The 72,089-nt window shown below is 39.7% G+C and overlaps 1 protein-coding gene and 1 long non-coding RNA gene across 3 annotated transcripts; both read left to right on the top strand.

Annotated features, from left to right (window-relative positions):
* Positions 1-45,236: 45,236 nt before the first annotated feature.
* On the top strand, positions 45,237-50,962 carry LOC136290968 (uncharacterized). 2 transcript variants are annotated; one of them, XR_010721403.1, is made up of 5 exons: positions 45,237-45,313; positions 45,437-45,623; positions 45,980-46,071; positions 47,555-47,635; positions 48,777-50,962. It is a non-coding gene; the product is annotated as an uncharacterized lncRNA (long non-coding RNA). The 2 variants fall into 2 exon arrangements; XR_010721402.1 differs by having other exon boundaries at positions 45,268-45,623.
* Positions 50,963-52,235: 1,273 nt separating this feature from the next.
* On the top strand, positions 52,236-71,765 carry WDR1 (WD repeat domain 1). The gene is made up of 15 exons (XM_066185461.1): positions 52,236-52,440; positions 52,721-52,842; positions 56,699-56,789; positions 59,595-59,742; positions 61,169-61,349; positions 63,239-63,316; positions 63,981-64,061; positions 64,180-64,413; positions 65,236-65,325; positions 66,196-66,350; positions 66,973-67,060; positions 68,079-68,189; positions 68,668-68,841; positions 69,942-70,086; positions 70,379-71,765. Exons 1-15 carry the CDS (start codon positions 52,425-52,427, stop codon positions 70,486-70,488), a joined length of 1,824 nt encoding a protein of 607 aa, XP_066041558.1. The 5' UTR covers positions 52,236-52,424; the 3' UTR covers positions 70,489-71,765.
* The last annotated feature ends 324 nt before the right edge of the window (positions 71,766-72,089 follow it).

Below are 72,089 nucleotides of genomic sequence, written 5' to 3'. Positions count from 1 at the left end.
CCTGCCAGATCTTTCTCTGAACATGCAAAAGCACTTTCAAAACTTTTCACTATTTATACATTTTAGCAAACAACTTAATGTTCATTGGCTATAATTTATATAATTCTCTTCATGAATTATTATTCTACCTTCTATTGGTTGTTGATGGATTTGTTTCTTCTGATGCTAATTAGCCCATATTTTCAGTCCTTTTATTATCTTTTTTCCAGGTAGAGAGGGTTTGAGTACAATTGCTGAATTGTTTTTGTTAGTTTCGTCTTTGCGTTCTGCAAAATGTCCTTGTGGTTCATCAGTTCTGCATTCCTAGTGTCCAGTTTCAGCAATGTATCTCTTCCCCAGCTCTGAGATCACTGAAGCATATCAAGGTTGATTACAGTTGTTTTAGTGAAACTTAAAGTTTCATTAAAGTTTCAGTAATTTTCCCAAACCGTGTTCCCTTGTGGCAAACCTTGTTGTGAATCAATGCATAGAGGTAACCAGGGTGATCACCAAGCCCCAGCTGAAGTGCAGAGAGTGGATTTATTTCATTATCTTACTAACAACACCAGGCTGACAGAGACATAGGCTCTGTTAGGCTTAGTTCATCCTAGAAAATAAGAGGCACAAGGACAGGGGCTCTGTCAGGCTTAGTTCATCCTAGAAAATAAGAGGCATATGAGGACATGGGCTGTCAGACTCAGTTCAGCCAAGCAGACCATGAGGATGAGCAGGGGCTCACTACCTGCCCCAGTACATCAAAGGGCTTCACGCATGCACAGTTTATCCCAAGGCTGTGCTCCCATGATCTCTCCCTCTCCCAGGAGAGGCTCAAGTATGTGTGTGAGAGTGTGTTATCCCTACACAGGACCCCTGCTTCCTCAAAACAGGTAGAGGATAAACGGTAGGCATAATAAATGGAGTTTTCCCACACTGACATGCTGAGCAGAACTACTCCCTCCTCACCAAATCTTCCAGTTTCAATCCCTTCCTCCCAGCACTTGCTAAATTCTGGCTACAGTGGCACATGAAAGAGTGGAAAATGAGGCTTCTTATGATTCATTAAAACAATTAATTATAAAAATGAATTAAAGCAATTAATTGGGAAAGTTATTAGGAAAGTTATATAATTTCAAACACTTCCCCCAGAAAAGTGAAAAAACAATGTGCTGAAAAAACCAGCATTGATAACTCACGTTGAAAATTAAGAAAGGCACTTTTTGGAGACAAACAGAATTTCTCTCTGAGCCATTGCAGTACCTTCACCTAACAGCTTCTCCTTTGCCCTTTCAGGACACTGATAAAACTATAGCCAAGTGGATATGGTTTTTTCACTCAGTAAGCTGCAATAATGCAATAGTACAGTCTACTAAACTCAAGGAAGGCACTTTGTACAGCTAAACTATGTTGGGTGGAACATTTTGGCTTCCAGGGTAAAAATATACTTCTTTGTAAGCATTCAGAGCACTGGAAAAAAGAGAAATACAATCTTTATTTTCCAAAACTCAGGATCTAAAACAGCAAGAGCAGAAGTTTCAGTTCTGAGTTTCGCAGCCCCGCATATTGCAGGCTTGGACTTTGAAAGTGAAGGAACCCGCTGAGTTGCTGCTTTGCGTTTCTGTGGCTGCTCTTGATGCTGTTGGATGCGTTCCCTCTTCAATGGCTGAGCAAAGTGCGTACAACGTATGACGCATTCTAGAGGTTTCTTTAGATGCAGGTTGGTGCTGGTGGGCAGATCTCTTCCTCCCGCTGCTGTGGAGGATGGAGGGCACTGGGGCCGTTGTGGGGAAGGGTTTTTCGGGGTTTTCAGGAGCCGCTTTGACACGGCCGGGTCCGTCCGTGCCGCCGCGGCCGTGCGGGCTCGGCTCGCGGATCTCTGCTGCCCTCCAGCGGCCGCCGCACCGCACCGCACCCGGCTCCGCTGCCGGCCCGTCGTGCGTCCGGGGAGTCCCGCTCGGAGGGAGCCCCGCGGAGGAGAAAACACACGCCCCTCGCGGGTTTCTGGCCTCCCTTGCCGCAACATTTCTGGTATTTCCACCCACGGCCCTCGGTGACCTCACTACCCCACAGATGGGATCTCTTCTCCCCGCCACGCAGACACAAAGCCTCGCCCCCGTGTTCCGGAGCTACGTGGCAGCGCCTCTGCCAAGCAAAACACGTTTGGATGGGCGCTAGCAAGCAGCGCAGTGCGGCCACTTGGATTGTTAGTGGGTCCCCCAGCAAGCAGCCTGGTTTTACAGGAAACACTCTCATGTAGACCTCAGCTCATTTATCAAGTTGTTTGATTAGGGAAATAGATTGACGCATAAGGGAAGGTTGTGGGCTGTGCTATCACATAAGCCTTGATCCTTTGGGGACTCCGGTCAGCAAGCTGAAGAAGAAAAGAGCCAGCTGAGAGTGTGGTCAGAGGAGAAACTGGAACAAGGTTCTGAACTACTGGAGACTGGAACTCCTGCAGTGGCTTTTCAACGGACAGGCTGTGAGCACTCATTAATTTGGGGTAGCTTGGGCACTTTTTTGAAGGGCAGCAAGCAGTGACTACCTGCAAGAAGGAGACCATAGGTGAGCTAGAGGCCCTCCTGGCACCATGTTCCCTGCCGGTGGCTGAGCTAAGAAAAGCCCTTGGGTTAAGGGCCTGGGGACTGCGACAGTCAACCAGCACATCTCCAGTGGCAGCCCCCAGGAAGGAAGACAGTGGGCAGTGGTGAGCATTCCAGGGTACCTTACAGCTGCCTAAAAGAGAATGGGGAGGAAATATGAAATGAGCAAAAGCAAAAGCTAATATTCAATCTGTTAGATTAAAAACACATCCCTTTACAAGTCAACAGTTCTCCCTTATCACTTATTTTTGTGGCTCAGAGCTATTACCTAAAAAAAGATTTGAAATTATCTAGGGATAGAGTAACAGTCTCCATCAGGCAATAAAATGTATTCATGGTAAGGATGTGTCCTGTAAACCAATACAGCAGGAGAAATCTGAAATAGAGTCTTGCATCTTACACAGAAATTAGAAAAATAGTTCTTAGCCAAATACCATTAATAGGTCATAATACTCTTTTCAGGCCTTTCAGATTTCAAATTTCATTGCCTTTGATTTCTCTAGGTATTGCAAGTGTTGCAAGAGTTTTTTCAGATAACAGCCCATTCTGTGAAATTTTTTTAATGCCATCTATGAGGAAATAAGAGACAGAAGATTACCCCTCTTAAATCTATACATAGTTAAACCCTGTTAAAGCTATAGAGGTATCGAATGACATTCCTTTATTATAAAGAATTTTATTGTGTGACTTTTTCTAAAAGGATCTTAGTTTCATATTTAAAAAAAAAAAAAAATCAGTAATGATGCAAATCCAGACTGCTCAATGAGTGCCTTTTTCTTTAGAATACTGAGAAAGGGCTAAATAGGAGTTGGGGGACAGTTTTGGTTTTGTTTTTCTCCAATAACTCAGAAATCCAAGACATCTTTAGCCCTTGTGCTTTACTTTTGTATCTATGGATTTTAATTCCTGAAGAAGTAAAGGTGAAGAATTAGTAGAAGAAAATGGTTTTTTTCATTGTCAAGGTTCTAGAATTAGTGTATTTCAGTCAAGCCTGAGAACAGCATTTTCTTTTGGCTGCTTAACATCCCAAAACACTGGAGCTTCTCTGTCAGCACAGAGCACCATGAATGGCACAAGATGTGATTTATGAAATGTGAGCCTTCAATACAACCCTGAGACATGACGTGGTATCAAAACTGACGCATTTTGGATCAAAATCACATTTAAGGGGCATCTTTTAATTTCCTAATTAATTTTCTTCAGTACGTCTTAGAAAGAGATGGGAAGACTAAAATTTTTTTATAGCTTCTGACTTACATTTTTTTCCTGAGCTTGTAGATGCTGTAAAGTGTCTCTGACATCTGATAGTTAAAGGTGCCAAAGCTGCACCCATGCAATTTAAGGGAACAGTGTAGTTTTTAGGGCAGTCTTCCTGCAAGCCTCTTACTATAGAAGTTCTTTTGCAGTTTCTTATTTGAAACTAAAGAACCTGAAATTTAGAAAAAGCTGCAGAGTCACAAATTTTCCATACTTAAGACATCTGTTTTTTAAGTTTCCTGGTGCTACGGCAGCTTTGGCAATAAATGCATTTTAAATTTCCCTGTGATGAGTCACAAGTATCCATTTAACTCTTTTTGTGGTGAACTACCATTTCATTTCCATTCAAAGAGTCTCATTCCTCTTTTACATTAATCATTCGCTCTCTCAGATCTAATATTAAGGAACAAAGAGGTAATTTTTCATATTTGTACAATCACAAAAGAAATCTTACCAAATTCCTTATCTTCTGACATAGTCATAAGCATAGTGAGAGGAAACATTGCATCACATTGCCAAGCAGCCAAATACAGCCTTAAAAACCTTGGGTGCTCACATATCTGGACAACTTTGTACGCATCAGGTACAACATACTGAATACTATAAATTCTGGGTTTTCATCTCTACTGTTTGTCAGAAATAAGATCTAATAAATAATCACACTTGCTCCCAATACACTACATCTGTAGATATTTTTATTTTACCTGTACCCAGACAAGAAGGATGACAAAAAATTACTTCAGATGAGATTAAAAAATAAGCATCTTTACTATAACCACTTTCAACCCCACATACCTAAAGTTAGTCTCTTGGCTTGGAAGCTTTAAATCTACACAATCTCAAAACCCCAGAGATACCTGGTGATCTGTGGGAGTTTACACAAATAATTGGGGAAGTCTCTTAGGCTTTGCCATTTAGCTGCCTGTGACTGGTTTGATGGCATCAGTCTGGACAGTTCTGAGATCAGCTCTGGAGAAGAACTGTGCTGGCAGAATACTAGACACCTGGGGCCTTCTGTTGAAGGACTGATACACCTCATTTCTTTTGCAGCTTTTACAAGCTACATTGGAAGGAAATAGATACAAACAGCTTATGGTGGGAGAGACACATATATGTATTCTGAATTTTCTTTTTTACACATGTTCAGTCTTGTAATCACCACTGAAAAGATGTGCACTGTTGTAGAAAGGATTTCTGTTTTGAAAGAAAAGTCAGTTAATTTACTTTGAACAGATAATGGATGCAGGTAATCTTTTGAACACACTTAATGAGTTTATTTGGCTTTTTGAAGTCAATTTTGTGTCTCAACAGACATCCTTAATGATATTTTTAGTTGCCATAAGTAATTTCATAAAGTAATGAGGTTTTCAACAGGGAATTTAGTTGAGTTAGAATTCCAAGACTAGAATACATTTCCTAGCAACTGGAGATTGGCATTGTTTTTCAAGAGAATACAGTCTTCATTGCCATTTCTGGAAACTATTCAACATAAAAGGAACCAGCACAGTAAAATTCCAATGGAGACACTCCTTATGTTGTTACTTTACTGTAGTGCATTTTAATTTGCATTGTTATTGCTAAAACATGGCCTGGAGTTAAAATTGATTAAATTTATTAAATCCTTAAAATGAACTATTTTTCTGCATAAGATCTTGAGTTTAGACTTGTAACTTTAAATAACCATTTTATTCTAGAAGCAAAGTAATAGTCTGTTTTCATGTTATTACTGAGAGTTTCTGAGAGTCCTGCTTAAAAAAAAAATCTGAATGGTCCCAAGACCCCATCTACCTCTTCAAAAGAACTTTAAAGCCTTCGCCCAACTCACATCACTGACCTATTTAATAACACAGAATGCTGCATGGATTGCTAGTACCTTTAGTTATATTTCTTCTGAACTAAAATTAAGAAGTGCAAATGTCTCCACTTTTCCACTGTAATGCAATTTTACCAATGTTAAATTGACTTCATATTCCTATTTTTTTGTAACAAATCTTATCAAGACACTTAATAACACAATTAGAAACCTCATGAGGTCTGTGTTCAATTCTGTGTTTAAAAGTCAGTCATCAACTAACCAAAACAAATGCATGATCCATTTTTTTTATGCTCAGAAGCATATTCCTTTCTCACTGTCATCTTTATTCCAAGTTTCAAAAGCAGGATTCAAAATCCACTGCAGCTGATGCAAGTCTTCAAAATCCACTACAGCTGATGCAAGTCTTTCCATCGATTTTCACTAGGCTTTGGTCAAGCCCAGATGTCGATGAACAAGCTGAAACTCATTGAATCTCCTTGTTTACAGAAGTGATGAAGCAGGTCAAAATCCTCATTTAATCTCACTGTGGGGGATAGGCCCCTGATAAAAGAGCAGACTAGCAAAAAGGGAGATTTTGAGGAGAGGGACCTGAAACAACCTGCTGTGTAAGTGCCATTTAATTACCTTAGTTCTCTGATCTTAATTTTTCTTCATACAACCTGCTACAAATTGAACATTTCAGAATAAACATAAGGCTATTTCTGTTCGTGTCTTTGTTTTCAATTACCTTTGGTGTTGGCATAATGGTTGAATGTACACAATGTTGTAGAGTACAGTGGGAAGATCTGTAAACCTGAAGGGAGTTTTACCCCATGGGTGAGACTGTGTGGCCCTGTCAGACCACCCAGGGAAATTTTTGATTCCAACTGTTTCCCTCTGCCCAACAGCCCAATGTCTTTGTTGCCCTTTCCTCTCGTAGGCATCCTTCTAGGTTTGAGGTCAGCAGCAATTGAACTGTCTCCACTTTTTCTTACTATCTCAACATGCACACGTCCTTCTTGAAAGTGCATAGTCAGTTGGATTATTGCATAGGTTGTGTAAAACTAGGTGAGAAACCAGCACAGCTTTGTTGTCTCCAAATCAGTGACCATTCACATCAGCTGTCAGTCCAGGAAGAGAACCCAAAACTTGGGATGGTAAATTCCTCTGAGGAATTTACTTCTGTACAAAAGTATAGAAGCTTCATGTGGTTCTAGTTGATGTTCATCTCCAAGAATGTTATCATAATATTTTCAAGTGGAAGGTATGTTTGGTGGTACATTCATAATCCCAGCATGATCTTCAATTAACGCAATATTTCATGAGGAAAAGACCAGAAGTTCCCAAGGCCTCTCATCCCTCCTAGCAGCACACACACAAATTCTTCTATTGCAAATATCATCTGTCAGCACAAAAGGAGAAACTATTCATGTCAGTGTCAGTTACCAAATGTGTTTCTGTGTTTAGAACTCATGATAATTTATTCTAATGATTTCCTAAAGAATGTATACAAACTGTTTAAATTTCTATTTGTTCTCATATCAGCTGTTATACCAGATAGGGTCTAGACATTTACAAGATAGGGTCTGCTGATTTTAGCAACTGAGTGCTTGGATGCAAACTGAGCAGATTCACTGAAGCAGATGAATAAGCCTCTACACAACATTACAATATTCTTGTCCATGCTACTGCAAGAACACAAAGAGGAAAAACAAACTCAAATAGAAAATGAAATTAATTCTCTTGGGATTGTCTGAATCAGAATTCTAAGTGGCCTGAAAACCTGAAAACAGTTAAATGGAAAAATGTACTCATTTGATAGTGTTGTGCACCTCCACTGGAGTACTGCAAGTAGAGAAATTATGTATGGTCATAAAAAAAAATTAATTCAAAAGCCTTTTTGCTACCTCTTTAGCATATAATTGCATATACAATCTGAATCACGTATAATATAGTTTCAATGTGTTGACTCTTATCCACAACCTCAGGACAGAAAATATCTGCCTTTCTCTTCTCTTCTCTTCTCTTCTCCCTATTGAAATACCACGTGTTGTGCCTTCAAAATTGTTGATAGCCTTTTTCCCCAGAGAGGTTTCTTTAATGAATATTTAGTACTATCACCAAGCAGTTAATGGTGAATTTTTGGTCAGAACAGAAGGTGTTCATCGTGGAAGACAGGACAAAAAGGGGAAAAGCATTTGTTGCAATTTTCAGCTCTGTGGCGCTGACAGAAGAGAATCTTTTTCACATCCATATGCTTAAGGCGTTAATGCACAAGATAGGCAAGACAGGAGAATTAGTGTCAATACAGCATATTATACAGGTCTGTGAACGCTGCATTGCCTCAGATTCCTGAATCTAAAAAAAATATTGCAGCATGACCAAGTGCAGGTTGTCGGATGACAACATAAGTTTTGTAAAAAGCAAGAATCCAGAAAATAGAGGAATTTCATACCTAGTAGATTCCATATGGAATATACATGCTACTGAAGGAAAAGTGGGTAGTCATGAGGGATTTTCAATGATGAAAGCAAAGTGGAAACAGAATAAGAGATGATAGATCTAACTTTTTTAAGGAAAAAAGAATAAGGACATTTTACTTTTAAAAAAGAACTGCATATTGTCTAAGGTAAAAATCTTAGGACTGTCTTCTGTGATGAAAACTTGGTTGAATTAAAATAAGTCTCTGCATAAAAATAGGGCATATTAACCTTTTCTATTCAAATTAGGCATGGCTTTGAAGGAGAATTTAAATTGAGTAGTAGCCTGGAAGCTTTGATTTACATCAAATAATTGGATATGTACTTCCAACATGTAAAGCAGGCAGCAGCTGAAAATGATCTGAACTAAAACGAGATTTTCAAAATCATCACTGAATTATTTAGAACAAAGCCATGAGTATTGGGAACAAAACCAAGAGTAAAAGTATTGAAGTGCTGATGATTCACATAGGAAAATCTTATATATAAAATAATAGCCTCTCTTACTGCTACTGGAATTGAGAATTTTATTACTAGGTGGTCAAGTTCTCAGGTCAGAAAAACAAATCAAATGCTAGAAATGACAAAGAAAGGAATAGAGAACACAAAAGTAAAGACTTTTATTTTTTCCCTAAATAAACCCCATGTGCCTGCACCTTGGATATTCTGGGATGTTATGACTTTTCTATCCCAGGGACTAGAATGGGTTCAGAGAAAGGCAGGAGGGATGATCAAAGTCTGGACCAGCTCTGTGAGGAGCAAGTACCAACATGAGAAAGAAACTGCTGAGAAGGGAATACAGTGGAGGCCTCTGCAGCCATTAGCAACACAGAGAATAAATGGAGAAAAATTATGTTTTACAGTTCAAGAGACTGCAGCATTACTCTCAAATAAAGCAAGCAGGTAGCAGATGCAGAAAAAACAAGGGGAGATGATCTTCCACACAGTGAATAAATAAGCCATAAAAAGTCTCAAGATAGTGTTGTTCAATGCAAAAGTGCATATGGATTCAAGAAGTGGTTGGGCAGATGCAAGAAGAAATATCCACAGGGGACTAAGTTAAGGGGCATCACTCTCTGAAAATGCCACTACATGATCACTGGGTTTTGTATTCTGCACAAGACATCTGCTGTTGGTTGCTACAGGTTGGTGGGTTAGAAGGACCTTTGACTTAATGTGTCATTTTTATACTCTTAGGCTGCTGTAGTTTTGTGCTTCTGTCTTAACAAATTTAATTTATATTGTGCATTAGGTTGATGCACAAGGCAAATTTTGTTCCACCTGTCAAAAAGGGCAGGAGTATCAAAGAGCTGTTGCTAGGGATCTGTAAACTAGAATTAAATAGTAAGTTATTGATAGCGATTTTACCATCAAAACCAGCAATGGACATTTCTTACATAAAGGCAGGTTTGTTGCCACGCAAGCAGAAAAACTATTAAAAAGTCATATAATAAGATTGCAACTTCGAAATCCAAAGGCATTTGAATGCTTCAGCGTATGAGAATTTAAGTTACCCATTTATATTGGCTCAGATTTCAGAAACCAGCATAACTACTTTATAAATGTTACACAATATGAATATTTAGCATTTCTTTTTTCATATTATCCCTTTAAAAACCAATTTATAGTCCATGACAACTGATCAAAAGCTTGGGACACTTTTGATGTTAGATAAGGTAGAAGCTTAGAGTCAGAGACCAGTTCATTAACTAAGCAGAGAAATGAACAGCAGTGTAAGTGCTCTAGGAAAGTAAGCTATGAATAAAGTGAGAAAAGCTCAGTGAGAAGGTCTGTCCAAAACAATCTTTCAGAAGTAGCAGCAGAATGACCAATGACTGAAAACAGTTAATCCAAACCTCTCTGTCCTTTAAAAGTGCTTCGAGAACCCCCACAAAAACTGTGATGCTACTGGAACATGACCAGCCTGGAAAACTCACTTCTTTGATTTTGCTGGGATTAAAGTATGTCCTTCAAGTAGTAGTGTTTCTCTGTATCTTCAATAATTGAATACAGTTTCTTGGCTGAACTAGTTTAGGGGAGGATTTACTGCTCACAGAGGCTGTCAGTGCTGCTCAGCCATCCTGCAGTAATTGCTCCTCAGGACAATTACACTCCCTTTGCAAGGCTGTGGAGGCAGTCGGTGGGGGATGATGGATGTGGGTTGTGTATTCGAAGGCTGGTATAACCTACTGAGACTTAACATCTTGGGCTTCTTCTGGCATTCACAGTCAGAGCTGGGGTCCTTCAGAAAGAGGTTCAGGAATGAAATTCCAATTTCACCACTTTGAATCTCTCTCTGGAGTGCTTATCTTTCTACACTGGCTGTGCAGGGAGCTAAGGCGTTGGGGCTCGCTATGCTAATATTGAGCTTTGGGATGAGATTGCCCTTTGAAGATCTGTCACTGCATGCCAGAAGCCTGTTGGATTTTGCAGTAACATCACAAAGTCCCCAAGAGTGCCAGGGAGGTCAAGAACAAAAGCTCCAGCTCGATGGAAACACAAACCACAGAAGGTCAATGACTCATGGGTGCAGGAATGCAGCCCTGGGAACTGGGAAGAGCTGGTTTGGGGAGTGGGGAATTGCAAAGAGAGTAGAGATGTATCTTATGTATGTAAAACATCCCGTACATAGTGAAAACACAAGATAACAGGGAAGTGTAGATAATAGGCACAGTCCCTACTAGGGGACAAAGGAAGGGCAGAAATTGCTCCAGCACCCTCTCTTCCAGCTAGAGAGGAGTAATGTCTGAGGAATGTCCCTGCTCCTTCACTGCTACCACCTCCCTCACCTTTTGTAATGAAAGAACACTTTCTGATTTGCCATCCTCTTCTTTTTGCTCCCATGATCCAGCAGAGATGGAGTTTATGTAGAGTTTTCCTTTATCAAATCCTCAGGTTAAGTAAATAGGTATATTGAAGAGCAGTTTGAATCTCTCTGTTTTCTGCTTCTGCTTTCCCACAGGACAGTGTGACTTATTATCCCAGTGATTTATTATCAAACTGATGTGAAATAGGGTGAAAGAGTTGTGATGATGTGCATGCATTGGAAATGTTTAAGAGTTTAGAAGTGAAATTAAAACTGTGAGATGGAAAAGTGAACTGTGAAAATACCTATTATATGAGAGAGATGAAGAATCAATGGCTCAATGAACGTCACTAGTTTTTCCACAGTGTTTAAAAAATGACACTTGAACAAACACAAAAAGTTATTTTCAGAGTAGATTACTGCATTCTACCTATTTAACAGAAAATACTTAGCAATGACTCCTTGCCTGTGGAACTCTTTATTCCTTCATAAATGGAATGTGCTCTAGAGAGGACATCCCATTGCTGAGTGGACTGGATTTTGTTTGTCTCCCTAAAAGGTCATATGTTTCAGGAAAAGTCTTTCAGATGAAGTAAAGTAAATCTTACTTCTTCTGTATTTGCTTCTGTATGACTATTCTGACAGTAGAGCAAACTATTCACTTTTTGAAGCATGACACATTTCCATGCCACGCTTGACCTGATGTACACCTTGGAGCTTGCTGCATTTGAAGTTATACTGTTATTGCCTGTCCTGGGTTGAAGTATATTCTATCACCATCTTCATGAGCTGTTGAAACCAGGTGAGGCAGTGCTCCCTGCCTCCTCCACTCTGGCTTATCTTCTGTTAATGGGCCCATCAGCACCTTTGCTACACAGCTCACAGATAACCCCCTCCTGGACTATCTCCTGTTAATGGGCCCATCAGGCCTCATCACATGACTCACCATCCCATTGTGAGATGCTCCGCCCAGAGGGAGGAACCAAGCATTCCAGCCTGGATATAAGCTGAGACTCTGAACACCAGAGGGGCGCTTACCCACTGGATTCCCAGAGGACCCGAGCTACCAGACCTTTCTACAGGATCACTGCTTCAGGAAGACCACCTCACCTGGACTGCTTCCATCACTACGCTCAGGTTGCATTCTGACCCTGTCAGTGGTCTTTTGTATTATTGCATCTATTTTATTTTACTTTGTTTCCTTTCTTCCTATTAAATTGTATCTCTGACTTGGAGCCTCTCATTTGTTGTGCTTTCAAACCACTACATTGCCACACCTTTGAAAGATCGGATCTGGAGTTCAATCATCACAATGTAATTATTATCCCAAAGTAGGTGCCTCCCACACTGTTCTAAGACAGGTGCCAGTGATGCACTGCATGGGTGAATCTCATTTGCATGTTTGTATTAGGATGCCTGTCAAATACACAAACTTCATAGCTCACCAGGTCCAGGCTGGGGAGTGTTTACTTTTTTGTTAATAACTAACACAACAGATCAATAAAGTGCAGGATGTATCTGAAAAAATGAGCTCTGTTGAAAGCAGTGAAAAGTCCTTAGTTTAGGGGAGAAGTGTCACAGCAATCTCCAAGGATGTCAGAGATGATCTTCCAGAAAGAGACTAGTAAAAGAGATTTTTTTTCTGATAAATGTAGCCTCTGACATAAAACCTGGATGAAGAGAGAAATTTATGATTGTATGGGTCAGCATAGAGCCTACAACAGGTTGTCTGATTGCAGGCAGACTTAATGGGGGTTTTTTTGGTGTGGAGTTATTTTGGGTTTTTTTCCTTTAATTTTTGCTATGAAAAGATAAAAGCACAGTTTTCTTTCTTTTTTTTTTTCCCACTGATGTCATTTATAAGACTACTTGTAACTGTGTAGTTGTCCTGGCTGTTTGAGAAGTTGTAAACAAATACTTTCCACACAAGTTATCTTAACCTAAATCAAGTGAAACAGGATATCAGCTTTTGGATAATATTACACAACTTTTGCCCTTAAAAGTAGGTACCTGAAATTCTCAGTGTGTACATTTTGTCCCAGCAGGCTGTTTTGGGATATTCAGATGGTAATATGTTTTTTCACACAAGCTGCTAAAGTCAGTTTGAGATCTAGAATCATATGAGTCAAGAAAGACATAACACACTGAGGACTGTGCCTGACACCTAGCAGGCCTCAGGGTGTATCTAGAAGTTGTCACTTCTTCATACAGCTTAGCACATTTTTTTCATTAATTGTTAGAAAGCATTAAGAATTCCTCTCATGCCTTCTATCCAGTAATCATTATTAAACTCATTACTGAGTTAATTGCAGTAAGCAGTCATGATTTTAATACTTTTCCTGTCACCTGTTTAAAAGAAGTGCATATAAGCATTAAATAATACAGCTACTTAGTAACAGCATTGGAAATGAAATTCAGACATCTGGTGGAATTATACTACTCTCTGAGCTCACAATGTTAAAATACAGCAAAAAGCAAAATAGGCAATTGGAATGAAGGCTAAAAATTTTCCTGTTTTAATTAAGGAACAGTTCTTACAGTTCAAGTTAGACTAAAAGCATACAAAAATATAAACCAAGGTAAAACTTCCTTATTTTAACTGGAACTACAAACTGAGCTAGGAATATAAACAAATGAACAGAGCATGTGCCTCAAACAGGGGTATACAAAAGAAAGATAATGGACAAGAGAAAAGAGGAAAAAAAACTGTGTTAAATTGAAATGATGGTTGTCTCACATTTCTTAACGTTGAATGAACTACCTCAGGACAGAAACAAAATCTAAGAAGCATTACTGTTCAGGTGTTTTCATCACATTAAACTTTTTTGCGTCAGATGAGAGAAAAGACTTCTTGAAAAGATACGGTTAAATAGGACAAAATCCTTCATATACTTTATATTGAAGAAAAAAAAAAGATCAAAGTTCCAGTAGTACATAAGAAGAATACAGTAATGCATTATAAACTGCATGCTAATCATAGGAAAAGTATTTGAAATGATGAAGGTCATATCCAGTCAATACACAGCCAACTTCTGGGTTTTACCTTGTACTTTGAATAGCATAAATACAATTATACAAATGAGTCCCAGCTCACACCCTGTTGAAAAACAGCAGGAGAAATGGTGCGGAGTGGTAACGGGCCAAAAGGATGCTCCATACCTGCACCTCCACCTGTGTCCTACTTCCACTCTGGGCTGTTTGGAGAACAGTGGCAGTCTGAACCCATACTTTTTGTTCTCTGTCTTCGCCTGTTTTCCTGGTTTTCCTCCTCCATCAGCACAAAGGAGTTCCCAGTGCAAGGCTGAACAAACTCACGGAGTGAGATCCAGTGCACTGAGTGTTAACAGAATCACTGAACCATTTTGTCATGGCTCCAGCTATGCTCCTTGCTAAAAGCTTCCTGCCAGTGATACACTGCAATAGGGAAGGCTACAAATGTATTACAGCTGTCAGGCAGCTGTAAATAACAACCAGTTGCATTCGACACGTCAGACCAGTGTGAGAATAGAGCCTGAGGAATCTATTTTGTTTGGAATAGAACCAAACCTTAGCCATAGTTCTGTGCAAATGATTAAACTGAAGGTGCAGTTCACTTGAAAAAGAATTTAGGATTGCTATTAAATAAAGATTCAGTATTGAAAACCTTCTTGATGAGGAGAAAATGTCAAATTAATGTACATTTGCAGTCAGGACAAAACTGTGGAAAGTTACCTCAATTTAAGTCACTGATTGAGGTGTGGAAAGTTAAACAGTGATTTCAGTTACTTCCTCAAAGAGGAAACAGGAATGAGAAGTCCGTATAAGAAGTCATTTGTTTACTCCCCATCTCCACCAAACATGGTTCAAGCTTGAGGCAAAATTTGCAGATAATTACAGATGATTGAAACAGTGAAAAACAAATCTAAAAGTAATGCCAAACAAAGCAGAAACAGAACACAGTATTTGGGGAGGTGGTCAGGAAAATTCAGTTAAGCATCACAACTCAAGTGGCAGCTGTAGCAATGATCAGTTGATCCGTGGAGGCCACAAAAGTAACACTGAAGGGATGTTGTTCCTTTGCCCAGAGATTTACAGATACAGACTTCATATTGGTAAGAGCTTCTGACAAAGTAATACAACTTTGAAGAGACATCGAATTATGTTTATAGTGATTATAAAATGTAATTTATGGAGGCTGATATTAGATTATTCTAACATTTATGAGATTCATATCATGCCTGAGCTCCTTCTTTGTTACTTCTGGCAGGAAATGGCCTTGTCCTGGCAGCAGCAGGATGGGATGCATTAACAGCTGTACTGGAGCCTGCTAAAATAACAGCAAAGATTTTTAAATGCAATAGCTGTCCTTCAGTTACTCTTATAATGCTTCATTAAAATCCCGGCTGAAAACATCAACCATGTCCTTTGCTGCCAAATAATTACCAGCTTTAATAAAGACTGTTAGTTAAAAACTTGAATGGGCATTTCTGGCTAATGTCTATACCTAAATATCAATTTCTTCTATCAAAAGAGGACAAAATCAAGGTAAAAGTTAGAGTAATATGGCCTTCATGTTTTATAGATTAAGTCCTTCATGTACGTGTCTGCATTATAGTTTAATTTTTCATTTGATGAATACTGAATTCCTTCTCATGTTGGCACATTTGAACTTTGATGAAATGGAGATTTTGAAATAATTAAATAACTTAGGAGAGGTGCCATTTTAACCTTAGTGGAAAACAGAAAGTTAAATGGGTCCATTTTGTTCTGAGCTTTGACAAGAATTAAAATAAATGTTCTTCCTTTCTTTAAAACTTGCTTGGAGAAGTGCCATCAAGTGAAATCTTTCTACATCATTCTTTACCCATAAATAAACATTTTCAGCAGTTAATGCAGTTAACAAACAGGACCGGTTCCTCCAAACTGGAATTCAAGATGTCTTTTATTTTTCCTACACCACCTACCCCCAGCCCATCTGGAGTCCATTCTGGTTCTGTCTTCTGGAAATTTAATACAGATATTGATTAGCCATTTCTTAAAACTGCACCATTTGCAAGACAGTAATAAGTGTCATTTCATGTGAGGCTAAACGTTTGCATGAACTGAATTTTCCACAGTTATCCAGAACACATTTGTCCTTATTTTCTTGGGTATATCTCTTAGCTTAATTTCTTTTCTATAATGCCCCAATTCTTCTGGAATCAGCAACACTCAGAGGGCTTGTTACACTGCAACACTTAGCAAAAATGCTGTTAAATTGTCTAGGATTTCAATTTATTCAAGGACACTATTTTAGTTCACAGTTATACCTATCAATCTGACATTCACAAAACACAAATGGTGAGATTAATGTACTTCTGAACAGTGAAAGATAATCTCTATCTGACCTAAATCACTTCAGAATAGTAGAAGTTATTAGTTCAGTGTGATTCTTTCCTTTTACATTACTTACATCCTGTTTTCAAGTCCAGACTAGTCAGTGTCTCTATAGCCTTTGAAATCTAATCCCTGTCTTTTCATAGGACTGTGGGTGGATTTGGCTAGAAAACTTCACAATGATAGATATTGTTGTACTGCAATTTCATTCTGAAAACACATCAAAATGTTCTGCCTAGTATTCCTCCTCTTGTGGATCCCTGTTTGACAGCCAGGATTTATAAATTACTATGAGCCAATATTGTGTTTTATTCAAATATTTCATCAATTATGGGGAATGTGAGGGATGTAAAAGCTAGATCCCTTGTTAGACTGCTTTTTAAACAATTTTCTTGCAAGTCTCAAGGCAATGAACTGATGCCTCTTAGATGTCATTTTGCTCTCTATTTTCAGCACAGAAATGAAAGCTGAATTCCATATATTAGTATCAGGAAGAATCATAAATTTTGAAGCTGTGGGAAACTAAAATACTAAATTTGAGATCCACCAGGTGGTTTTTCCACAGACAGCAATGCAGCCTAGTTCAGAGCTATTTTCTAAAAGCTCAGCCTGCCATTCCTATAAATGAAAATAATTTACACACTGAACTTATAGCAGATTTCTTGTAAATGGCCTGAATAATAATCACTCTTGGGACAATATTTCTGCTTATATTATCCTTGTGTGCCATGGGTTGATTTCCCAGTATTGCAGTTCTCGTATTTTTGTGGTTGTTTACTTCCCTTCCCTTTAGCAGAAAGGGAATGACCATGTGCTGTGGCCTCAATATGACACAGACAGAGCACGTTTCAAAAACCACAAGTATAATCTTTGTGAAGAACTCACACATACTGCTACAAGGCACAGAAAGCTGGTTTCTTGCTAAATGTCATTTTCTTCTCCCACAGGACAGAAATAGAGTGGCAGAAGAAGGGAAAAGAATCACAAGCAGCTGAAGCACTACATCCTTCAGCATTATTTTGCCATGCCAGAGGCAGGTAGCTGACCCACCTGAGTAGGTGACCCAGGTTCTTGAAGACTAATTGGCAAGATAACTTTTACAGACCTTGACTGTGCAGATGTTGCGATCAACTGGAAAAACATCAGAAATACTTGAACATTTGAATGCAGACTGCCCTGTGAGGTGGTCTCCTCTTTCCATTGCATCTCCTGAGGTGAAACCAACTTCATGCAGGGCAACACCATTTGCCAAGGCCTGCAGTCCTTCCCTCCTGGTCAGCATTTGCACCCCTCAGCTACCACTGCCTCTGGATCAAGACTGAGCTGCCATGCATGTCCCTTGGTTGTATCATGTATGACTATGGCTTGGGTGGTAAAGCCTGATCAAGGGATATTGCTGTCTGCTGAAGGCATGTAAACAACTGCTGAAACACCATCTCAGTGCATCTTGTGCCTATGTTCAAAATGGCAATTGTTTTAGTGTCAGTATTGCATGAAGTATGTGGCTTAGAGCAGAGTTCAAAGCTTCCCAAAATGTGGGGTGAAAAAGCACAAAAGGAAATAATGCTCTGTCAAGTTATTGAAGCTTTTTCAGAGAATAATGAAAATTTTTATTGATCCTCTGTCTTTGAGAGACCTGTGAACACTGACCACAATTTCTTAAAATTATGTGTCTATCTTTTGGCAGCCTTTTTAAACTTCACAAATATCTGTCAGTCCTTCCATGAGCCTCAGAGCATCAGGACCTGCCATGTAAGAAGTACTATTGAGCAAATCCCCTTTTGGTCCTGTGCCCAGAGAACATAGAGGAAAACATCCCCCAGATGTGCTCAACACTGGCCATGAGGAGCTGAGAGCAGTGCAGGTAGCTCGCACACATGGATGGCAACACTGGGCAAGCAGAGTCTCAAAAATGAGCTCCCCTGTCTGCAGCAGGGCATCAGCCTAGCCCAAGGGGGGTTGGACACAGTGATTACTGATGCTTGGTACAAGAGTGAAACCCTGAAACAGGGCTCATGTATGTATGAGGTGATTATTCACTTTCTCTCCTAGGACACTTAGGACTGAGACAGCATCAGACATTTCGTGTAGGCAGCTGTGAGCCTGCATTTTAGTGTGCTATACAAAATTATAAGTTTCTTTTGCCATTTCTCTGGCAACCACTTCAGTTATGCCGGAAAAACTGCCTTGGGCATCTTGAGTGTGAGAGCTGTTAATTTTACAGAACAATACCTTAAATGGGCAGAAACTCAAATATAGACACATAATGCTGGATCTATTGCACCTACCTGAGAACGTACACTCACATCCATGCCAATTATTCTTGAAAAAAGAATTGGTTGCTTTCAGGGTTTAAAATATTAATAGCAACACATGCAAATTTAAAGCAGGCTGTGCAAGCTAGTCATTGGGACTCTATGTACAGGCATCCTGACAACTGTTTGCCTCTCATATGGGCTTGTTGATGTACTTGAGCAAATCACTTCATTGCTGGTCCTAGGTTGCCCCCAAGAATGTCTGAACTGTTGTTAGATACCACCAGAAAAAAGGAGCAATGTGTAAGAAGGTTACAGGTATCTTAATGGAGAAAACTCTGCAAGAAACCACGTATCCTTCTAGGAATTACTGATTAGTGTGCCTCAGAGACAGCTAATCTTGTGCACCAAAATATATCTCCAAATCTCAAGTTGAAAGTCTCAAAAATATCTCCTCCAGGTAATAAATATTCTGCATATGGTGGACATTTGACGTACTAAATCAATACAGTGAAAAAAATCCCATCAAAATACAGAAAATGCTATGTAGAAAAACTTCTTTTTTATTATTTCTATTCTCTTCATGACAGAAACATATTGTACTACCAAGCATGAAATGGGGATAAAAAGACTGAGCTCCTCCAAATTTCTTTAGGGTATCTTTCAAAAATTAAACATGCATAGAGTTTTGTAATTTGTGATCACACCCCAATACACAGGGAAGTACAAACATGAATTAACCTACCCATGAAATTCAATAACATGTTTACATGATCAAGAAGGAGACTCATGGAAACAAACAGTAAATATATGCTCAGAAAATAATTATAGCTAAAGTTGTTTTGACTGACAATGAAATCAGTCTTGCAGTCACCTACTGCTCTTACTCAAGCAGGAAAGAGTAAAATTCTAGACAAACTGGCTTAAACACTGTAATGTTAGAAGCATTAGTAAATAAGTAAATGGGAGAAAATACTGAAACAATTGCATAGAGATGAAAACCCTCAACAGATTTTGTAGAGAGAGATATAGATGCACAGTTATATAACTATTTAGGGAGATATTGATGACCAGATATATCACTATATGGAGAGATATACATGTGCTTAAATAGGCCACCCTCCCCAATTGGTTACTGTTTAAAATAAATGCATTAAATTGTAAAAAAAATCAGTGTTCTTATAAAACTGATACAAAAACTAAGAATATGAGACAGGGAAAATTAAGATAAATGAGAAAATATTTCCAGGGCTTTATGAAGAAAGCTTATAGAATGAGTTAAAAAGTTTAATATAATAACTGTGGGTGGGGTTTTTATATCTCTTTGACAAATTATACTACTGTGATACTTGCACCAAATTCAGTACAAGATTGATAGCTATAATACTAATAATTTTAAAAAAATTAGGCTTCTGGTTTGTACATTTAAAGAATGGTAGATTTCATGACCAATAAAGACATGAAAGAGGATTTTAATTTAAAGACTGAGATTCAGAAAAATAAAATAGTCTGAAAAAATTTAATCAAATCAAGCCTCTTTAGCAAATAGAGAATTCATACATAATCACATCTACACTCTCAGATATAACCAATAGAAAAGGGATTTGCTTATGAAGAGTAACACATTTTGCTACTTATTCATAGTTTGAACAGGGGATGCATAAAATGGAGCGTGGCATAATGCCAGAACCTGTCACAATAATGGCAAACCTGCAGTTAGACCATCAAACCTGCTTGAGACAGGCATAGAGACGTGCACGTGTGAGCCAGCACTTGGAGTTCTGTGCTTCGCTAATCTAACACCTGACCATAAAAAAAGAGGGTTGTGACATAACCTTGCTACTTTGGCACCTCAGTAATTCAACTTGCTCCTAAAGTTAGATTTTTTATGATGAACAATATTTTTGGGGACTTCTGGTCCCTAAAACACCATTCTTGTTTTGCTGAACTAACAAAACAGAGGCTGCCCAATAAATCAAACCAGTGACATGCAGTATCGCTCTATAAATCAGCAGTTTTGTTCTTGGATTATCTAATAGGCATCTGCAAAAGACACTAAAGAGAAAATGAATATATTTTCAGGCTTAAACCCCCTTCAAATAACTCTCAAGTGCTGGAAGAAAATATTTACAGGCTTGTTAATTGAAAATGTGCTGATGTGAGAAGGAGATTTCACCATAAGGCTTATCTCTGAAAGGCTGAATGAAAACTGGAAAGAGGGATTGCAGTGTTCTGTACACCCTTGGAGACATTACACTAGTTTGATGTAAAAGTTGTCATGGGCTACTCTACAGGGTACCACATCTCCAAAACAGGCAATAGATTCTTCATGGACATCATCTGTCTGAATTGTCCTGAATAAAATTATTGACTGCAGTAAGCAGGTGGCAATTATAACTGTGGGAATAACAACTGTGACAGCTATGGCCATATTCCTTTTCCAGTTAATGCTATTCTGTGACAGGAAAGATGCATTTTTTACATGCTATACTGTTTAACGTGAGGGATGTCTGGGGAGTCCAAACACATATGCTTTGAATTCAGTCATTTTTGGACTTGAGGCTACTAGTTAAATTGCATCCTGCTCCACATTGCTCCTGGATAATAATATGAATTGGGAGTCTGGACAATTCATTAGGGCGCAGATGAGCTACATTTAAAGTATTGAAGAAAGAACTTGTACTACTTTCTACTCTTTGCTTAGAAATGTTTGGATTTTTCCATGTATGCAGTTAGGGCTACTTAGGAAGACAAGAGCAGCTGTTGTAGAAATATCTCTTTCTGCTCATCAGCAGCTGTCTCAGTGACTATTTATTATCCCAGGATAGGTACTGCTCATGATTTACAAGCCAGTGCCTTATTCTGTCTCTCAAACTTTGGGTTTTTACACACCTAAAGAGTGTAAGCTGCAGCCACATTGTAGCATTTGCAAAATGTCTTGTTCCAAGCAAATGTGCAGGAACAGGAAGTGCATAGACCGGCCTTCAGTTCTTCACTTTGTATCTCACAGTTGTCATCTGTGTGCCTACACCAGCTGAGACTTTGTTAGCTGGTATCAGGAGGAAAAGTATTGTGGGCAACTCAAGTGACTGCGTTGGCTGGATGAGTTCCCTTCAGTTTTTGCATGGGAGATACCTGGCATCTCCAGAGATGAAAAATTACAAAGTGAAAAAGACACAGTCAGAAACTCTGGGCTGTTCGAAGATCACCTGTCTCCACTGAAGTCGTCTTTTGCCCTTCCAGTGTTGAGCTCAAAACATGAAACTCAGATGATGGTGTCATGAAAGAAGGAAGGGCAGTGGCTTACAGATTTCAGTTATGGAATATTGTCCAATGAAAATATACACAGCGTTCTTGTGCAGCTTTTATCTTAGAATCATCAATCCTAATATAATTAATGCCCAAAGCACTAATTAGTCTGTCATACCTATTTTGTACAGCAATGCAAAACCCCTCTCCCAGTGGGTCAGTATGCAAATTCTTGCCACATAACCATTTTTTCCCCAAGTAAAACAAAAGCATTCTCCTCCCAGTGTTGATCACTGATTTTATAGCAATTAAGTCATAATGTCCGCCCTAGCATTGGGTTTCTGGACAGGCACTTAAAAAGGGCACAAATGAATTACTGTGCTTGTGAATTGCCAACTGCTCCTTTGCTAAGCATTAGGTCCACCTAGTTTATTATTTTTAGGACAGGGAGGAATTATTTTCATCCACCGCCTTCCTACTCTAGCAGACTGGTCTGAGCATCAAGATTTCATCTCCCAGGAAGTAAGGAGGCATAGAAAGGTGAGGTTTGTTCTTGTTACTGGAGTGCTGCTGATTTGCAGAAGGTAAAAGAGCCCTCGGGGCTATGACCGACTTCAAGAGATGCTTGGAAATTCCACTATAATTCATTGGGTTGTAGGATTTCAGGCCTTCCTACTGTCACTAGTCTGCTACAGCAGTGGTCTCTGTATGGCTAATTTCCCTCCAACACCCCTTGTAAACTTGTCTCTTTTCTGTGTTATTTTTAAGGAAATAAAAAAGTGTAATGCAGGAAGAACCTAATGAAGATTGTGACCTTTACTAGGCCTACTGTTATTTATTCTATTTTTAAATTTTAGATTTTTCTTGATCCAGACAGGATGAGAATGCACTTATAATTAATTTTGGACATCAAACAGACAAGAGTATAAGAAATTCCAGTGACTGGACTTTTTTACCAAATAATGCAGGGCTTCAAAAACTAGCTGCTGTATAACAAAAGGCAAGTTTGATTTGTCTACAGAGCAAAGAATCTCTGCCACAACTATTTCTATAAAATAATTGCAGACGGCTGTTTTTTCAAGCAAATACAGTGACTAATGAACTAGAGCAATTGCAATTACATTTGAGGAAAACTCTATTACCTGACAATTTTGTGGACAGTTTGTTCTACCTCTTCACTATTTGTCTCCACCCATAAGCAAGATACAAATGATAGTTTCAAAGCCACAAAAACAGACAACCTTTAATTTCACATTGTGTACCATTTTATATAATCTGGCAAATCTTCCATGTCTATAAATAAAAATTCTCAGAAAAGGTAAGCAAGGGAAGACCATGTCTTTCTTCTTTGCATTGTTCTGGGAAGTTTTGGCATGGGAGACCTTTTGTCTGCCCTTTTCTCAAAACACATAATTTTAGCTTTTCCCAGAGAGTCAGTGACTGCTTACGTGGTTCAGAGAATTTGTAATTATTGTGGCAGAAAAAAAAAATAATCTGCTGCAAGAATGAGGGTATGTGTGAAGGTGTGTTAGCACACAACTCGGGTATTTCATTCCATTGATTCTTGTATAACTAGCCAAAAAACCTATCCCTTTAAAGCCATTTATGTCTTTAAGAAGAAAAATAATTACAACTGTATGTCCAATGTTAAAAAATGCCAGTCATATCTATAAAAGAAATTATACTATTGTGATCAGAAATCTGTATTCAATACAAAGAGGTATTTTTCTTTTCTATCCAGCTTTCTTTCTATTATTGACAGCATTTTTTAAAAAATCAGGATTATTTTAAGACACTTCAAAAGCCTAAGGGTTGAATCTTCTTACCCACCGTAACAGATTAATGTCAGCTAAAAGGACTAGCATGATACAAGCATTGCTTCAAAACCCATTCTTTCCCTTGGGTGGACTCTCCTGGCTGAAGCCTCCTGACAAACAGCAAAGAGCCTGCTTCCTTAGGGTCTCCTTTCAGGCAAGGCGTAGAGGGACCCAGCACAGAAACTAAAGAGACTCTTTCTGAAATATCTTCATGACAAAGACATATGCCTCTGCTTCTGTGCCACATTCCTTCTTATTTTAAATAGCTCCTCTCTTCACCTGGGAAGTTCCTATAAGAGTTCACAGGCAGGAAACAGATCTTCTTTTAACCTCCCCTTCCCCAGCTCTCTCAGTAGCCTCTCTCTTTTTCCAGTCCTTTTGAAACATCAGTGGTCCTGCCAAGACAGTCTGTGGGGAATCTCACCAGGCCCTCTCACTGACATTCATACCAGCACCGCTGGAAATGCTTGCCCTGGGATGTTCTGGAATTACATTCACCTTTTCCATGGCAACTTAAAATGGTATCCAGCTTCTTCATCTTCTTCTCAGGTCCTTCTTTGTGTTTGTCTTTTAGTGGAATGCCAACCTTCTAGGAAGACTTGTATCTGCCAGACCCTGAGTACAAAATCTTACCCTTCATTCTGTGTTCTGAGTTTCATGCCAGCCCTAGCTGTACAGTGGTCAAGGTTGTTTGGTTCTTCCTCTATGTAATTCTGGCCCTCTTCTGTTTTCAGAAAGCATCCAAGTTCAGTGCAATCAAGAATTTTCATTTTTAAGCACTTACTGAGTCAGAGTCATCAGAGAAGGTTTCAAATACGAGCAGTCCAAGGAATGATGCTCAAGGAGCTCCCTTGGCCACTGCTCCATGTCCTAATACATTCCTATGCAGCACAGCCACTGTTCCCTCTTTTCTCACCAGTTCCCCATCCATTCTCACACCAGTTCCCATCTGTGATGACCCACCCACAAGGGGAAGGAAGCTCCTGATCCACCATGTAACTTAAAGCCATCATCTCTGGGTCTCTACACCATCTTCTATGCCTTAGTTAGTACTTCTTCATATGGTGCATTTGGGCTACAGGAAGGCTACTAGGTGAGTTCTTCATTAATAAAACCTGACAGCGTCTATTCATCTAAAATTTAAGGACTTGTACAGAAATGTCAAGCACATTTCACAAAGGAAATTAGTTGATAATGCATGTTTACAGAAAGCCATATGAGATTCATATCTTTGCCTTTCTCTAGAAAATTGGGAAGAGCTATCAGGACAGCCTGGTGCCATCTATTCTGGTATATCTATATTGCATTTTACCCTCATTTCCAGGTAGCTTAATGTCTTCATAATTATTCCTAAAATATGTACAAATTATTTATGTACTCCATGTGCTTCAAAATTTATGCACTTACTCCTGTTCCTGTAATTGTCCTAATTTGTTTGTTTTGTCAGGCTTCAAACCAAGGATGGTTTTCTGAATTAGCAGACTTTTTAGTGTTTCAAGAAAAATCTCCTCAACACAAGCACAGAAGAGCAGGCAAACAAAAATTACCAGCTACATTTTAGTTTGTTTGTTTTAGCATCCTTCAGGTCAATTAAGGAATAAAACTGATTAGGCTAGAACAAATTTCTTTTGAACCACATTCATCATGGTTGGTGCACACCACCCACCAGGCTGAGGGGAAGTAATATTAAATGTGACATGCAAAAGTAAAAGAGAATCTTAAGCTTCATTGTACAGAGGGAAAACGGGCAAAAAAGCAGGCATTTGCATTTCTTTGCCCCTTTGAGTATGCCAAAACCTGCCTTTTGGCTTCCCAACATGGAATGGAGACCCAGGGGTGATTCCAGGCTGTAGGGCACTGAGTTGACCCTCTGTTCTTCTCTGCAAGATCCAGTCAGGACTGTATGGATCTCAGGCAGGGCTCAAACATTTTCTCTTGACATCATCAAAGACCCTACTCATTCTGTGGCCAAGAGGAAATGCAAATTTAAACCTCTAAGGCTCCACAAGCACAGAGTTATGGTATTGTGTGGGTTCTGGCTGAGATGAATTGCCTGTACAGCACAGGGCCTTTTCTTTCTCACCCTGACCCCAGCTCTCCCCCAGCAGATCCCAGGAGCATTCCATAACACCCGATGCCATGCTCAGCAATGTGAGGTGGTGAGTTTTCTGAGGGGTTGTTGCTCAAGGGCTGGGTCGGCAGCAGTCAGTTGGTGGGAAGTGGTTGCTTTTGCATCACTTTGGGTTATTTGGTTTGGTTTTGCCTTTTTTTTTAATCCTTTTTTTAAAATATATTATTATACTCTACTATATCTCAAAGCATGACTTTTCTCATTTCTGTCATGCCAGTTCCTCCTCCTGTTCCACTGAGAGCTGTGAGCAAGCAGCGCTGTGAGCAAGCAGCACTGTGAGGCTGAGCTGACATCCAGGGTGAGCCCATCACCATCCTTCCTGGCACCCAATACAGAGCACAAAGTGTTCAGAACAATAACAAATTCTATCAGAGCATGGTGGAGGAACCTAATTCTTTATCTATTTAGTAGTTTCTGGTTGTAATATTGACTTACGTGTTCTTGACACTGACTTGTTTGTTCCCTTACCTGCTCCATGCCACACGCCATGTCTTGCTGTACATCAAATTTGACAGTGTGTGAAAAGCTGGTCTTGACTTTTGCAGTTTGCTATTCTGTGTATCATTTGTTCACTGGTTTTGAGAATAATCTGGTATTTGGGCCCAGCACTGCAGTGACCCCTGTACCTTGGGCACTATCTCATGAAAACAATAAACAGCTACATCTTTTCCCTTTTTTAATTTGAGAGCTAATTTGTGATCAAGACAAAGAATGGCACCTTCCCCTTTTCCTGTAGTGAGATGCTTTCTACCTTCTTACAATGGTTCCTCAGTCCCTCTAGAATCCTTGGATAATCAGAATGCACATACTGGTGTGTCTCAAGAACCTGTTCTAGCTTTTCCAAGATAAACCTGTTTAGGAATTTCCCACAGGAACATGTCCTGAAGCAGTATGGTTATGTGTAGCAAGGTGCATGGGAGAATGTGAGCAGGTACCTGGAACGGTTTTCACCTCTGAAAGTGTGGCACTTCTCCCCAAACATAAGTGGAAGGATAAAGAAATCTGATGTGCACCCTGGGGAGAATTAATCTTGGGTGAAATAAGCCATGATTTGAATTACATGGTGCCATTGCTGTATGAGGCTGTATGTCACCATTCACAGCAAAGTATCTTCATGTTAAAAAGGCTGGTTTGGTCTAAAATGAGCAGCGAGCAAACAGTGTATCAGAGTGGAGTCTACCTACAGGACCTGGCTTTTGAAGACTCTTCTTTAAGCCAAACTGACTCCATGTCTGACCCATCAGAGCAGTTGTGTTTAGGGTGTCTCACCTGTGCCTGGCCCTGCCATAAGAGCTCACGTGGGTGGTGGGAACTGGCTGGCACCGGTGTGGAGTGAGGCAGGGCTGCTGGGGCTCATCAGTCACTGTGTGCACACTCCCCTAAGAACAGACAGCCAAACCTAGATAAATAAAAACATGATTACAAACCTAATTCTCATATTTTCAAAAACTAGATCAGCCTGATAACCCCATCTGCCCAAAAGGAAGGCCACATCATCACCTGTCCATAAGGAAAATCTGTCTGGATCAAGAAGAGATGCTTGTTTATACAATAAATGAGTTTGCATTGATAACACAGCTCTGTCCTTCTGTCCCTCTGGCCCACTTTTGCTCACAAACCCACACTATAATCCCACACAGAACACTGACTATCTGATCAGGCCAAACTAATGACACACTGCGCTGGTAGGATAAGCACAGCACATACATATTCTCTCATATACACAGAGTTTAACTCTGTGTTTGCAGATGGTTCGATTTTTCACAGCAGTAAGAGCATACACTGAGTGCCTTATGTTTTCTGCATTTATATAACGAGAAAAAAGGTTTAAAAAGCAATTCTGGAATGAAGAAAAGTGAAGATATTAAATACATCCCAATTCACACAATTGTTTCGAACTGGAGCTGCATAGTCCTAACTGAGAGTGAGTTCCCTATTTTACACACTATAAAGCCAGACTTATTGTTCACAATTTCTATTGTTTAGCAAACAGCACATACTGCTCTGGGAATGCCACTCACCAGGCTGGGAAATCCAGGATTTTATAATTATGCTACAGCAACTAGTAAAGAAAATATTTCATTGCTTATTTACTTCTTTAATAGACATAACACTAATATAATAAGACTCTTTATTTATAATTAATTTATTATATGTACATATATATATTGGATTTGGGCTCTTCTTCATCCATAGCTGTGTACAATGTTGGCTTTCACATCTGTTGATAAAATTCCTATTTGTTTCTAAATTAAACATATAAATAAAATAGTTTTCATCCAGTTTTAATTTTCATTAAGTGTTGATTTATGAGGCACATTGCAGCTACAAGCATGGTAACATGGGAATGCTGCAGCTAAACCAGAGTGTATTATTTCACTTTGTGACGGTGAAGTAAGAACCATGTGCAAGTCTGTTTGAACATGATAAGAACAGGAGCAAACATTCAGTCAGTGTTTTGCTGGAGATTGTCAGCATTTTAATATTATGTGGCAGGCAAACCGCTAGAATGGAAGTGGGAACAGATGGGGAGAACACTAATGCTTTCCTAGACTGCAGAACACAACTGGATATTGTACTTCAGTTGTCGCCAGGCTCCACCATCCACTTATGATCTCACATTCAGCTGATAGGAAAAGGGATGAAAGATAATATTTTAATAAATTAAAATTACATCATTCATGCTGCAAGTGAGGAGCATCATCTTCCTCAATAAGTCCATGTCTTCAGCTATGAGATTCAGGCACAATGGAATCAATGGACAAAAAACACCAAAAGACTTCACACAAACTTAGAGGTATTTTAAATACAGAGGAGAGAGCTTGTGATTAAAAAATATTGTCAAAGCAACAACTATCCTGTAGAATATCTATTCTGAAATTTGGTGTTAACCTCTGCACTTGCATTCCCAGCTGCCATCTCAACAAAGCAAGGTGTGTCTTCCTGTATATAAAAGGGTTGCTTGGGTATCCAGTGTATACAAATAAAATTTTTTACAGTATATCTTGTATCTTGAAAACTATAGCAATACGTAACCAGATTTCTCACAAAGTATCTTGCAAAGCCTGGAAGTTAAGTTCACAAAAGAGACCAGTCAGAGCCAGCCCTGACAAGCTTGCAGCTGTACAGATGGACATAGGTTAAGACAGCAAGATGCCAATCAGAGATTCAAGCCTTTATACCTTGTTAAAGAACTGGTGGTGTGTGAAGTTTATACAGTGTCTGTCAGATTCCCAGAAATATGTTATGAAAGTAGGATACCCTTTAAGAAAGCTTTGAGCCTCTGATGGCAGGTCTGGCTCTAAAAATACAATGTGGGAGAAGTCCTGCAGAGAGGAGTAAAGGAAGAAAACAATCTGAAGAAAAGACTGGAGCCATTACTGGAGCAAGGGGAGCAAGGTAAGAGAGAAGATCAGGCTGCTGAAAGAGATGGAGCTACAAAAATCTTCAAAACAAAGATGAGGCACTTAAAGTGATTGAGGAAACAAGGGAAAAGGAGAAACAGTGGCAGATGTTGGAGGATGTTGTGTTTTGAGTGATGGGGAGTGAAGAGAGACAGTTCCCAGTGAGAGTGCAAGGAAAGAAGTTCTGCCAAGGGAGGAAAGATGCCTGAAGGGCTGTGGGTATGATTAAACTGTACTTAACTGAGAGGAGGGAAGGACAGAAAGACTTTCACAGCCAAGTTGGGATGCAGAGGAGGGAGGAGTTTCCTTCAGTTAGGAGTCTGAGTGACAGGATGGAGCTGTTGACAGATTAAAGGCAGCAGCAGCAAGAGGATTAAGGGCAAGAAATAAGAAGCTTGGTGTCAGTAGTGTGCTGCCAGGGAGCCATTCACTGCCATGCCAGGGATGTTCTGCAGCACAGCACTGGACACACAGCACAAGGACTGTAGTGGATTCATGATTCCCCAGTGAAAATTAGTAACTGGAATAGCTTGAGTTTTCCAGGATTAACACAAGAAGAAGTGAGTTGAGCTCTTTACCACAAACTCCTCTCTTTCCTTCAGAGCATTTGCTCTCTTTGGCCCACGCTGGACCAGCTCTGTGAACTGCCTGGATTCTTCCCAGGTACCTTCAGTTTTCTATCACCTCTGGCAAGCATCCTTTTCTAGACTGTAAAACAGTTTCTGCAGTTTATTTAGAGCATGCACATGTGTGCAAGGTCTTCACTACAGACCAGAAAAATGGTGCTTGCTCTAGGTTAGACTCCTGTATCTAAGATTGTTTGGCCTTTAAAGCCTTATCACTCCTTACAGCTTCAGCTTTCTTCTCTTACAGTCGCTGATTTTGCAAAATTAACATGAATGTTTTCATCTCAAGACTTTTTTAACCTGTTTTTGTATTCGTTGAATTTCAGTCCAAGGAACACAAAAGCCTTTTCTTTCAAAAAAATTTACCAAAAATAATGTCAATAATTTTGTTGTGATCCAACTCCCACGTTTCTTGGTTCATTTTCACCCATGCTCTCTCACATAAGCAGGATGGATTTTGTTTCCTAATACAGGTCTTTTATTTTCCTTATAATTGAAAGTGGATCAGACACTCAACAGTTATATAGAAAAACAAGTTACCTGTACTACATCTCTTTTTTTAAATACTAAGAAAGTGTGAGTTACAAGAAAATTCATGAACCTATTTTTAAAAATTTGAATGCATATAGTAGGAAATTGTAGTATAGGATATTCCAATAAAACATGTTTTAATAGCTAATAACTAAAAAGAAATAATTTGCTAAAAAATTGATAAATTAACAGAATCAGTCAGAAAGAAAATTAAGCAAACTTGTTCCTCATTCAGAGAAATACAATTAGCAATATTTCCATGTCTTAATCTGCCTTATGGAGAGGTGCTTTTAAGACATGCAGCATATAACTAGGCATTAGTCAATATAATACTAATATTTGTCCCTACAATAAGGCTTTAAAAAATAAAATTGTCCCATTTTTTTCAGAATAACTTGGAAACCTGAATAAATTTAGAATTAACAAGAGATATTACATAGGGAAACACATTTGATATAGCTGTCGTTATTCCCTTCATTATAAACAGGGGCTAAACAGACACTTTTGCCTTTCAACTCTCCAAATATCAGCCACTCAGATGTTAATGGCTGGCAGCAACAGCCATTGTTGAGGGGAGCAGTCTCATACCCACCTGCAAACAGCACCCAATACAAGAGTTCTCATGACCTTCTGATTGCATTAGGAGTTAAAAAGTTTATGTCAGCAATTTACATAAAAGTATAGCAGATTTTAATTGCTGTGCCAAATAGAGAGATGGGTGGAAAGTGAGGATAATGCCAGACAGGGAGAATAGTCTCAGATGAATACCCATGTCTTTTCTGTCCTACTAGAAAGAGTACCAGGTACCAGGCAGTGTCCCTACCCAGCATGGAGCAGGCAACCTCACATTTTGCATTTAGATTTGCAGCTGCAACAAAAAGCCCTTCAAGCAAATCTGGAGCTGCCATTTCCACAAAGGGTGCAAAAAGCCCACTAACCAATAACAGAACATAATGTCATTCTAATAACAGAAATTTTAAAATGCAGTCAGCTTAGTAGAGAAGGCCAACTACTTATAAACACAGTAAAAATTGTCTATATTGCTTGTATGTTCTTGTAAGGAAGAACAGTTTACAGTAGTTATTTAGAAATTGTTTCAGAGGACATCTGTAATGCTTCTTGCCTCCTGGAAACCAGGTGTACACTCCTGGGGATACCAGGACACCCCTGGGAACAATGTCACACACATGAACTCACTAGTTTTGATTGGTAAGAAGGGCAGAAAATCCTAAAACTCAGCCTAGGATCCCAGGAGACAACAAAGCAGGGATGAGATTGGCAAGTGAGTGAGCATCAGTTTAAAAAAAATCAAATCTGCTGGAATGTCTCCATGTCTGATAAAAAGGGATACAGACAAAGACTATAAATATTTTATATGTAATTGGCTCTACATTTTAACAGTGATTGTAGTGATTGCGGAATTTTGTTGTTCTGAGCAAGGACTGACTCTGCAGACAGGCACTGATTAATGATACTATCCTCTGAAATTTGAGCCACAGAGTCCTTCAGACTTCAAGAACATTTTAAACTGAATTTATGTGTCCTTCGTAGTTCACTGAGCTCACTGTTTCATTGTGTCACGCTTGCAAGAGAAGACTTGAGACCATAACTGGCTGATATTCTTCCTGTTTTCTTGTGGCATATTGACATAACATTTGGAAAAAAATGTGATTTTGAGCAAGAAATTTTATTAGGTGGAAGTAGTTGCTCTGACCATACATGAAGAAAAATCTATGCTCACTGAAGAACTGTGTATCTTTGCCATTGCCATTTATGCTTCTAAACTATTTACAGTTCCCATTTTTTACCTGATCTCATTATCAGTGTATCACAGTGGTACTCTATTAATGAGACTAAAATATATCCTCATCAAGAGGCTAAGTCAGACTTTAATGTGTTTTGGAAAGAGATCCCCACAGGTGGACAATTTCCACTGTCTAGGAATATTTATAAATGACTGACAAATTCCTTCCTGTCTTACTGACTTAACCTGGCCCAAAGCACAGATGATGGTAAGTTCTGAAATCCTGATCATCACAAAAAGCCTTCAAGGTCTCTGTTAAGGATGAGCATTGGAAATTAGGGTCTCTGGCAAAGGGTCACAGATAACATGACTCAAGCTGATATCCAAGCTCATACTTCCTTTAAATTTCTGTCAGATATAAGCAGAAGTATAGTATGTTGTCCAACTGCTCTTTTCACTTCTTTAAAGTTTTCATATTTACTATTTTTAGGCATAATTCCTATAAAGTAAAACTCCCAAGAAATCCATATACTTTTACATTATCAGATCAAGTCAGTCTGTCTGGACTCTCAGCCCATCTCCAGGAGCAAAGGAAGGAAAGTCATGACACTATAAGCAGAAACTCTTGTGCCAGAGACATTTCTTCCCTTGGCAAGCAAGATAAGCATAGAATCCCTCAGAAAAATACCAGGCTCCTGCTGAGCATACATTAAAAAGGCTTTACTGCTTAGATTTTTTAAGGTAGGTATATCAGGTTACAGAGGCTATAGGTTCCCAGCATTCTCTTGTCTTTGTGGTAGTTCTGCCACTGGAAAATCCCTTTCTGCAGTTCTAGAGACAAAGCTCTCCCTCCTCATCCTGCATGCGGTCAACCCTGACACTCTAAAAGTTTGGAAACATAAGTTTTGTCTCCCTAGCTTGTGACAGATTAAATGGGTAAAAACAACAATAAAATAGGTGGCAGAGACCAGCAAGATTGTGGGCTGATCATAATTTCTATAACCAAGTAAAAGAGAGAATATGTCACCAACAAGATGGTTACTGAACAAGGCTGACTCTTTTCCTTGTAACTTCAGCTGGGGATGTGCTACGTGTCCCATCTCTGTCCCAAACACTCCCAGGCAGGTGATTAATGCAACAGAACTGAAGTGTAAGTTCAGAGCCTTGCCGTCGACTACGGAGGCTACAAATCCAATATCCGATAGAAAATGAGTTTCAAAAAGATTATGATAGAGAGGAGGGGGGAGGTGACAGAGGGGGGCAGCGGGACTGAAGTGTGATACTATCTAGAAAACAAGATTAAATGCAATAGCGTCATGCAGAAAGCCGAGCGGAGCAGCTCCTGGTGTGAAGCCTGGATCCGAGCTCCTGACACTAGGTGTCATTGGCACTGCACCTCCCGGGCACGGAGCTCCCGCGGCAGGGCTGCCTTGGTGCCCTGTTGGCAGGGGCCTGTCACTTGCAATACTTAGGAATATAAGCCTTTTGTTCTTGTTGCTGTAAATACTTTTGCCCTTTTCTTCAGCCTGTTTTTAGTGCTATTGTTTCAGATGCAGACTGATGCCTAAAGAGAGAGGGTCGGTCAGTGAGGGAGGATCAATTCCTTGAGCAAGTTACCAACAGCCAGAAGTGATAACACGCTTCAATTCTGCCCTTCAATTATGTTGATATATACATACAAGGTGCATGTGGGTAGATATGTCTGCCTGTTCACATCGCTGGCAGGAAGGCTGGAAGGGCCTCCCATTGCTCCAGTTCCACGTGTGCTGCTGTTGGAGAACCACAGGGCAGCATCCTCCTCACACTCAGCATGCCTTGCATTTTTCTCTGAGAGTGATGAAAGACTTCCTTCAGTCATAGCAACATTTTGTTCACAGGCAGGGTTTACACCTTTATCGTCCTCCAGAAGGGTGCAAAGGAAATTCCCCTGTCTTCTCTCACACTGACCCAGATGTAGCCAGGGGGGTTGGAAATAGTGTTTTAAGGTTACATCGTGAAAAACACTGGTGAATTAAAAACAAAAAGCAAGCCTACACAGCTGGCAGGTGGATGAATGCTAAAGAGAGGAAAAAAATAGGTTAATGAGTATTCAATTAACCTAGTACCTTCTCAATGATGTTTTTATAAGAAAGTAGAAAAAATTGATGCTGTAGATGGGTAAAGAATTACTATCTCCAGGAAATATTTGCATTGAATCCTCAATAACCAGAGGTTGTAATTTACCCCAACGCAGAGAATTTATATATTTAGAAACTCTAGTCTTACAAACCATAGAAGTTTCTTGAGGTATTTAATGATTCTTAAAAGCAAGTAACTTCGAGATTGATAAGCTAGATTTTTGCACCCTGCAAACATTGAAGTTCACAGTTTCATACTGCAGTTCTCACCCACCAAGAATACTTCAGAAGAAGCACATTTTTTAGCTGAGTGGTGCATTTTCTGAATCCAAAGAGTTTGAAAGATATTTTATTGTGTCCAGTTTTGGGTCACCTACTGCCAGAAAGACAGATGAGGTGTCCCAAAGGAGGATGACCGAGCACATCTGAAGCTGGAGCACCTTCCCTAAGGACCGAGGGAGCTGGGCTTGTTTGGCCGGAAGAAGAGTTGGCTTCAGAGGGGGGGATGGGGTGGGGTGTGGTTAAAAGCAACTTTCAAATTCACAAGCTGCTCTGAGATCCACCTCCATCCTCCTGTGTCTGCCTTAGTTTCTGGATAGCCTGGCACACGCTTCTGCTAGCACAAGAGTAGAGTGCCACAAGTCCTTAGTTCCCCTGTGCCTTTATCCCTCTCTCTGTGAACCGGGAAGAACACAACTCCTTTTTTCACCTTTGTCTCTGTCTCCATCTGTCTGAGCCTCTCACTATCCGTGTGTGCAGAATCCAAAGCTGCTGATTAGGGTTTCTCCTCACAGCGATGACACAGATAGATAGTCAAAATCATTAGAGTGCTCAGTTAAATCTCCATGAGTGGTTTCAGAGGTTCAGGGCTGCCATCTGCAGTTTTTAGCTGCAGTTTTAGCTGTTTTCAAGGATTAGGTTTTTCATAAACCAGATGTCACCAGAAGCTATTGTTCTCAGGAACCACTGCACTGCTTGTAAGAAAAAATCCAACTTGTTTATCATCTGCTTATCAGCCATAATCTCCCAGACAGCTCCATTTTCATATAAATTGTATAGAGACATAAAGCAGGTATTCTTCAGCTGTAACAGTGAATTTTTCCATTTCACCTCTAGATAGTTTTCCCCAAAATTGTGACAATCTCACTATGCTCTTGCTGATTTTTCAGAAGGACTCCTTCTTTTACTAATTTATTAATGCTCCTTGATCTACAAGCAGCAGAGCAGAACAGTATTTTGGCAGCATCTCAAACTATATCTTTAGATTCATGATGTTTATTTTTATTCTCAAAATAATCCCTATCCCTTAGTGTACCTTTTTGTGTAACATTAAATATTTCCTAAAAAGGATTTTTTCTCCTTTTGGTTCAATGATGCAAACCCGTGACGTTGACCCAAATAAAGATGGACTACATTAGCTTTGATCTGAAGTACTGGCAGGCTTCTTCACTCATTTCTGTAGCTCAGTGAAGGGCTCTAGTAAACATCTCCTTCTAGCCACACTAGCTATTTCCAGAAAGGTACAAGAGCAATCATCATGGGAACTTCTTTCTTTACAGGAATGAATCAGCTTAAAAAACAGGATTTGTTTTGGTATACTCTATCTGATTTGCTGTAGAGATTCTGGTCTGCCAGAACAAAATGTCATGGTAACACAGTTAAGCACTCATATCTCCCCCAGCCCTAAACAAGAACCATTGTGAGCTTTCTTCTGCTTCCTTCAGAGAGGCCAAAGAATTCACCTTCCGTGCAAGCCAGCAGGCTGTGCTTCCTGGTGTGGTTTGTGAGAGTGGAACACGTCAGCCCCTGCAATGCTGCAGGATGACTGCAGGGAACATGACTGACCTGACTTTAACACAAAGAAGAAATCTTGTGTTTCCAGCCTGCTGTGCTTTGCTGCCAGGAGTACACCAGCGAGATGGTTACATGCCTACTCAGGAGTGCCTACAGAATCTGTGGCTTCTGCAGAAAAGCCCTAGCCCAGAACACTGAGGGAAAACCTGTTCCCTCAAATTTACACTGACCTCGTGGCAGAGCTGCTGCTTCCCAAACTGCTCACTCAGTTCTGTGTTCTTGGCACTTGCCTGGTTCAGACACACTTCATGTTCTTGAATCATCTGCATTTCTCAGTCCCCTTACTCACATGCAGACAGTTCTGCTAGGCTGAAGTTAATATTGCATGACTGCTTTCTGAAAGGAAAAAAAAAAAAAAAAAGAAAAAAGAAAAAGCCCTCTTTTCTCCTTTTATTTTTAGACTATGGCACAGTTTCAGATGATCCTGGACTCATTTCTGCATCAACTGACACTTGCCATTAATCTCACAGATCTGTGAGGGAAACAGTTCTTAAAAATTAAAAGAACTCTGTATCCCTGGTAGCAAGGCCCTGGAAGTAAGATGAAACCTATATCAGAAGCGAGAGCTGCTTCTCCCTGATGCTTGCTTGCCTGTCAGCATCGCCTCTGCCCACTCCCCCAGAGAAGTCAGCCTTTCTGATATGTGGGAGGCTAATCAGATGGTGTCCGTCTAAATCAAAGACCAAATAATGCTGTTACAGAGCATGTAGGGGTGTTTTGTTTTGGTCCTTTTGCAATAATTCTGCAAAAAAAAAATGCCTTCACAGCCAGAGTATACATTTTATAAATGCTCCTTTAACAATGACTCACCTCTCTTTGAGAATCATAAAAAAAACCCTACTGTTTTCCTTCACTTAGGAAACTAAACATCTATTAAATAAAGGTTGTTATGCTTAGAAGCCTTTCAGAGTGCTGAGGCAGCGCTCCAACGTGTCCTGTCTTCAGTACATTTCACCAGGTACAGGCCAGCTCTGTCATTTGAAAGCACTACCATCTGTAGGCTAAGGGTCACTGTTAGAAGAGAGTATACCATGCTGGATCTAACAGCCCAGGAGGAGAGGCTGTGTTGGGGAAGATGAATCAGGGAGACCTTATAAATATGATTGTTTAGCGAAAGATTCTGAAAATATGAAACCTATATTCGAAATAGAAATGGAAGCTTACTTTGAGTTGTAGGATACTGAGTCTTAGTTACTATATAACCTGAAAACAATAGCCTAGCCAGCTGAAGGAGAATCCCTTTTGATTGAACAATACCTTTCTGCTGGCTAAGGGATCCAAAAGCCAATGTAGCAAAACAGAAAAGTCTAAAGAGTAGTTTTTAGAGTTTAAAATATAACATAGTATGGTAAGGTAGTAGTTCTTACAGGTTATATGTAGATTCTATAGGATTTTGTGTCTTGTATTGGTTGGTCACTATAAATTAGAATATTCATCACAAAAAGAGATATAATGCATTGTAGCAAGGACCTCACGCTCTCTTACTTCTACCTCTCTTAGCTCTTACTTCTTCCTCTCAATTCCTTGCTCTTCGCTCTGCTCTTACCTCTTTCCCCTGCTCTCTGACCCCTGCCACCTGGCTCCCTCGCTCCCTTCTCTCTTAACTCATACCCCCTTGCTCTTCCTCTCGCTCTCTCTGGGACTTTCCTTCAGCCGAGGCTGGTGGCTGAAGGCAAGGCCCTTTTTACCCACCACCCTTGCAATAAAACCACATATTCTAGAATATCTTGGGTCAGCAGAATTCCTTCTCCCTGCCGTCCACGGATGATCCTACAAGGCTGCACCACCCATGTCTCCATGTCCAACCAGCAGTGAGGCTGAGATGTGTTCCTAGTAGGTGCATGCACGCAGAGCACACATATATGATATATTTGATTATGTTCATGCCCAGACACACAGATGGCAGATACACAGAGCACTCACATGAACACTGAGAACCCACAGGAAATCTGTTTCTTCCCCCTTTCTTTCCAAGGCTCTCTCTTCTCTCAAGGCTCTTTCTCCTCTGGCAAACCACAGCACTGGTAACTGTCACACCTACACAGTGTCCGTGCACAATTTGAAAAGCGACCAAAATTAATGTCCCTCAAGGAAAGGCCTCAGTATAAACTCAGCAGCCTTCTGTTGGCCTGCCAAAACCAAACAGCATTGACACAGCTCCATACTGAACACAGCTTTCTTAGGCAGTGTGAACCAGACTTGGTGTGAAAGTGAGGCTTAACTATTAAGTGAGGGTTACTGGAGGCATTACAGGTGCAAAGAGTGTTACAGGGAACAGAACTGGAAAATGATGACAAAATGTAGTGAGAAGAGTCTAGAAAGAGTACACAAGGCTTTAGAACTCAGGTGTTATTAGTTCCATCATTAGTGTAATAAGTTTTTTCTGCCAAAACTTTAGTGTAGAAAGTATGTCTTCTTTTCCCTAAAGAGACTAGGACCTCAATCTTGCCATTTGAGGAAACTTTTAATGTCAGAATCTCCACTTAAGTATTAAAAAGGGGTCTGTACTTGTGTTGTCTGAGCTAGAATGCCTCAGGTAAAAGCAGATAAAAAGAGCATGATGGATGAACAAGCTTGTCTAAAGTAAGCCTTGTGTTGTTGCTTGTAATCTTCAAATACTGAACTCTGTACTGATTTACTAATAGGCACAGAAGTGTTGCTGTAAAACTGGCAAACAATTGCAAATCCAAATTTCAAAGGTCCTTTGGTACTTATAAAAAAAGGATAATTTGAGTTTATCTAAAGTGTTTCTAATGTGTGCGCGAAAAGCATTCTGTACTAAGATCAAAGTTGTGTGCTGTTCCTTCTTCTGCACTGCTGTGAAAGAGCAGCAGCAATCCTGTATACAGTTTCACTAGGAACCATTAGGATGTCTTTTGAAATTACTAAGATGCCAGTTATGAAACTACATTTATGAAAAAGAAAAAGAGAAACCAAAACAAGGAGGCTTGCAAAGCTCAGGAAGACGTGCTAATTAGTCAATGCTTATTCATGCACTGACTAATGTGAAATGTCACTTGTACAGAAATCCTTGTGCCTCCACAGCTTGCAGCAGCAGCCCACAGGTGGTCTCCAGACAGTTACAGGCTTCCCTGAGATCAGAAATATTCTGTTTAAACTATCTTGATATTTTTTACAAAGCACAGTTCAAAACTGTAGCACAGTCTTCCCTAGGGTATTGTGTCACTTTCCTGAACTCTTTGGGTATTTTCTGTCTGTGCTCCTCGCTTTCTTCCTTGTCCCATTTCTTGCCAGTATAAGGAAGCAGAGGAGACAACAGATACACAAGGGACAATTGTGTCCTTGGGCTCCTACAACACAGACTGATGTTTAAGCAGGAATCTCACACTTTGGAGGAAAGAGGACACATAAGTGTCAAATAAGATATCTCAGTCTGATAATGAAAGGTAACTCTGAAAAAGGCAAAGACAACCCTTGGATGTTTTAACTACAGTATTACAAGCAGAAACAGGAAAATATCAATGTTCTTATGTGAAGCATTTCTGTTGTCTTCTTGTGTGAAGCATGTCTGCATGGGGTAATGCTTCTCATTCGAATGCCTCACACTTGAGACATAAACTGAAAAATGTCCAGGATGACCCTGAACTTGGAGACCCCATCACATACGGGTGGCTTGACTTATTTAATCCATCCAAGCAGAACTGAGAATTTTATATGATCGTTGATTACAAATACATCATTGCATTGTTATGAAAAGAAAATTCTGCCAAAGTGAGAGAACAATTTGTCACTACTAATTATAGGCTCATAATAAATAATTTTAGGGTCAAGAATTAGGGGGAAAAAAGCTCTGAATAAAAAGTAAACTGAGCTTGTGAAACAGTCTTGCACAAAAATGATGTCAGGGTACACTGAGGCCAGGTGAGAGATCCCCAGGGCATCCATCAGGGCTCCCAAGGGCAGCTGGGAGCCTGGGCCAGCCTCAGCCCTGGGCATCTGGCACCTCCCTGCGGATGGGAGCAGCCCAAGATCAGGCCAAGCCTTCAGCCCGTGGGTGGGCCTCACTCAGGGGATCCTGTGGCTGGGCAAAGAGCCCTGGACACCAGCATCAGTGGGGCTGGGATGGACATTCCTAAATATGGGCTGAAATGGCATCCTGGGCAGCGTGGGGACGATCCCCAAGTGGCTGAGAAGGGGCTATCAGGCCTCTTATTATCCCCCTCCCAGGGCTCCTGTGAAAAGAAAAGCCACAACCTAGCTGTTAATAAACTGGTGTTTGAAAGTCACTCATTGTACCATGTCTATAGTAGTAAAGGACAATAACTGAGACACACGGGATCATTTTCAGTCCCATATTCCCATGTTGTATGATGAAGTGGGGCAGAATAAAGGACTACCACAGTTAATTCTTCCCAAAATCAATAGAATGGACTCACTGGATCAGACACCTAAAAGAAAAAGCAGGCAAAAAACCGATACTTAAATCGCATTCTATTTTCTGCTTTCAGAATGAGTCACTCAGACAAAAAAGGCAGCTTGTAAGCCTTTTTTGGTGCTGGGTACAGTTCTAAACTACAGCTCCAAGACATAGACCACAGTCAGAGATGAGATATAACATCTGCAGCCTCTCCCTAAAGCTTTCAAATTCTGCTGATCTCCTTGATGGAGCTGAGCAGTCATCTTCTCTCGACTCAACTCTAAACCTGCCTCTGGACATTAAGGTATTAGCACTTAGTGATCTGTCAATAAACTTCTCAACAGCACAAATGATGCTACATCAGTTTTAGTACAGCCCCTGTGTGGAAGACATCCAGATATCCATTATCACCAGAAAGCCTTCCTTGGCAGAGTTCACTCACCCCACTGGAACAATACAACCACTAATTTTAGAGGGCCCTTGGTACTCCTCTCCTGATGTGCTTGTTTTTGACCATATTCTTCAGGTAAATAATATGTATGAGAAAGGGGACAAGAAATCTACTAGTGAAATCCTGTGAAAATATTAATGAAAAATTCCTGAGCTGAACATGCTGAAAGGGACACACGGTGGCTCATAGAACTGTTTGCTCAAAAATACATATATTCTACAGCTCTACTCTTTGCAAATTTTAACAAGAAACTCAAAAATATTGGTCATTATGACTCTAGAGGTTCACAGAAAGTGTGAAAGCCATGAGTAGCAAAAAACCCTCTGTTAAGTACATTTCTACTTTCCTGTGACAGTATCTGGTTCTTTACACACAATACAGCAGCATATTTGGACATAGCAGAGTTGTCACTGTCTTCCTGGTGTTGAGTCCTGCAAAGCTTGATGTGCTAAATAATGGCTTTTATGCACTGGAGGTCATGGCGGTTTTTGTATCAAGAGAACCAGCATCTAAATGATTTAACAATTTCATCTGCCAGAAAGGTTTTCAGACCACAAAACCTCAGCATTCCTGAAATAGGAACAGAAAAACAGACAAACAAACAAACACCACAAACCCAAAGCTTTTAGCACATAATTTACTGTAGTATCTTGGGGCTCATAAACTGAGTGATTTTAAAAGTTTTTTAGATCAGGACCGGTTGCCCTGGATTAAGAGTGCTACATTAAATTTGAATGTGCTGCCAGACTAATTTGGAATAAAGAGGAGGGAGAATAATTCACTCTATCTGCTTTCCTTTACGTGTGTAAAAGCTGGGTAGCACATAAGGGTGCATGTTTCCAGACAGAACCAACAGTGATGCAAAGCAAGGTGGAAATCCATCCTCTGAACCATTTAGTCTTGCTCTGAAAGCAACAAGAGTGAATTTACTCTAAATTCCTGAAGTGTTTGTGGTGTGATCCTGTATCACAAGTCTCTGAGATCAGTGCCCTCTGGATGTCCTCCATTTAAGTGACTTCACTGAAACTAGGTTTTGACAATTGGATGCAATGTTACATAGGAATTGATAAACATTTATTCATAACTCAGATGTGATGATCAGCCTTTTAAGAACATATGGTGTTATTTATAATACCTTTTTGAATGAAATGGCATGAATGAACAAGGTATGTACCTCTGCATGTCGGTATCTCTGCATTCAATTAATGCATGGTTTGCTGAAGAGTAAAAAATGTACTGTTAGAATTTGAGGTCTGTTGTGGATTAACTAGAGTTATACTCCCTGACCCTGTATTGACCAGGGAGGATGGGACCAGACCATCTCCAAAGGTCACTTAATCATGTTTTTATCCAACATCCAAACCTTTTTATTATCAAATAGCTAATACAAGTCAGAGAAGCATACAGATCAGGCCCTCACTCAGTACCATGAAAATCCTTGATGCATTTGCGTGTTTGGGGCAATTGCAACCCACCACTGACCCTCTCTCCCAGCCCAGGCAAGCTCTGCAAACCTAGCAAGAGTCACTCCAGGTTCTAAAGGCTTCTGAATGACACGTGACACTGCCTTCTTTCATGGATTGCTTGTGATCTCTACAGCATGACAATATTTCTTGACAGCTTACTTTATATTATAATCCTCTGCATTTAGGAAAAGCCTTTCATCAGGGGATCTCACAGAGCTGTACAAGTGATAGATTTTTTTTTTTTTATGGTGCATTTATATAAAAACAGATTTCATGTGCTGACTCCCCTGTTTTACTTAGTAGTCAAAGCTATTTCTTTTTTAATGAGTATGTCTCACTTAACTGCCTCTCATCAGCAGGATTGTGTGAATTTCTGTCTGCTTTTTCTCTAGAGGATGTTGTCAGGAGCAGAGTGAATGATATTCATATGGGCCAAGAAACAACACAGGATCACTCACCACCTAGATTTTCTAAAGCAGGGATCAAGCGAGAACGAAAGTGTAAAACCCAAAACTTTTTTTCTCTGAAGAAGAATTAGTTAAACCTCTAGGGAAAAAAAGAAACCAAACGCCCGACAACGGAACTACAGTTCAATCTACTGTGTTTTTTAGAAGATACTTAACCATAAACATGTGAGGAGGCATTATTAGCACATGTATCTCCTTTATTAATATATTCAAATTCATCAAGTTAATTCTTGAAATCAGCATACCATTTTCTTTTTTTTTCCTTTTTTTTTTTTAATTCTGGCTTAAAATAATTGTTACCATTATTATAGTGCATTTCTCTCAGCAAGAAGTGATTCTGTGTGGTTCTTTTATGACAGAAGTGAACATGTGACCAAGAACAGGAAGTGCTCTGTGTCACAAATTCAATTATTTTTAGAATTTTGCTTCTTTAATAAGGACTGTCACTTAATTGTCATCTAACAAACAGGCCCCCCCAGACACTCTAATGTCCCCACTAGTAAATGCTGTTAAGCCTCCTGTGTAAGGATAGGCCTGACAAACTGTCATCATTAACAGTCATGCCAAAATCATCAGTGAAATCAGGAAGTTCTCTTTCAAAATATTAAAAATTCTTCCTTGTGTGCTAACATGAGGTAATCCAAAAACTATGTGTGCCTACAGTAATTCACAGACATGTTACCTCACAGGTAAACTGTTTCAAAAGTTATCTTCCTCCATTTAAAATTATTATGTAGCCCAAAGATGTCTACAGATTGTACAACAGTTGATAGATGACTTGATAAACCAGTTTAATGTCTCCTCATTTGGTGTTTCCATTATATACACAGATATTGCAGATGATGACATTGATGCAACACCACAGAGATTTAGGTTTTAAGTTCTATTTAAAGACCTGAGTCTCAGTGGTTTCAGTGGAATGAAGGCAATTTAAACAGGATTTAGACATTTAATTCCCTTAAGGATGTAAGCCTTTGTCTTTCTATAGTAGATAGATCACCGTCATTTTCCTGGCAGTTCAGTGCTGGTGATTTTAGCTTTTGGTCCTTTAGGCCCTGTAAAAGCTAGTCATTATGTATGATGCAGAAATTATAGGAGAAATTTGGATCATTATCAATTATACTTAGCAATCCACTTCCAAAGCATAAATAACTCCACCACTGGAAAAACAATTCTATCATAATATCTGTGCACAGACAAAATAGAGCTAAGAAGCCCATATGAAATTTCCTGGCAGGATTTGATTTTGGTTCTGCCACTTTGCAATGTATTCTGAAAAATGATAGAAAAAAACAAACAAACAACAACAACAATAACAAGTCGGCATTTTGTCCTGCCTAGCAACTATTAAATTGCTAGATCTTTGAACTTCATGGACCTAAAGTTGTTGAAAATGCTGTTACTGGGCTTTAGAACCATTGGAATTAGAACTATTTCTTTGCAATAGGAAGAGTTTCTTGACACTTAACACATTGAATAGCCCGACTGCAGTAATTTAAGAAATTGGTTACAAATGGAGTTAATCTAATCTCAGTTAAGGAGCTTCTCTGTTAAGAAGCTCTGAATGCCCTCTCAGTGGGGTCGTTTTAGCAGACTCTAGTTAAAATCAAACTCATAGCAGCATGGAAAACAAAGGTCTCTGAAGGCTACTTAAATAGTTTGGAATCAGATTCTCGCTACGTGGAAAATGATACTAACCTGTCTACAGCTCAATTCAAGTCTGTCCTCATAAATGTTGCACAACTGAGAGTTCCCTTTGCTAGATTGAGCAATCTCCCATGTAAATGAACATTTTGGTTGTTTACACAGTGGAGATGAAACAGACCCTCTTCCAGAGCTCTGAGTAAAGCTTTGGGATTACAACTTTTTGTGGATACATAGTCACATCTTCGGATGCAAATCCTTCTTCACCATTTCAGAAGTTCCCTGTAGTGAGATGAATTATTCTCTGACACTACTGCTTTTTTGGAGTCTTTTGCCTCTTTTTTTGTTCCTCTTGCCTACCAGGCTTATTTTTAATTTGCATATGTTAGTCTTTGTCTGCCTCATTTGCCTAATTAAGAGTATGGTTCTGCTCTACTAATGAGAACAAAACCTAACTTCTAAAGAGCTTGTTAATGTAGAATGGAGAAACTGTGTTATGATTTTAATTCTTGGAATGCAATATATTCTCCAGCACAGGATTAATATTAATGTTAGAAGGAAGAAACTTCTCATGCCCCAAGACATAAGAAATATTCCCTATGCTCTTAACTACGTTATAGGAACCTTAACTGTAGATAAGCCTTCTCTCAGAAGGCAGAAGATCAACACTTTCACATGTGGATGCCTCGAGGTAATTACTTTAAGCTGTTTCTATTGTAGGTCTGATTTTTATGGTGGTGCCACATGCGCACCATACCCTTGCTTAATGAGGGTGAGGAAATGTGTGTTTGTAACAGCTGAACATGAGGCAACCTTATTTTGAAGCCTAAATGGCATTCCTTAACATGCTCAGCTTTGACAAGTTTAGTTCAGATTCAAGCTGTTAGAAACCAGAGCACAGCGAATCCAGGCAAGTACAGGAATGGCATGGGAAAGCTACTGCATCTCAAAGAGCTGTTTCTTCCCGTGTGCATGTCATACAGCAGGCAAAATTCTTCTGGCTCTTACCAGCAGCATTATTGGTATGCTACAGGGAGCAGAGACTGGGTCATCAGCGAAACATGACAACTATAAGTGGAGTGGCCGACTATCAGCTTCAAAAACAGCATGTAGGAAACAGCACCATGACCCAAAATAAAATGTTGATGTCAAACATCAGCATCTCCCATATAAGGCATCAAGAGCGTCATTAAATGAAGGATACTGTCTAACCCTCAGGGGTATGTATTCCAGGTACATGAGTGACAGTTGGACATCATTGAATATTTTAAAAGTTTGTTTGGTCGTAATACTCTTAATTTTATTCTTTTTTTTAATAGCTAAAATCTCTGTATGATGAGAAACTTTATTTTTATTTGTCTCCAGTATACTCTCACATTTCTCCTCCTGCTGATAACAGCACTGTAACCAAATATTGCAGACTTTCTTGGCACACCAAATCAACAATAAGCATTTACAAAGGAATATGTTTTGTTTGTAGCTGTGTCTCACCAAAAGACAGTGTATAAGATGCCTCTGGGAAGAACAAAAGCTTTCCTCTGGTTTAGGAACTTTGTTTTCCTTTTGTTGTTGGCAGTAACACAGGTATGGCTTCTCCTGTGCATGGCAGCAGACGCGGAACATTGCTGACAGCAGAGCATCTACAGCACAGCAGCCATTGTAACAAATGTAGGTCTTCTGTTACATGACAACTTGTTATAAATGTATATTATAGGGTTGGCTTTCCGCAAGATGTGTGTTATATGAGTAATAATGTTGTGGTAAGGATATAAGTTTTTCTTTTATTTCTGCTATTAGTAAAGAGAACTAAGCATATTGGTATTAGCTGATATAGTATGCTTAAACTGTTTGTTTGGCTGGGATAACATCAAGTGAACATGTAAAGAGGACATCATGTCGAGACAACATCCAGTGAACATGCAAAAAGGGACTCTGCTATTGTTATACCAACTATCAAGCATCTACCATCTGAAGAAAGCACGGACCAAGGCCCAAACTGGAGGTGGTAACGAAGACACGGCAAGAAACACGCATGCTCTAAAAAGGCGGACCCAAGGAGGGGCCATGCAGAACAGTTCCTGGAATATGGAAACTAGTTAATGGAAAAATATGAATATTCAACAGACTGATGCAATAGAAAGGGTATTTAAAGTATGACTTTGATATAGCAGTGTGTGTACTTGGCTGAGTGCCAAGTCACCCGGCCAGCCATATTTTGCTTTTTTAATCTCCCTTGTCTTATCATTTTATTAAATTTATTTTCTAAATTTTACATAGAAAGTGAACCTCATTTTTCACACAACTGTTGTTTGGTAATCCCAAATAGGATACTGATCCTTTTAGATGCCTCTTAAGATTTAATTGCTCAACAGTTTTGGTAATTACAAATTGTCTGATTTAATTTGGTTTAGGCTGTTGTGAAATACGGAGGTATAAATATATATGGTTTCCCAAGACTCCATTATACCTGTTTCAGGCAGAATAATTTTCAATAGAGGAAAATAGAGTAACCCATAATCCGCATAACACTGCAGACAGCAGTCAAAGCTGTGTGCTCAAAGACACCATGCTCAGGTAATGTTTCACATGGGGAAGTTTACATGTCCTTCCAGGTATACCTTATGTCTTTAACCAGGGAAAAAATTGCTTTCCTTCTTACTTAAGGCAATTATAGGGAGTTTTCTCATGTATATTACATCTTAAGTGTTATCTTTGTAAGTGACTGAATTCAGCGAAGGAATTCGTCTGGAAGTTAGCCTGAGGCAAAGAACTCCATGGGTTAATTATGCAACATTCCTTCTATCTCTTCCAAATCAATTGCCTCTTGATTTCAATGTCTGTCCCTTTAAGAGGGTGAGAAGGATCTAATTGCCTCCCTCCGGACCACTTGTTACTGCCTATCCCTGTGAAATTCACTTTTATGAGACTGTGCTGTATTTGCAATTCAACAGGATCAAAACTCCTTCCTTCCCCCACTTGTTAATTATTTTGTCATCGCCGCCTCAGATTATTTCTTATACACTTCCTGGTAAGATGTCATAAACAGAATGCTGTATTACTGGTAAAAGTGCAGACCAGGCTGATACAACAGGGTTTGTTTTGGTTTTCTTCCCCAAAATTTACATATAATTTTCTTTTCTTCTTTTCACAGTACTAGAGAAACAAGAACTACATTTGCCAAAGCAGGGCTTCGTTTAATAATATCATATCCTTTTATTACTACTAGCTCCAGGTAAAGATGAATTGATTCAAAAGTAAAAAGGGATGTAGCTTCTGGAGAAGGGGGACTAACAACAGTATTTTGACATATGTTAAACACGGCGTTTCAGCCCTTCTGAGAATAACATTATATATCTCGGAGAACAGCACAGAAATTAAAGGTCCATATATGCTCCTCAGCCTAAAATGTCAACAGCCTCTACTTGGTATTGGCTTTTTAGGGCTCACACGGTTCTTTCCAAAACACAGAGGTCAGAGAGAGAGCTTCTGCAACCATTCCATATTGCCGGGGCATGTGAAATGCATGTGCGGTTACTACTGCAATTGCCTTACGACATTCAAGCTTTGCCTCAGATTTCCCCTTTTCTCTCCGACAAAGCTAAGAACTCTAAAAATGAGAAATAACCAAGGTTTAGCTCTGTAACAGCTGAAGCTAATCTAAAACTGTATTGCTGATTTTGCAATTTTCTTGCACTCATTTAACAGTCCTGTGAAACGGGCCAATATTCATTTAATTGAAAACCAAACTGGCAACTCTTTCATTTGGTTTGGCCCAGTTATAGGTCTCAGATCTAGGAATGGGAACACATGAATGCCAGTATCTGGGCAAGAGATGGTGGAACAAGTGCAGGATTGCAGCGGCCCAGAATTACATTATTTCAAACTAGAGGGAATTTGATTTTCATCATCTGGAACAAATTCTGATCCCACAAAGATTAGTGGAAACAGAATTTCATACCAATTCTTAGTATGTTTCCATTTTTGTACATTGAACTATCATGTTGTCATAGTATTTTTTTGAAGATAGTAACTCAAGCTATTGTATTTTTTAGCTTCCAGTGTATTTCAGTATATCAGGGTCAGAAAATATTCATCACAGTTTGTCTTTTATCATTGAATCGATGATCAGCATTCTGACACTGACTCCACACAAATCTCGCCAGAATTAATTATGTTTTAGGTCTTAAAAAAAGAGTATTTATATTGTTGGCATTTGTAATAAACATTTTATTAAATACATATAATTCTTAAAGAACTTACACATGCACAATTGGTGCATTATAAAATGTCATAATAGCAGCATCTATGGATGTGTAAGGTTAATTCTTATCTCTAACTTCTTGTACCATTTCTGTTTGACTATCTGGGGGCAGATTTCACCACTTAGACTTCAAAGCCGGCAGAAACAAGAGCTGCAGCCTGGGAGAAAAAGAAAACAACAAACCACAGCATAAAGATTTTACTTAAATTCCTTTTATAAAAGCTGAGGGCTACTCAGCATCAGACAAAACTTGTATATAAATGCAATGCTATGGTAAGTGATGTGGAAATACCAAAAGACTGTGAAATACTTTCTAAGGAGCTGTTAACACGTGCCTCAGGCTATACTGCTGAGTTGCAAATTTAAGGGGTGTGTTTTCATCAGTATTCAAGTCACCTCTTAGTCAGCAAAGAAGAACAGTAGAAGCTAAAAAACTCTGAAAAGTTGCTATGAATTTTAGAAATTCCATGTCCTGAGCAATGCAACAGCATAAACTTTGATTTTTCATCACTTTCTTAGCTACAGCTCAGAAGTGCAGCTGTAAGTCCACACACATCCCTCACAGAAGCTTCCATTTTTTTCTGGCCCAGAGCCTTAGGCATAACATTAGTATTCAACTCTCAAAATGTGAGCATCTTTGATATCACGTGCCTAATGGTAAATACCTACAGGCCAGGAGAACGGAGCCTTCTGGAATAGAAATCAATCATTACATGTTTCACATGCCATGTATGTATCTGCGATCCACTATGTAAAAAAGAAGAAGTAAACAGTAACATTTGAGCATTCTCTGAAGCAACCTCTCTATGATGTCCACGACATCAGTATGTAATTACTGCTATGAAGATGAAGCACTCTTGAAAAAGATGCAGAGAAACCAGGTTTTCCAAACAATTGAAAAATGTCTTTTAACGTGTGCCCAGTGCCAGGCCAAGGATAGCAGATTTTTTCGTCTCAGGTACATCATTGCAAAGTGACATTGCAGAGATATCCCAACTCAGCCATTCAAGAGAAGAGCTGTAGGACATCTGGGAGCAGTAACTTCTTCAACTATTCCTAATAAATCTGCAGCCAAATATGAGCCAGCTGTGGCTCCCGAAGAGGCTGAGCACTTGCAGCTTAAGCTTGCTGAAGATCTCTGTTCAAAAACCCCAAGACTTAAAGCACAAGGACAGTCGTGAAAAGAAGAAAAAGAATTGCTAAGACTTGCTAACCAAGTAACTAAAAACTAAATCAAATATTTACAAAGGGAAATGTAACAATTAATAAATTCAATTCCCCTCTACAGTCTGAAGAATGGAAACTTCAGGAGTACCACCAGTTTTATTGAGAAGATCCAGATTTGGATTTCTCGTCTCTGAAATACTTGAGGCACCTAAAAAAAGGGGGAAGGGAGGGAAGCCTCCGAAACTGATTTTGGATTTTTTACAGGGGTTTCTGCAGGCACACTTGCTACTTCCAAGCCACAGCCATTATTTGGCTATTTATGAGAACCTAGTAAATACGGTATTTATAATGCATCAGCTACATAATTTCAAGTAAATATCAAATCTATATTAAAAATCTTAGGATATGAGCAAAGGTCTGTGCTTTAAAAAACTACAAAGACAACCCTTACAAGGAGGGAAAGTATCTTCAATGAACTAATATAGTTGCAAAAATGTGAGCATGATTCTGGGCATGTAAGAAGAGATAATACAGCTTTGGTGCACAAAAAAAACTCATGGCAAACGTAGACTCTGCTTTGTCTTTAGCATGAAATACTGACGTAATAAATACATAAAGATACATGTATTTCTAAAAGATCCAAGGAGGCAAAGGAAAAAAAAAAGCTGGTTTCATATGGATGACTTGATTTTTAATGGGCATATGGCAATTATTCAAGGAAAATATAGCTCTTTGAACACTGAATAAGGGAAAAATCCAAATACATTTAGCACAGAAGTGAAAAACTAGAAACCTCTTGCAAGAATCCCAGTGTAGTTAAGTGCAGCCTTTACTGCTCCTTGGCTGCATAAGCCAACTCAGGACAGGTTCTTGAGAAATTTCAGCATCCTTTCATTCTGACACGATCGCTCCTCTCTGCATGAAAGGCTTTACACCCCTGCACTGCAATACTGATTCTTCCTGCAATTGAGAATCCAAAGCCTTTCCCTTCCCCAGCCTATCCTACCAGCCCCCAAAGGAGAATCCCTCATGACCTGTTTTCCAGGTCAGTGGGCCAAGAGCACACGAATAGCTTTGCTCTTTTTATATTGTGTATTCACATGCTGGGCAAGGAAGTCCTGTCATACCCATCTATTCTGATGCTTTTTTTTTTCCTGTTTTATAGGAAAAAAACTCACTCACTTTACAAACGAAATACGTTAAAGGGGCAAAAGCACAAAGTAGCATGTATTTCAGGGGTTTCTGACAATTAGATGTAAATGCTTTGCCTTGCTGTATCATGCAGTGCTGATTGTACACGTCATTTATATTGCTAGCATTGGAAGGAGAAGAATCCAGTTTATCCGAAGTTATATAGGAAACACGAAGGGCTGTACGTGGTTCAGCTTAATTTAAACTGACATACAACCTGGCCTCAGGGGACAACTCAGGTCACAACCCAGCAGTTTGTAAAGGACCTCGGCAGCATCTGGAGTTGAATGGCGTAAAACTATAGGATATTATAATTGTAAATATATAAGGGATGAAGATAAGACTGATCTTAAGATCACTGTTGACAGGAATTGCCTTCCCAAGAGCTCTGTAAGAGGAACTCAGGGACCTGCACAGCTTCTCCCACAGGAGAGAAGGGACTACGGGGACTCCATCCCTGCTGACAAGGACGATGGTTCCCCAGCAAAACCAAAGCTCCGTCGTCGCAGTGGCGTAGGGCACAGCCGCGGTATGCCAACAGCTACCGCTGGGCACAGCCCGCACAGCCCCGCGCTCAGGTGAAGAGAGGCGCCGGGAAAGGGCCGGCAGCGGGAGCGGGGGGCCGCCCCGGACTGTTCCTCCACACACCCGCGGCACCCCGAGCCTGCCCCTGCCGCCGCACCCGAACCTCGGGGCCGCACGCGGATGTCCCCCCTGCCCACCCGGCATTCCCGCCGCTGTCCCCGCTGCCGGCCCGGCGCTCCCCTGATTCCCGCGGCTGTTTCTCCCGCCTGCCCGTGATCCTCGCGGATGTGCCTCCGCCCGCCCGGCATTCCCGGTATCCCCGCGGGTGTGCCCCCGGCCCGCCCGGAGTTCCCGGGACAGGGCGGTGCCAGCACACGCGGCCCCGCCCGCCGCGGTCCCGCCGCCGCGCACGCGCGCGCACCGCCCCGCGCACGCACCCGGCGGCGCCGCGGCGGGGAGCGGCCCCCGCGCAGGCGCGGCGCGGCCGAGGCCGGTCAGAGCCGCCGAGTGGCGCCCGCACGGCCCCGGCCCCGGCGCCGGCCCCGGCCCGGCCCGCCCTGCGCGCAGCTCCCCGCGGGGCGGGGCCGCCTCCGAGGCCGCCCCAGCGCGGCCCCGCCGGGCCCGGCCGAGCCCACGGCATTTCCGGGGGAGGGCGCGCGGCGCGGGCTGGCGGGGAGCGGCGCGGCGCGAGCAGAGTTGACTATATATGGTCAAAGGCAGCGGAGAGCGGCGCGCGGTGCGGGCGCTTCCTGGTTCGCGCCGCGGGGCCGAGCGGGGCTGAGCGGCGGCAGCGGAGCCACAGAGCCCGGCCCGGCCGTGCCCGCCGCCCTTCCCTGCCCCTGCCTGCCGCCGCCGCCGCCGTAACAAGTGGGCGAAGATGCCGTACGAGATCAGTAAGCTGGCGGGGGCGCCGGGGCGGCGAGGTGCCGGGCGGGGACGGGGAGCCCCGCGGGCTGCGGACCCTCGTGCGGCCCCGCGGGATGCCGCGGAGCCGCGGAGCCTCGCAGCTCGCTGACAGCAACAAGTGACGGCGGCTGCCGGCTGCGCAGGGCGTGTGCCGGTAGCAGGGAGGCATTAAGCGCCTTCCTTTTATTTTGATTTTTTTAATTTTTATTTTCATTATTATTATTATTTCTTTTCCTTTTATCCCCTTCCTCCTTTTATTTTTCACAGAAAAAGTGTTCGCCAGCCTTCCGCAGGTTGAACGAGGCGTTTCCAAAATTATTGGAGGTGATCCTAAGGGCAACAATTTTCTTTATACCAATGGAAAATGTGTCGTCATCAGAAACATTGATGTAATGTATCTTGATTTATTTTGCTTTCTAGTGTAAAGCTTTCGCTAAGTTTCATTTTGTCTCCCTGCCCCTCCTTTTACAGCCTGTGCTTCATTCAGGCTTGGTGATTTCAATCGAGGTCACAGATCCGTGATCAGCAGCAGGGGAATAAGTAGAGTGCATGACTCAGGCATAAAACCATAGGTAGGGACTGTAAAAATATGTAGAAAATCTCGGTAAAATGTGCAATTCTTTCCCTCTTAGCACAGGGCTTAAGAGATGAGAGACTGGTTTATTCTGGTTGGCCCTGTTTATCTTCTTAGGTATCACTATTATGAAGTTGAGTGCTGTGTTTGCCTAATAAATGAACTCTTTCTTCCTTGCTGTTTTGGACCCTTAGCCCTTCAGGGAAGCATGTCAGTACTTGCAAACCTGTATCCTTAAATTAAACGCGTTATTCTTCTTTCCCCCCACCCAGCCCCAACTCCAGGAATCAGAACAGTTATGAGTTGCTGGACTCCATGACAAGCTGGTTGCGAGTTCTCAGCCCTGCTCACAGGGAATTTTTCTCATCGATTAAATATTAGAACGCCCCAGTTAATATTTTCAGTAGTGGGGAGGTTTGCGTGGTTTTTTCCCTCTGGTGCTAACTAAAGAAATGTTAGCAGCTATTTGAATGATTTCTTTTCAAAGATGGCATCCCTTTGGAAAGTATGGAGGAAACGCTGCTTGTTTAGGCCATTGTCTTGCTACTGTTTTTTAAAAGTAAATTTCTTCGAAGTAGTTGCTTGTTTTTGAGAAATCAAATTCTCCCCTAGATTTACTTTCCTACTGCAGGTTTGGCCTGCAGTAGGAAGGGCTGTAGGGGGAGGGGCAGGACATACCTCTGGAATTTTTAGGTCGCCACAACAATGGATTTGTTTATGGCTGCTTCTGTAAATCACCTTTGTAAACTGAGCTGTTTGCCTGTTTTGTCTCACCACCCCTGCTATATTCAGGCATTTCTTCATTGTCATGCCATAATAGATAAATGCTACTAATAACTTAATTCCTTGCAGATTTCTTGATTGCTATCAGTTTAAATTCATCCGCTTAAAACAAAAGTAAGCTCGCACTCTGGTTTCAGTGTGTGGGTATAGTGTCTTTGTAATAGTGTTTTGCTCTTGGTATCAAGAAAAGTTCAAGTTTCTGAAACCAGAAGCCCCAGTTAAACCCTGTAATGGCACACAGTGTGATGAGAGAAGAGGGAAAAGCCACTCTGCTTACATTACAGTTTCTGACCAAGTAGTGAATGCTGACCTTCTCCCTTGCACTGTCATTAATGCTCTTCTGACCCCATTTTAGAGGTTAAATTGGAAGAAAGCTTTACCTGAAATTTGCTTTACCTGAATCAGCTCACAGAAGATTAGCCCAGTCCAAATGTGAGCCCCAGCATGAGCTGTAGGGTGTAGGGCCCATGGTGACCTGAGAACAGGCGAAGAGGGATTGTGGGAATTCAAATTCAAACTGTTTAAACTCTCCAGGGAGGGTGAGAATGGAAGTCACGAATGCTTCCGTTTTATGGTGCAATTCATGCCGGTATGCAGGCTTACCCAACTGACAAGGGAAGTTTGCTACTGTTAATAATTGACAGGTGACTACAGAATATATTGTAGCAGTAACACAAAAACTGACCAAAGCCGGTGCTATGGCTTTTGTGCTGGGAAATGTTGCAGTGTGTAACCTGACTTGCAAGTGTGTCCACTCTTAGTTAAGAGCCCTGCCTTCTTTGCATGATATAGAAGCTTCTGTAACAGCTTGCAAAAACGAAATGAAATGCTGGGGGGGGGGTCTGTGTGTAATCCCTCCATGAGCACTTCTCTAAGGGAGTGGTTGTGCTCTAATTAAAAAAAAAACAGGTCATCAAAATGTGGTGATCACCTTTCTCCTTAAGTCTAAAGCTATCTAGCATTAGCTAATCAGATGAATATAGCATTCAGGGTTAATGCTTGATCTTTGAGCATGATCTAGAGACTTCCTTTAACGAGAAGTAATTCTGGAGCAGTGCTGGAAAAGCTCTGTGAGAGAGACTAGTGATATTTTTAAGGTTTCATACTTCATTAATATTTTATCTTCATGGGTCTAAGACTACTTTAAAGCTTGGAACTGAAACTGCTCACTTTCATATGTGGCTCTGGTTTCAATGTTTGAAATAAGCCACATAAGCTTGCTGCTGGTTTAATGTAGGTTCTACATTTGTCCCAGCTCACACTATAATTTTCTCCTTAAATATCTTTTTAGAAGTGGTTTTTGGGGGGTTGGGCTTGATATGAAAAACATGCAAATTAGAAAAATAACTTTACAAGCAGAAATAATAGTACTGAATAAATTTATAATCTGACAGCCCTAACTTATTACCTGATTTCTGGAATCTATTTACCATATCTTAAATTTGGGTCTTTATCTTTCATTTAACCCTTTAAGTTAGTCTCTCAGCTTAGTTCCATGGACTCTTGGAAGTTCTTGCTGTAAGATAGCACCTACCGTGCCATTAATAACAACTTGTGGGGGGATTTGAGCTCCCTGAACATGCAGGTGATGCAGATGTAGAATAGGGAGAACATTATCTTCTCTTGCTCAGGTGAAGTCCAGTTGGACACAAAATGAAGAGGGATGTGCATGCTGTAAGTGCAGATGGTTATGACTTAAGTAGAGCTATAATGCACTCAGGCAATGCATAGAAGCAGGAATGAGAAAGAGCTCCTTTTTGCATGAGCAAGCTGTATTCTGTCTCCTGAGATGTAACAGTACTGCAGCAGCAAGAACTCTTGTGAGCAGGAGATTGCTTTCTAGCACAGAGCGGGTGTTTTAGTTTTTCCTGATTGGATGGCTGAGTCATACCATAACATCAGGTGGTTTTCTTGTTTGATTGAATAAATCTGTATTAATTATAGCAGTTAAAATGGAATTTTGTTTTCATCATATGAGTCAAGTTTCTGGAGTTGGAACAAGCCTGTTAAATGGTAGAAAAACATTTATACGAGTAGTGTATTACTGTTGTAGCATATATATATACTGTAATTGAAAAGGGCGCAGAATGACTTTTTATACAATTAATTTGAAAGCAGTTTTTTGCCTTGATGTCATTCTTTTTTGTGTGATGCCTCTATTGTATGACACTACTGATTTGCTGAGACACAGAGTTCATTTTATTTTCCAACCTGAAATGTCTGAAAACATAGTTTAGGCTGAAGAGATAAAATTATGATGGAGTGGCAGTGAATTTCTTTCAGAATTCCTGTACAACTCTTGATACCAGGTCTACTGGCTTTTTAAGCGGATTGCAGTTATCAAGAAAGAGCAAGCCTAGCTCATCTCAGTGGTTATTGAGTGATTTGTGGTACATGGTGATGATTAACAGCCATGTGTAATGGTTGACTGCAGGCTTAAGTTCCATACTTGACTACAGTAGAGTTTTAGATGTGTGCTGCAAAGCACAGCTCATATTGAGTATTCTGCTTGGGTAACTGCTTTATCCCAGGGCTAGTCCTAAAGAAAGAGAGCCAGATGTTCGGCTTGTTATTTTGGAGAGAGTTTTCAACAGGTATTTGAGAAGGTATTTTCAGCAGGTATTGGAGAAGAAAGGGTCCTTAAGAAGAAATCCTTTTTTTTGTGTCAGTTGTTAAAGAGTCCTGTGTTGTTTCAGTGGTACCAGCAGTGTTCAGCAATGTCTACCGCACTTCTCACTTTTAGGCAATTGCTTAATTTAAGCTGGAAGGCCAAGATTGAGAGAAGGGAGTGCAGGGAGAAATTACAAATTTTATTGTTGAATTTCTGATTTTATTCCTTTGAAAAGGAGGAAGTACAACTTTGTAACTTTTTTTTTCCTTTAAAACAGAATCCTGCAATTGCTGACATCTACACTGAGCATGCCCACCAGGTTGTTGTTGCCAAGTATGCTCCCAGTGGATTCTACATAGCATCCGGGGGTAAAGTATCCGTGTGCATGTGTATGAGATGTGTGGACAGAGCTGTTAAAGTTACTAGCAAAACAGTAGTAACACTTCGTGTGTGTATGGAATATGCACTCAATGGGATGTGCTTTGGTGGAATTATGTACGTGTCTGTGAAGGAGGAATGATTTCTGTCCTCTTTCCTCTAACCTTTCTCAGGCAGTGAGCTTAGTGACATTCTTGGTCTTTTTAAAATGTATTATTTCCATAAAAAAGAGAACCTGGCAAGGAATCCTAAATAGTGATGAAGACTTGTGTGAATGCAGCAGAGTGAAAAGTTTTTCTGAAATACAGGACTATTGTTTTTGAAGTTAATAAACTTTGATACCTTATGGGCAGGGGAGGGATTCTAAAACACTGTGTACTCCTTTCTTTTCTCTTTTCCCTTCTTCTTGACCAAACATGGCAACATTTATGACTTTTGTTACTTTTTAACCTGAACTAAATAAGCTTTTCTTGGCAAGTTAGCAGGGAAAGAGGCCGAGTCGCTGGTTCCATATTATGCATATGAATCAATAGTCTGAGCATGTGTAACGTGAATTTTTACAGTGTGAATTTCAGTATTATAGGAGTTTTTGACTGAAAGACTGAAGGAGAACTGAAACCCCTTTTTATTAGAAGCTTGCATCAAATAATTGATTTTTTTTCAGGATGACTGGTATACAGTGAAGAATATTGATAAACACAATACTGTAACCTGTATTTCTTGCAAAGATTTGCAGCTAAAATATATATTTTTTAAAAAAATTCATGCCATTCAATTAGAAGTGCTTCAGAAGCAAGTAATGTGTAAAAAAAGAGATATATTTTCTAAGTAATGTGTCAGAAAATAAATTATTCTGAATATGAGCCCCTTAGAAAAGGAGCACAGATTCCTTCAAAGTTCTTAGTAGAATGGGAGTATATAAAATGTGCTGTCCTTGGTTTCCTTCATATCAGAAAGCTATATTAGAATAAGTATTTTTGGAGTACTGGGGAACCTTCAAGAACACTGACAGCAGAGCTCTTTTTTCTTTTTTTTTTTCCTTTTTCTCACATTCTTGTCTGAAAGGGACCACAGCCAGGATTTTCTTGGCTCAGTCTTGTGTGTGGACCATGTGTCAAACTGAATACCCTCTTAAAATCCAATTTGCATTCTGTATTCTACAAACTTGGTGCTCTAGGTTTGTGCAGCACTTAATACTCGGAATAACTGTCTAATTTTTTCTTGTAGCCTTAGATTTCTAGTCCTTTGTAAAAGAACCGTAATAGATACTGTGGTAGAGAAGTATTTGGTTGATTTTTCTCAGATTTTTTGTCGTACCCAAGGGAAAGAGTTTAGGTTGCAAAATTTCCCTTAAAAAGTGTCTTCTGTATGTCGTTTATAAATAGTTTTATGATACTGCTGAGCATGGGGTCTGAAGATAGATGACCAGGCTGTTTAAGCTGTTTCTAAGTATAACATGTAAGATTCATTTCTCTGTTTATAAATCTGCATTAGCCATGCAGCCTGCATTAATACTTCATGTGCTTCCTGAGACAGACCTTTGGCAATTTGCTTTTGGCTTTTATTGTAATTTCTCTTATTGCAGTTGTTGCAGATGTAGTAATGGGAAATACTGCAAAGTTAAAGCTCTGTGTCTTATCTATTAAAAGATGGAGAAAATAATTAGATTGTAAAGTCCACATTAAAATTCTGCTTCAGTAACCAGTTCTTTCCGTAAAATTCTGAATCTGTCCTTTTAGCAGAAGTGAAGAAGATCAATCTGTGATCAGGTTCCAAAGATGCAGGGTGGCTGTATGTTTAAATTGAATTGTAAAGATGCACCAGTAAGTGGTGAACAGGATAGAAGCATTCTGCTGAGGTGAAAGATGCATGTTTTAGCACGTGGTTTATTCTAAGACAGTGGCTTTTTTGAAGGGTACAATACACACAGACTTTGCTGTGTGGATTTCATTAGAGATTGTAAATTTGTCTGTGTGTAGAACAATTCCTCCGGTTACAATCCTGCACCACAATAATTGCTCTGAATAGCTCTTGGGTTTTACAATACTCAGTGGAAACAGTGAGCCAGAGAGCTTTCATTATCTTAAGTCTTAAATTGTTAACTGCTTGTGCCATGTCTGCTGCTTTTGACATTTCTGTTCCTGAATATTCTGTTGCATTCCTGTCTAGTATTCCACATAGTGCAGGCATCCACACCATTAAGTGTGTAGATGCTTCTGTATAGAAAAAGTACACTGATGTGCATGAATTGAGTTCTGTGTACGGAAATCTCTTTGTATGCCGACATATGCCTGGTATTTGTATGCAGAACAGGTTTCCTTTGAAGGTACAAACTGTAGTGCATCAACCACTGTTCACCGGACTGCTCCCTTCTTGTAGGTGTAGGGTGGCTTACTTCCCAGTGAAGGGTCAGTGAGCTGTCTTGTAGCTGCTGGGTGGGGGGCTGGGCTGGTTTATTCTTTGTGTAACAGATACTTAGCACATACCAGCTGATAACATTCAAGTTCCTACTCTCCTACTGTGCAATTTTTTCACATGTCTGCAAATGATTTCTCTGTTGTATTTGGTGCTGCATGTCTTGAATCGTAGGATCTGGTTAAAAACCTGATTTATTGAAATGGATATAGTCTTCAGCATTCCTAAATAAAGGGATTTGTAGTAGTTGTAATAGGCTAAGGTAGTAGGTCCCTAGTACAAGTTTTCAGTGTAGCTGAAAATCTGTACTCTAGCAGATTGATGAGTCATGTGACTGAGTCATGCTGGAACAATAGTTATATTCTATTTTATTCTGACAGATGTCTCCGGAAAGCTGAGAATCTGGGATACTACACAGAAGGAACACCTACTGAAGTATGAGTATCAGCCATTTGCAGGAAAAATAAAGGACCTTGCATGGACTGAAGACAGCAAGAGAATTGCTGTGGTTGGAGAAGGAAGAGAAAAGTGAGTAATTCTTTTGTGTTTGTGTGTGTGTTAATACATACATACATACATACATGCATTTACTGTAAACCTCTACATTCTCACAAGGCAAGTTCCTTGCAGAAAGCTTTTAATTCTTCAGTGGAATGAAGTCATTGCGTTTTCCCTGTCTTGACTTCCGAGTTGTGCTGTTCTGCAGCAAAATTTTCTATGCAGTGCTTAAAGCTGTAAATTAGTTAAAAATGCAGTTCTGTTACAATTGCTTAGTTTAAACATTGTATAGCACTTGTTTCTTAGAGGTAGGTGGGTATTACATTCAAGGGTAGCTGTTCAGTGGATTTTTTTGTCAAAATCTGATAGGTTAGGAAGGCGAAAACAAGATTTTTTTTTTTCCCTCTTCCTTCACTTATTGGACTCATGGTCTTATTCAGTTGATTGAATAACAGTTAAAAAAAAAGTGTATCTGAATTTTCTCCTTTGGCAACATGTTTATATTTTTAGGCCTTATTATGGTGGTTCAGTGAAAGGAACACAGGCAATTGTCCTCTATCTGACTAAATGAGATGCCCGTTTTGGTTTGTGTCCTCCATTTAATGTTCAAAAACTGTCAGAGCTATTAAAGCAGAGTCCAGACCAGGTAGCCTTATGCCTAAAGGGCTGAAAAGCATTGTGTGGTGCTGTTCCCTGGCCCCCTGCACCATTTTTTAATCCCTGTCATGTACTGTGTCCTTGAAAGAGATTTTCTGTCCTCCACTGCTCCCTCTGTGCCCATCTGCCCCTGGGTAGATACAATGTGAGTTTGCTCACCTCCTGCAAAAACTTGGCCAGCTTCCTGTTAGGTGGCTGCACTTACAGTCTAGAATATTGTTGAAGGGACTCTAAAGAAGGCCCTTCAAATAGCAATGCTCTGGCAGTTTAGTGCCTCAGTATTGATTATACTGGGGGGGGTTTTTTAAGGTGATTTAGAGTAAGAACTGTCAGAAATACTTTTAAAACTCTTCTTCCTTAAACCTTTTAAGTAATAATATTTGTAAAAGTGATGGTACCCAATCTAGGCTAAATAGTCAGATAACTGAGATCCAAAGTCATTGTTATCCTAGCTTTCTGCAGTCTGTTGTGGCTAGGCAGATGGAGTAATTTACTGCTTTCTTTTATAAACCAACAGTCTTAGTGAGGAATATACATTTGATCTCTGAATTTTAGAAGCTTTATATGCAAAACCTGATTGTTTGTCCCCTTCAGCATTCTAATCTATTGAAGATTAGAATCTCTCACCAGCAAGATCGTATATAGCCTTCAGGGAACTATGATGTGCTTGCATGAGATTAATGAGATGACCTAATTTCTTTTCTTTGAGAGCACTCAAATCTGCAGTTTGCAGATGTTCAAGGAGTTAATCTACACATAACTTTTATGAATTGTAGTTATTGTGTGCTTTTCTAACTAGATTTGGAGCAGTGTTCCTGTGGGATAGTGGCTCTTCTGTTGGCGAGATTACTGGGCACAATAAAGTGATCAATAGCGTGGACATTAAACAAACGAGACCGTATCGTCTGGCAACTGGCAGTGATGACAACTGTGCTGCTTTCTTTGAGGGACCGCCATTCAAGTTCAAGTTTACACTAAGTGTAAGTTGAAGTTTAGATGTGGCTCTGTTAAACTGTGCAGTTTCCAACAAGCTTGCAGTTATTATCACAGCTAGCTCTAATAGCAGAAGTTCTCAGTTCCCCCCTTTGAAGCATGGCTGGTGTCAAGTGGCTTTCTTAAAACTGTGTATAACCAAATGTTCCTCTCAGGCCAAGAAAACCAAAATAAATGATGGGTTTAAAAGAGAACCTGAAACACTTTTTCCAATATTTTTTTTTCACTGTCACTAAGGCATGGAAGCTATGGAAGTAGGCTGTTTTATTGGTTGTATTGATGCTTTCAGAGCTCTGTTTCTCGGTGCACATGTGTATAGAATTTCTTAAAGCTTTCCAAGGTGCATGATTCAAGAAATGTGGTGATTTTAATAGAGTTTTCCAGTCTGATAAAGAGCGCTCAAATCTGAAATCCCAGGGCCAGTTAAAAAGGGTGAGTGTAGATGTTTGAAAGCATAACATCAAACGTGATTTCTACTTCATCGAATGGGTAGTAACTTGTGTGGTCAGCTTTCTGTTTTATGTTCTTTTTAACTTTGTTTCTTGTTCTATGTGTTACAATCTCTTAAATGAAACAAAGGCTGGAACTACCACAGCCAAGGTATTCATTGTTGCTTAAGGCCAAAGAAAATAAAAAGCCGCAAGCTCCTGCAGCTGTTTTGATGGCAGTAGATCTCTTGCCTCAAATAAACTATAGCTAAGACATTGGATGTTATTGCAGTAGTAGATTCAAAATGTTTATTTTATATTTTAGTTTTTAAAACAGCGTAGTAAGCCTTTTATTTTCTTACACATGAGCCTTGAGTAGTCTTCATGTGCTGACTTTAATAAGGATTCCATTCCAGTTCTAGAAAAGGAATTGTTTTGAGCTCTGCGATCCAATGAAATGATGTAGTTGCCTAATATAATTCTGAACTTAAGCTGATACTTGCATTTTGCTAAGCTGGTTCTTTTGGAACTCTGAAGTCCAAATTGCTTGCCAGTCCTGCTTTAGACTGGTATGTGATGCAGTCTTCCTTTTGAAGTGATATTTGGGTTGATATATGGGATTCTGATGTGGGCTGTTATATGGTTTAGATCAGAGCCTGCAGTATCATAAGGGGGCAAAGAAGTATAGTTAAAGAAAGTAGGTTAGAACCTGCCTTCCATAATACTAAGAATAGTCTTCCAATTCTCTCTGCTTGGGAGCTTTGGCCTCATTGTGGTGCTTCCCTATTTAACGTGTGTTTTCTAGTTTGCGTGGTTTGAATAGTCTCCTACTTGTAAATAATCTATTTGGGGAGCATACATCAGTCTTGCCTCATTACTTCACAGTACTACCATTAATGTAGTCTCCCAGAAATGGAATTTCAGTGAAATAGTAATGTATTCCTCATGCCTGTGCCTTTTTAGGGGGGGTTGGGTTTTTTTTGTTGTTTTTTGTTTGTTTTTGTTTGTTTGTTTTTTTGCAATAAGAAGGATAAAATACTCTTTTGTGTATAAAACTCACTGCACAATGAAGCAAGAGTTGAAATCTGGAGAATGTTGCAGAAGAAGTCAATGACCACTAGGGAAGAATCTGGTGTTTGCATGTAGGCTGCATCTAACTTTTTTTGTTACTTATCCCTGAAACTGGGTAATCATTCTCCTGATATGCACTGGTTTGTTTTAACTACATCAGTAATGATGTCACAGTGTCTTCCCTGGACTGTTTTTGGTCCCCATGATTCTCTTCATATAGAGGCTAAACTTGCCTCGTAGCAATTCTCTACAGCAAGCATCTGCTACACAGCTTATTTATATTTCACATGTAAGAGAACTTCATTGTTTCTAGGTTGTCTTGTATGTAAAACAGTCTGTTCTTTTTTTGTTTGCTGATTCTTACTTTTTTTCTACAGGACCATACACGGTTTGTGAACTGTGTGAGGTTTTCTCCTGATGGGAACAGGTTTGCTACAGCTAGTGCAGATGGGCAGGTAAAAAAACAAGGAACTCTTTTTATATCGATTTTAGCATGAGAAGAATTTCTTGTGCATTTTGGGAATAGGATTAGTGTTGTAAAATCCATGTTGCTTCTTTTTTTATGCTACAAGTTCAAACTTTCAACTATCCTCCTGTAAATCTGTAATAACCAGACTATTCTTGCTTAGGTTTTTTTCTCCATTCCTTCTCCCTAGCATTCCCCTACAGGTTATTTTTGCAGGAACATGTTGGACTTTTGAAATATGTGTGTTATGATCCTGAGAGGTCTAGCTGAAATAGTGAATTCACAGATAGCAACCTAGCTCCATGTGTACTCCCTACTGATAAGGGCAGGTTGACAATGACTCTTAAAATAGCTGGGTTGTCCCTCTCAGAGGGCAGACTCCCATGACAGCAGTGCTAAGCAGCTGCCATCACAGCAGGAGTCTAAACTGTAACATCTTCCAGAATTTCAAATGTCTGGATCCAAAGTACAAGGGACTTGCTGTGATAATTTGCAGTTTTTATCTCAATCGTTTAGTCTTAACTATTCAATGCAGCAGAGCTTGTGCCTCTCCTTAAAAAGGAGTCTAGTTTACCAAAGTATCAGACACTATCTTGAGGTTTTTTCTATTATTCCTTTTCCCTTTAAGTTGTATGTCTATGTGCTCTTTTAAGATTTTTGTCTATGATGGGAAGACTGGAGAGAAAGTGTGTGCTCTTGGTGGAGGAAAAGCACATGATGGAGGTATTTATGCTGTGAGTATCACTTCGTTTGTACAAATGATCCGTAGTGTTTCATTACACAATTAATGAACTGCAAAGTCTTGGATTAATAAATACATTTACTGTCTTGTGGTGACATTTGTTTTTACAGATTAGTTGGAGCCCTGACAGCAGTCAGTTGCTTTCTGCTTCTGGAGATAAAACTGCTAAAATCTGGGATGTTGGTGCTAATTCTATTGTAAATACTTTTAACATGGGATCAAACGTGTTGGATCAGCAGCTGGGTTGCTTGTGGCAGAAAGACCATTTACTGACTATCTCCCTGTCTGGTTATATCAATTATTTGGACAAGAACAATCCAAATAAGCCTTTACGTGTCATAAAGGTAGGTTAAAGTTCTGTTACTGCATGGGTTTCTGCAATAAATTACTTAGTGATTGAAGTTGTCAAGATGGAATGGTAGCTATTGAAAAATAGCTCTGTTAAATTAGCATTGCCATATGAGCTGTGTGTGACTGTTTCTGGAAGTCATATGAATGAAGAAGTTACTATTTACATGTGTGAGACTGCTTTGTGCAAATACCCAGACTGATTATTTCACTTTAATTAATGTTATCAACTTATCTTTTGTTGGAGCTTTTAAGCATTCTTGAGATGAGAAAAGAAGTACAGTGTAGCTAGCAAGCTACCAGTGATGTCTCTTTCTCCCAGAACTAGTGTATTGTGGACAAGGTGATTAAGGTTACTGTGCAATCGAACTTTAATTTTAGGATTTAAAGAGTTCACTGACACAAGACTCTCTCTCACGGGAGCTTACATTTTTACATGAACTAGAACCAACGTCCCAGTTTTTTGCCATCACTGCTATAATTCTGGATGTTGGTGTGGGTACATGACCGTCTTTAGTCCTCTTCCCTGAATCATAAAGTGCCTGAAAAGCAGTGATGAAAAGGCTATGAAGGTATTTTGGCTCATCAGGCTAATAAGGTGCTTATTGTTTCTCATCAAGGACATAGCAATAGCAGTGCTATAACAGTTAAATTACTGCACTGTAAAATAATGGTTTTTATACTGGGTGACTTCAAATGCTTGTGAATAGCATGTGGTTTTTTTGGTTTTTTTTTTTTGAATAACCTATCATTCTTCTCATAGCTGTATGTATATGTTAAAAATTGCTCATCAATAATAACATATGTCCCATTCACAGGGTCACAGTAAATCAATTCAGTGTCTTACGGTGCACAAAAATGGTGGAAGGTCTTATATTTACTCTGGAAGTAATGATGGTCATATTAATATCCTTTGAATGATAGTGATGCTTATTCTAGTCTTATAGTCTGAGAGTGTTCATTAGGAGAGGTAAAAAAAAAACAAACAAGCTTTGCCAAAGACAAAGTTTATTGGCCACAAGTGAATATTTTGTCTAAAGTTTATTTTGCTTTCCCCTAATAATGTTTTACAGGCTGCCTTCACACTTTCCTGCTAAAAACAAGCCAGCTCTTAATTTTCAGTTCTTGCTTCTTCATGATAGGTAGCTTGACCGTATGGAGGAGCAAGTAACTATATAAATTAGCCTCTTGTAACATCAAGAAACAGCAGTATGTATTTTCCACTTAGGACAGAATATGCATAAAGTTCCATTTCCAGCATTCTGAAGCTTATAGTTACAGTTACAGTCTTTTATCCTGGCATTAAATAGTGTCATGTTGGCATAAACTCTTAAAAATACAAGTCTTGTTTCTTTTCAGACCTGTAAGACAGTGTGAGTAGTTCACACTGATGCTACCACATACAACATGAGGGAAAGTCAGTGTTATTTTACTAAAATACTTTAAAAAGTATTTTCCAGTCTCAGGCCTAATGCTAATTATTCCAGTATTTGCTACTCTTAGTGGTGGGTCATTTAGCTCACTGCAGAACATCAGAGTTTCACTTAATAATATTATGAGGTTGCCCATGAAGCTTGTAGAGTCTCCATCCCTAGAGATTCACAAAACCTTACAGAATCCTGCAGCCTGTTGTTGCTAACACCAATTTGAGTAGCAGGTTGGACTAAGTCTCAAGAGGTCCCTTCTAACCGTACCTGTTCTCTGAATTTTAACTTTATATGGTGTGGAATCTGACTGCATCAGAGTCTTCAAATGTTCCTTAATTCTATTATGCACATTATTGGGATTCTGAAACTGGAGAGAATGATGGCTTTTCTGGGAAAGGCCACACAAATCAGGTTTCTAGGATGGCAGTGGATGAAATGGACCAGCTGGTCACCTGCAGTATGGATGACACTGTGCGCTATACCAACCTTACCAAGAGAGATTACAGGTTAGTTAAAGTGTTGCCTTTTATTGCAGTGTAATTGTTTTACAGCAAGATTGTTGCTGATTTTATATGGTAAATATAAATGCTGGAGTTTATTTAGGTTTTATGTTACCATGGAAACTGTAGAAATGATTACTGTACCAACCTTGTGCTTTTTTCTGACAATGAGAAATGTATCCCAGGCTTTTCAATTCGTTTTATCCCTTCCATGGGTTAGATGGAGACCTATCTTGTATTGGGTAACATAGTTAGGAGCTGCAGGAAGGGTGTCTGCTTTGTGACTCATAAATACCCAGGGCCAGCGGGGACGAATGTGATTAGAAGGAGTGGGACACAGGCGTTTCTTCATGGAAACCAGAATTTAAAGAATCCTTTTAAGATAATGTTAGTTTAAACTGTAGTATAGTAACATTGACTTTCATTTCAAAGGTGTACTACCTGATCAAGTTAGTAAACACAGAACAACAGGAAACTTTGCAGATTAGTAGATAAAAAAATTAAGTTATGCATGTTCCTGATGACTAGTGGGTAATTATTTGAACAGGCAATTTGGAATAATAGATATGGAGTAATTTCTTCCTGCTTTGTCCTTCCTCCTTCTGCACCTTGGCACTTCCTCTTCCAGTGGCCAGGATGCTGTGAAAATGGACGTTCAGCCAAAATGTTTAGCTGTGGGTCCTGGTGGTTATACTGTAGTTTTATGCATTGGACAAGTAAGTATTAACGTGGATTATCAACTATTGCTGTGCTAATAATGCCATGTATGGTAACATTTAGTTATTTAGTGTGGGATTGCCTTGCACATCTGCAGAATTTCCTAATAAGACCTATAGGAAACTTAATTCAGCAGGATACTTGATAGCCTTGTCTTTTTGCATTCTGTACCAATTTCAACATTTATGTATAGATTTAAATTTCAGAAAGCCCCTTTTGTGGATGCATCTGTGTTTGTTATCAATACAGCTTTGTGCTGGAAGGTTAAACCTCAGAATCACTCTTGTCAGATCTGTTCAGTGACATGACTTTGGCAAAAGGATGTTTTTCTCCTGCATTTTATTTTTTTGCAATTAATCCAACTAACCAATTAACTAGTGCTGTTGTACAGCATAAGCAGCTCTAGCTTGCTGGCCACTAGTATGCAGATCACAGAAAACTTGACACTTCCCCAAGGCTCTCTTGTATCAAAACATTATTAACTTCTAATGTTTATGCTTTCTGCATGGGCGTTGCTTTTGTGTTTGGGACATTTAAGAGTGTTGTCCAAACCTGCTTTCATGTGAGTTAATCCCAGTTAACTATAGCATAGAACTGGATAGGAAATAACCTTTAAGGTTTAACACTGCAGCATTAACTTTCTACTAATTTGGTCCTGCCTCCCCTCCCTTTAACAATGAACCAGGAAGTGAGTAAGCATTGCTAAAAATACTGGTTTGTCCATGTTTATTTCATGTTCAAACCAAGTGAAGCAAAGCTGAAGGCAATGGAGAATGCCCTGCACTACGTAATTTAGAACACGAGTACTCCAGTACAGCAAATTAGTTAGTCACCACATGTAGACATTTCTTCATTATTTTTTTTTTAAGAATGAAATTGTTCCCTTAAGATGAGAATACAATAAACTTCTGAGCAACCAGAGGGGATTTGTATTTATGACTAAGCAATGTCGCTTAGTAATAGTTTTACATTAGATACTTTGAAGAAGGATCTTACTTTCTGGTTTTCTACTTACAGATTGTCTTGATGAAAGATAAGAAAAAATGTTTTGCGATTGATGACCTTGGCTATGAGCCAGAAGCTGTAGCCATTCACCCCACAGGAAGTACAGCAGCAGTGGGAGGAGCGGTAAGGTTGCACTTCCAAAAACTATGCTACTTTGAGCACTGGGGCAAGTAACAGAAGCATTTAATAATAGTAGGTGTGTTGTGTTGAGAAATGGTAGGTGACCATATGTAACAACATCAGTACTGTTAAAGTAAGCTGTGTGTATTTGGTGTTCCTGGGCTTTCACTCCCCAGGAACTGCCACGATTGTGTCCTAAAGTATATTTCACTTCTTTTTTAATTGAATCTTCTTTTCTGTTTTTGCTGTTTTGAAATTGCTGAATTGTTTTTACCCAGTGTGTTCTTGAAGTTGGCAAATTCTAGAAAAATGGGTTTATTTCCACACTTTGTGAATCGTAGCCAGCATAAATGACAGTTATCTAAATCTTTTCTTACATAACCACTACCAGACAGAATTAATGCAAAAAGTTTCAGAAATTTGTCTTTCTATTGAAAAATAATTTTTCTACCTTTTCACCTTCTTTGCTGTTAATTTGCAGGATGGAAATGTCCATTTGTATTCAATCCAAGGAACCTCTTTGAAAAGTGATGATAAGACTTTGGAAGCTAAAGGTCCTGTGACTGACCTGGCATATTCTCACGATGGTGCCTTTCTTGCAGTCTGTGATGCAAACAAAGTTGTCACTGTCTTTAGTGTTGCTGATGGCTATGCGGTAAGAATTGTTGTAGTGAGAGTTGTCTTTGTTTGAAAGCAAATTGACTGACAGCTCATGTCTATATCTGTTGTAGCTGCTGAGGCCTAATTATAAATCCTTGGTGTGAATTTGATGTTTCTGTGACTGTTTGCCTGCTATTTTGGGTTAGTACTGGTGTTTACAGCAGCCTATGTGAACCCTCCAGATTGTAGAAAAGTTGAGGAAATGTGCAGCATGGGTAGGCTGCTGGTAAAACACTGAAACCCACCTAATAACAAATGCTTAGTTAAAAAAGGGAAGGAGCTGGATTTCCAGACTAGCAGTTGTTAAGTGCAAAGAGTTCCTTGGGGTTTGCTGAACTATTAGTTTGTTAGTTTGGGTTTTTTTAAAAGGAAATAACAAAATACATGCCATGTCTGTTAGAGAATTTGTGTTCATTTCTGTAAAATGGTCAAGAATGCAGGCTCAGTTTGATAAGGATCATGCAGTATGCTAAAATTCAGTGAAGTAGATAAAGCAAACTTGGCAGTAAAATTCTGCTGGCTGTGGCACACGGTTCCATGGTAAGCACTAAGCAATGAAAGGGATATGCTATGATAGGGCATCTTGCTTTATCTGCCAATCTACTGTCTTTTAACCAAAAACCAAAAAATGGGGCAAATTGCACTTTTCAGTCCAAGCAGTCACTGTGTATCAGCCTGTAAACTCCTTAAACTTTGACTAAAACAACACTGAAGTGAAAACACGGGATGGTGTTCCACAAAAAACATTTCTTTTTCTAAGTAAAAATTAAAAGAATTTTGCCTTGAAAAACATCTGTGGGATTATTTTAGAAGCCTCTAAATTGCATATGCACTTAACAGATCAAGCTTTCATAGAAAAATGCCTTAGTGGCCATTTTACAAAATGGGTTTGTGTTTTATTGGCCTAAGTATTTAAATAAATTTCATAAAATGAAGCCACCACTTAGTTTGCTTAGTGCATCCATCTGCACCTCAGATGTACCTTGTCTGAAGTTTTGCAGTTGCTTGTTCTGATGCTGCACATTGAAAGCTAGTGATTTCCTGAAGTAGCTTTAACTACTGGAATAACCCTTGTCTCTCTGATTTTTCAAATAGGAGCATAATGTCTTTTACGGACACCATGCAAAAGTTGTTTGTATTGCATGGTCACCAGACAATGAACACTTTGCTTCTGGGGGCATGGACATGATGGTATATATTTGGACTGTGAGTGATCCAGAGACCAGAGTCAAGATACCAGGTATGTTTTCTTTAACATATTACTTTTGAAACTTGCTAGTAGTTCTTGAAATCCAACACTGTTCCTGTTTTCTAGACTAAAGGTAAGCAGGCTTTGAATGTTCCCAAATTTAGCCTTTTTGTTAATCTCTATCTAGCCAGACTAGCTGGAATTCTTCTGTTAATTTTGTAGTTACTTTTAAAATACAGCACTAATATTTAATGCATAATAAAATCATATTTGGAATGTGCTGAAGTTACCTTGTCAACCCAGCCTTCCTAATTCTTTTCTGTTACTTTGCACTGCGATACAGATGCTCACAGACTACATCATGTAAGCGGCCTGGCGTGGTTGGATGAACATACTCTGGTAACAACATCCCATGATGCTTCTGTTAAAGAGTGGTCTATCTCCTACAATTGAAATAAGCCCCCTCTTTGGAAGGACCTAATCAGGGACTAGAACTACTGCAGTGGAACATAGCATTTCTCTTAAAAAATCTGTATTGGCCTCTGGGTCTGCTGTCATATCCTCATATCTTTACAGGGTGTTCATATCTGTAATTAAATGTACTTTGAAAGCTTTAGCGAGTAACAGTTTGCACATGAAAAGCACTTAAATTATGTCTGGAGCTTAACCTTTGTGCTGAACATTCCAGAGGCAACAGACAAACAAGTTGGTGTGCAAGGTTCAGGCACAAAAGTTTCAAACTCAATCAGTTCTTTTCTAACCAAGAAACATAAGACTGTACAGCATGAGAGTAATACTTCTCATTTTTTCTAATTACAGAACATTTCTGTACTAACAGTCATAGTAAGAGTATTTAGTTGTGGTCTGAAACCAATCAAGCTGTGTGCAGCTACTGTATATTGCTTTGCTTCTCTATACTGCACCAAACTGTTGCCTCAGATTTTCTCCTCCAGATAAGAAGATGGGGTACATACATAATAAACTTTTTATGTATTTCATGTCAAATCTTTGTGGTTTATTTTAAGGTGGAAGTGTGGGATTTTAATGTACTTACTGTTGTGGGTATAATGTTTACAAATAATCGTTGTGGCAACTTGTTGCTTCAGAAACACAATTGTTACTTTCATGAATTAAGACTGTCTCATCATTTCAGTGTCAGAGAAAAGAAATCATTCTGTTTCAAAGATTAAAGATATTTTCTGTTTGAAGGAGGAGAAGCATGTTATTGTTTAAAAAATGCAGTACTTCTACCACCTTTTGGAAAATACAGGAATTAAACAAAGTGAAGTGTTGTTATGACTTGAAGTGATTTTTGAGAAGATGGTGTTTGCTCAGTAAGTTTTATGCCTTTGCATGTGCAGAACAGTTGCATGAAAGCGTTACCTCATGCGAAGAGATCCTGATGTTGTGTTTAGCTCCCTTCTCACACTCCAGAATACATTTAGATTTGAAGCTAGCAGTCCAACAAGGGTGGAGGAGGACACTCTGATGCAAAGTAGTAGAAAGATCTGTTACCATCCCTGATGGCCAAAAAGAGTTGTTGCTGTCTAGAACCTTGAAAGACTTAAAAAAAATTTCTCTGCTAAGTCTCTAACACCACCACCACCTTTCCAGTTGTCTTTGGGTTTTATTAAGCTTTCCTTTCTGTGTGGACTCGTGTGGTTTTTTTACCAATCATATTTCTAATGACACTAATTATACAGCAAATAAAATGCTTTTGCTGCTTCTCATACTGTGGCCTATTGCTCAATTGCTGAAAAAAATTGCCTTGCAAAAATGAAATGTTGCTGAAACATCCTTTGAAAAGGAAAAAATGTTGATTTCTTCTCAGGAGTGGTGATCAGAATGTCTCGGAGCCTGCAAACCTACATCTACAGTGGAACAGTTGACAGATTTTTATTTTCTTCTAAGAAGTGGAATATTTTGCACCATGGGTTCTTTGTGTTTACTGTGGCTCTGTCTTAGCAGTCTTGCATGTTATTGTTACTAACAATGCAAGCACAAGAGAAGGTTTGGAAAAGGGTGTGTTTGATATTTGGCTTAAGATGCAAATG

This window comes from Chamaea fasciata, unplaced genomic scaffold, assembly GCF_029207755.1.
Source record: "Chamaea fasciata isolate MVZ Bird 193981 ecotype frontalis unplaced genomic scaffold, bChaFas1.0.hap1 SCAF_6, whole genome shotgun sequence".
NCBI classification, from domain to species: domain Eukaryota; kingdom Metazoa; phylum Chordata; class Aves; order Passeriformes; family Sylviidae; genus Chamaea; species Chamaea fasciata.
The sequence above is the reverse complement of the archived record's forward strand: the minus strand, read 5'-3'. Positions and strand labels throughout refer to the sequence as shown.

Coding starts and splice junctions, on each gene's coding strand:
- WDR1 (XM_066185461.1), top strand. Junction 64,062..64,179: donor ATGATGGAGGTATTTATGCT/GTGAGTATCACT, acceptor TTGTTTTTACAG/ATTAGTTGGAGCCCTGACAG. Junction 67,061..68,078: donor TAGTTTTATGCATTGGACAA/GTAAGTATTAAC, acceptor TTCTACTTACAG/ATTGTCTTGATGAAAGATAA.